We start from the raw sequence: 72089 nt of genomic DNA, 5'->3' as shown, positions 1-72089 counted from the left end.
CAATCGCCTTGCTCTTCCCACTATGGTCACCTCTTTCCTTCTTGGGGTCGAACCTACCCTTGGGATTTCCCTTTCCTTTGACCTTGAACATGGCACCCTTCTTCCCCTTCCACTTTCCCTTTCCACGGCTCCTTTTGCGGTTGCGAGAACTCTCAGCAACATTAGCATGTGCTTCAGGCACAACTATGGAACCAGTAGGGCGGGCAGAATGATTGTTCATGAGAACCTCATTCTGTTGCTCGGCAACAGATAGTACTTCACTCAACTCAGAGTACTTGGTGTACTTTGAGTTTCTATACTGCTGTTGGAGTACAATGTTGCCAGGGTGGAAGGTGGACAAGGTCTTCTCGATCATATCAGCGTCAGTGATCTTCTAGCCACATAGACGTAGTTTGGTCACAATCCTGTGCAAGGAAGAGTTGTACGCAGCCACAGACTTGAAGTCTTGGAAGCGTAGATTGATCCAGTCTTGTTGTGCTCTAGGGAGCACAATAGTCAGCTGCTGGCTGAAGCGGTCCTTCAGGGACTGCCATAAGACTAGTGGATCCTTCTCCGTCATGTACTCGCACTTCAAGTCAGGAAGAAGGTGGTGTCGCAGGTAATGCAACGCCTTTGTCCTGTCCTGCTTTGTGCGCTCATCCTTGCCAGCTTCAGGCTAGACAATGGTATGATCGAGGCCCATGCCATCGAGTCTGATCTCGATGTCGGTCGCCCAAGTGAGGTAGTTGTTGCCATCCACGGCGAGCATCTCGAAATCCCTCTTTGCGATGTCCGACATGCCTGCACAATTAATGCGCAGGATTAGTAGATGTCGATGCGTAATCTTCAGGATTACGACTTAATATAGTCTTCAGGACTATATAATTTCCTAGGTGTAATCTTCAAGATTACTTTACAATTAAATATAAAGTATCGCAATAGAGTAAATATATGGAATTAAATGCAATAAATAATTACAGAAAATAAATAATGGCAATAAGAAAAAATAAATAAATAAATATGGCGGACTTCGGACCGCACATAATTGACGGATTTCGGGCCGTGTATTTATACATACGACTTTTGGTCGATGTTATAAATTACTGGACTGACCATTGATTATTTGTGCAGCGGCTTCAGGCGCTAGCATCCAGGCAGCAGGTCAGGACATCTGCATGCCATAATGGCTCAACCGTCTTTGTCTCTTGGTGAAAGAAAAGGAAAAAAATTATCATCTTATCAGTGCATACATGCCAGTGGCTGCTGCCCCATTCACGTGGCTTCTGGGGCCTCTTGCTAGCTCTAAATGAGCCGCATGCACCTGCTACTTGACCAAGGCCTTGTTTAGTTCCGAAAAGTGAAAAATTTTCGGTACTGTAGTAATTTCGTTTATTTGTGACAAATATTATCCAATCATAGACTAACTAGGACCAAAAGATTCGTCTCGCGATTTACAGGTAAACTGTGCAATTAGTTTTTATTTTCGTCTATATTTAATGTTTCATGCATGTGTTGAAAGATTCGATGTGACGGGAAATCTTGAAAATTTTTTGGTTTTCGGGTTGAACTAAACAAGGCCCAACTCAATTCTATCCTTTCCCCTATCTCATCTTTATCTCTTCTTCCTACAGAGACAGAGAGAAAAGAGGGGTGGCGATGGGGCCTGGCGGCCGGTGCTGCCCTTGGCCATGGTGCGCAGCAGCTTGACCGGCCTGCGGCCAGCCCTAGCGCGCGCCGGCGCCGGCGCCGGCTCCCGCGGCCAGTGACGCTGCCTCTCCGGCGGCAGGTGCGAGCAGCCTGGCTCACCCACGGCCCGGGACCGACTGGCGCGGCGCGTAGCCTGCCGCCCGCCTGCTGGCACGGTGCGTGGCCTAGCCTGCCCGCGGCCGGCCATGGCGTCTGGCCCGCAGCCCCGGCGGCGCCAAGCTCGTGGCGCTGTGTGCGGCTCACGGCTCTGGTGGTGCGGCGCCTACGGCGCAGCTGGCCCAGGTGCATGGCCTCGGGTGGCAGTGGCCAGCGCGGCTATGGCACGCGACCTGTGTTCGGCCGCGGCTACGGCGTTCACGCCCCTGCAGGGGGCAGGCCCGGTGGATTCGCACGCACGTCTTCAGGACGGCGGCGGTTTGTGCTGCTCATCTTCAGGATGACAGCGATTTTATTTCCGTGCTCGTGTTTTTTTATGAGCAAGAGAGTACTGAGTGAGTAACAAAAGAATCGATTTCTCACCTTCTTACCCTTAGCTCGGTAGAACTCATGCTGATCTCGTGTTAGAAATCAAGTTCTTTGGATTGCTCACAAGCACTCAAAATATAGACACAGACAGAAATGGCACAGACAGAGATGAGAGGAAGAGAGGGATGTTATGGGAGGAAGAGAGGGATGTTTCTGTATTTCTTTCATGATTGATAGTTACAAGTGAGAGTGACCCCTCCTTTTATAGAGGTTCATGGTGAAAGGATACACAACTTTTACAGTGTTTGAACTCTTGAAATCCCACTCCTCCTTCATTAATTTGGCCACCATTCAAAGTCTATATTCACATACTGTTTCTTGACTTTGATTTTCAACAGGGCTCAAGGCAGAGGTATTTTTAATAGGCTTACTTTGTTTTGCCACTCAAGACACCAAACGGGTGTGAGTGAATTTAGAATAGATAACCGTACTATAAAGAGGTGAAATCTATAATTACAATGGTTATCTAGTGTCACTAAGTATGACTGTTATTTGTATTTGTTTAGTAACATGGTGAGATGTGTGAGAAATCTCAAAAAAATTATTTTATATATGCTATCTCAAGTGCTATATCGTTTTTTAGCTTTTTTGTGAGAGATAGTAATTATACAAGAGAAATAAAGAAAGAAGTACTGCTATTTTTAACGCCGGCTGCTTACATGCTTATGCTCGGTCCAAGTATCCAAATCAGAGTTGAGAAGCTGCTAGATGCATGCATTTGCTGGGCTGAAGCTGAAGTTTTTGCAAGAGCTCTGCTGCTCTCCTTTTTTAACTGCATGTGTGCATGTAGTGGGAAAGAGGCAGCCGTCGTTGCTCTGTTTTTTTTGAGGAGCGATGGCATGCAACTAGTCTCGCACACAATGCAGTGCCGCTTCTCTCTCTCGTGTGGGTCTGCATTAAAAAGTGGAAAGAGGCATGGAGGACATGCATTCGTCCGAAGGAAGCTTCACGGAAGCTCACAAGGTGTACTGCTTGTTGGCTTCTGACCGTTGCTGTGCGTGTGCCTCCTTGCCGTCCACTCCTTGGCTGGCTGTTTGAGGCCCGCACGTTAGTAGCTAAGGTTGGTGGCCACTAGGCCTCTGGCTAAGACCCAGCACTCCCCTTCCTTTTCCTCTCTCGGAACCAGAACAGAACGCTCCTCTCCTTTCCTTCTTCGCAAAAATAGAGAAGCAAAAACTCTCCTCTCCTCTCTCAATCCCCAAGCTTTGCAATCCATTCAAGTGAGAGATCAAACTCCAGTTATTGATCTAAGAGCAGCAAGTACATCTCTGCTCTCTCCTCTTCATCTCCATAGCTTGGTGCTCATTTGACAGAGGATTTTGGGAGAAACCCTAGGTGCATTTGATATTGCATATTCTTGTGGCACTAGGTGACTGTTGAAAATGTGGATTTCTTATTACTTTTGGTGATTGCCATCACCTAGACAGTTGTGTATTTGTTGATTAGTGAGAGGATTTGGTGATTGTGTCCGCCCCCAATCAATGTGATATTTGTGAGGGGTTCTTGGGCTTATTCCTAGGTGGAGTGCCAAAAGCCACTCTAGTGGATTGCTCGTGTCATTTAGCTACCTCACTTGTGGATAGGTTCTTGCGGTGCCTATTTGTTAGGCTAGGTTTGTGAAACACCTATTAGCCGCCAAACCATTAAGTGTTGGTCAACACAACGAGGACTAGTGTGCCGACAAACACGTGAACCTCGTGAGAAAAATCTTGTGTCAATTGTGGTTGGTATTCTCCCGATGATTTTATTGGCAATCATATTGTAATTGGTTCATCCTCTACATGTTGGTATAATTATTTCTCGTCTCTTTACTTTCTTGCAAACTAGTTGTAACTAGTAGTTCCTAGCTGTAGTTAGTTTTAACTAGTTGTAGAGAGTAGTGACATAACCATTGCTTATGCCTAGAGATCATATCAACTAGAATTATTGGATAGGTGGCTTACAACCCTTGTAGAGCTAGAGCAAAATTGCTTTACATCTTTTGTTATATTAATACTTTGCTCTAGTGCTTTGTAGACTTTTTAAATAGGCTATTCACCCCTTCTAGTCATATTAGGACCTTTCAAGTGGTATCGGAGCCGTGGTCACCGTTTAATCAAGGCTTAACAACCTTCGGTGTCAAAAGATGGCTTAAATTGTGTTCAACCATGTGGGAGGCAAACCACCGTTGTTTGATGGTACATGCTATGATTATTGGAAGAGAAATGTATTTGGGTTCAATCAAGGATCAAGTGTGGGATGTGACCGAGAGTGATTTTGTGATTCTTGATCCCACTAATCTCACCAACCAAGACAAAGCAAACAAACAATGCAACACTATGGCTCTTAAGACTATATATAATGCAATTGATTCAAAGGTGTTTGAGAAAATCAAGGATTGTGATAGAGCAAGTGAAGTGTGGAAGAGATTGGAGAAAACATATGAGGGCACACCGGCGGGTCAAGAGTGTAAAATTGTATATTCTCAAAGATAAGTTGACAAGCTTCAAGCTTAAGGATGATGAGAGCATTCCGAAGATGTTCCATAGATTGCAAGTAATGTAAATAATTTGAAGGCCTTAGGTGAGAAGATAAGTGATGATGATGTATCTCATCAGTTCTTGATGTGTTTACTGTTGATATTTGGGAACGCAATAAGGAATTGATCCGCAAGCGCACGGATATCGGTGAGCACTTCACCCGGGATGTTATCCAGAGTATCGTATTTATATTTTTACCACTAGGAGAAAGAGTGCATCTGACTAACCTGGTCTATTACTACTAACCTTTAGGCTACAAAGAATTTTTCTCGATGTGAGCGATGTATAGAGAAGACTACAACCGTAATCTCTTTCTAACCTTGATAAGGATAATCTACTGTTCTGTTGGGGAGGCTCACGGAATCTAGACACCACAGAGGATGTTCAACCCGCACCTATAAACCATATCGATCCTACTAACGGGATATGGGCTGCAAAGGTAACTCGGAAATGTCACGTTCCTCGCTACTTCTACGGTCCAGCTAGTCAGGGGATATCTATGAGTATCCTAGCCCAAACACTACGTCTACGCTAGAGATGATTACTCTAAACTCTATGCGAAGAGATTAAAGTAAACTCATAAACCAAAGAACAATAAAAAAAGAACTTACTAGTATTTAGAAGTCAAAATACTGAAGAATCCTAGGAACAAGCTTCGGGTTAGGAGAACTTGATCCCGTAGGTACAACCTCAGAGTAGACACCGACAGGCCGGCCTTCCTCCGATCTACACCTCCACTCTATCCCTCTCAATCTAGTAGATCTAGTCTACTCTCACATTGGATGCTAAGCCCTAAGTCTATTTAGAGGAAAGGTTATCCTTCGAGGGCACCCCTCAACTCTATGATGAACTTGTTCTCCTCTAGGTGCCAGGGGGTCTGCTTATATAGTCCCCTCAGGTGAACGTGGGCCGTCTGATCAAACCGACATTGATTGAACGGTTATTCTTGATCCCTTAGGTCGGTGGAGCGTGATCCGCGAAGTTGAACATGATTGGGCACAACACCAGGGCGGGCGCCCTAGGGGGGAGGGTGGGCGCCCTGCCCCCGGGCCCGATCGCCTTTCCGTTCGTTCCCGTGGCTTGTGAAGTCTTCCGGATGGTAGAAAATTGCGCGGCACGATAATATCTCTATGTAATCCCGGCATGTGGGCCTTTCTTCCTTATTTCCTGATAACCCCCTGCAGAAATAGATAAACAACAAAACTCGTGGAATTCTGTCAGATCAAACCCTAATTCTAGGTGTTGTTTGTATATTGGTCCTTTTCCTTGTTTATTTGATAATTAAAATTGATACTTAAGAACCGTTAACAAACACCCCCATACTTTGGCTTTTACTCGTCCTCGAGAAAAGGATGGTTAAGAAAAATATCTGGGGTTAAAACGTTGTAAAGCATTCTCTTCATACCTGCAGGTGTAAAAATCCACTGTGTACCGTAGTGAGGGAAATATATGGTCAAGAGTAGAGGTCCTTTCTTCTCAATCCTGTTACTTGGAGTTTTTGTATATTTTTAAAAAGAAATTTAGCATACCTTTATCCTCATAAGTTCTCTCAGGTCACTTATTATCTTTTATTTTTCTAACTGAGGCTGTTTTAATTAGCAAAAATTCTCTAGCATACTTACCTTGCATTTATTGCCTGATCAAAACGGGATCCGAGGAGAAGAATGCCATACTCTTAGATCTAAGACTTTGGAAATTAAAAACTTGTCAACTCTTACTGGCATATTGCTTATTAGAGGGACCATGGGCTATCATTTTCTTTCTTTTCTCTTTTTTTCAGGTGGATACCGAGGTACCGCTAATTCTAATGCCGGACACTTGTCCATTTTTTCTGCGAGGTTGTCGAGCACTTGCTCCTTTTTATTTCCTCGAAATATCCTTATTTTTGCATAGCCCATGCCTCTAACGCAATAATGCTTCGGAAGAGTGAATCTTTCTGAATAAATGTCTTGAACTTATGAGCATGATAAATCTCTCAACAAGGGTCTAACTCATTTTGAACAAACTCAATACAGAGTAGATAGCTTTTATAATTATTATATTTTTAGGTTTATCAGGCATATAAAACATTGAGGATGGTAGCTAGAATTTTTGAATAAAATCTCCAAGCAATAATGATATCAAGAATAAGGTACTTATACTCTACCATCTCACATTCCACAATGACTTAAGTAACACAGGGTTTTAAAATGATTTTTCAATAACTGCAGGTTTTCAGGAAATATCACAGAGTGAGATTAATCATGATTAGAAACATTTTAATCTTTTTAATTTATCATGTCGGAGACAATATTATGCATAATCCAAGATATATATGTATTTGTAAAGTGTGCAGAGTATGTACCTGAATCGTGGAGTGGTGTAGTCGAAGTGTGTTTGGCATGTTGAGGGATCTCCCCCATACTTGTTTTCTACTTTCTTGCATAAAAATAAAGTAGAGACACACAAGACATAATAATAATGATAATACTCTTTATTAATCTTGAGGCATTTATTACAAATGACTAGTAATGAACTGAAGCTAATAATATATCTAAACCGAATTTAAAGATAAATAACTAAGATGCATTGCCTCAAGACCTAATCTAGATAACTTAGCGGCGCTCTAACTCCCTGATCTTCTTATTGGCACTAGCAAGATCATGCCTAAGACCTAGTATAATGGTGTTCTGGTTAGAGAGCTACCTAGTGATAGAGTTAACCGAGGACTGGAGTTCTATGATGATCCTGTCTAGCCTACTAACGTCCTCATCAATATCTACTATAGTCTTGCGACGCTTAGGAGGTGTCTCGAGAGCATTGAGAGCGTGCTTTGGGGCTACCTTTGGAGGGATGAAACAGACTTTGGCTGCTCTAATCCCCTCAAAGTAAGGCCTCTCCTCCTCTATAGTGTAGCGGATACTGCTGATCTCGCCGCTCCGGTTGGTCTTGACTCCAACGACCCTCTCATTGGGTCTGGGTGGCAGGATCCTCGTACCGGCTGGCACCTTGATGGTGGCCTCCTTCTTGGCTGATGGTCCCTTAAGAAGTAGGGGCTGCGGCGGTGCGGTGAGAACTGGTTGAGCATGGTAGGATTGGTTGGAGCTGCGCTAGCATAATGGCATGGCTTCTAGCTGTCGCTCTGTGTTGGCCGGGACGAGAGCGCGGGCGTCGGAGTCTTCCTTGGGCTTCTTGTTGAGGTCGTAGGGGACGACTTCCCAATCGTCGTGAAACTCTGCGGCCATTGGAGCAGCGAGGAACTAAGCAAGCTCTAATTGAAGAAGGAGAGAAGGCTTGAATAGATTGGTGTTTGAAAACTGACGTCAGGGGTCTGTTTATATAGGGGTCAAAAAGTGCCTCTAGGGTTTGCTCGGGCTACTCCCGCCGCCGTGCGTGTGAAACTTTCCATCTGTAGGATTATTTGGTTTACCATAAATGTGTTTATCGCGATGGAGGAAATCAAGACTGAGAGGGGGCAAGGGCTGGGCGTCCGCCCTCTTCATCAGGGCGCCCGCACTATGCCTGGCCCCTCTGTGGGCCCACTTCCTCGAGCGTGCTTCTAGATGCAGACTTTATTAGGAAAATATATACATGGCCCTAAAACGTCAGATTAAAAAGGTCGGGCTCTAAATCTCCATGGGAAGGTAAAAATGGATCACGTCTGTTGACACTAGATAACACCACTTAGATACTTGGTTGTCATCCCCAGCATGATGCCAGAGTGTACAAAGGTATTTATAAATGTAAAGGCTCTCTAGAAAATAATCTATTCTATCCGCAAGCGCACAGATAAAACACCTCATTGTAGCATTTCACCAGGATAAGTATTCCAGGTATCGTTATTTATAATTTTGCTTAAGAGAACAAAAGGGATGAAATTAAAATAAGGGCAAAATCTATCAAGGCATAGACTAGAGATATACTTGCAAGAACATGATTACTAATGAGAAACTCGTCACACAGTCACTTACTTTAGCAGGGGGTAAACCATAAAGATAATGATAATGAATTATAAGTTCAAGGGTAAATAACACAGCGATTAGAAAATAGACTACTCCTCATATATGTAGGTGACGTCGAATTAGCTAGAGAATGAATTCTAAATTATCTATTATCTACTAAGTCATAATCTACTCTAGTTATCTACAAGATCATGTATAGCATAAAAGACTCTTCACTCATGTATAAGTAACATCGCTAAAGTAAATCAGAACATCGCAAGACTTACTCCGCAATACAAGTTCTGCATGTCCTATCAACGGAGGGTGGACTATATAAGAATCAACAAAGCTGTCACTATCGCGAACTACCACACGACCCGGCCAATAGGATACATTTGCAGGTAAATAACATCTAAGCACCACGCCCACATGTGATCTACCACTTAACTCCCTCGCGTCAAGAGCTAAGCGCTTTGCAAACTTATACATAAACTCATTATCAATCATAACTATATCAAATATAGAACTAGAGCAAACTAAGAACATAATAAATAGAGACATAATGCAATTAGAACAAAGTATTAGAGAAAGATATGAATAATACCAATCTTTATTACCGAAGATTCGAATCCAGAGCGTAGTGCTCTACTTCTCTAATTGCTATCTAATCAAACCTCTAAACTTGAAGGATTAGGGAGTAGCTAATTCTAATTCTCTATGGGAGAGAAGCTCTAAACCCTAACTTTGATGGCTAACTCTGATAATGATTTCTCCTCTTCTCCTCTCTCCCCCAGGGGTGGAGAGGCCTTGGTTATATAGTCCTTTCAAGTGAATTTGGGTCGTTGGATCAAACCGACATTGATTGTATGGTTTAGATTCATCCTTTAGGTCAGTGGAGTTTAGTCCCAAAAGAGAGTCCTGATTGGACTCTAACCCTGGGCGGGCGCCCAAGGGGGGTGGACGGGCACCCTGCCACCGAGCCCGATCGTCTTCTCGTTCGTTCCAGTGGCTTCTGGACTCTTCTAGATTGAGGAAAATTGCGCGGCACGTAATTATCTCGTTGTAAACATGACATGTGGGCCTTCTCTCCATATTCTCTGATAACCCCCTGCAGAAATAGATAAACACCAAAGCTCGTAGAATTCTGTCAGATAAAACCCTAATTCTAGATGTTTGGTGCATATTGATCCTTTTTCATGTTTAGTTGATGGTTAAAATTAATACTTAAAGACCGTCAACAACGTTTATCTCTTCTAATTCTTTATTGGGCTCTAAAAATAATTTAAGGCATTGACCATTGACCTTGAATAACGTACCTTCGTCATTTTGAAGTGTGATAGCTCCGTGGGATGATGAATTGATTACCTTGAATGGTCCTTCCCATTTACTCTAGAGTTTTCCATGCCCGAAAAGCTTCACCCTAGAATTAAAAAGTAATACCTTATCTCCGGGTGCGAACTCCTTCTTCTTGATCCTCTTGTCATGCCACCTTTTGACTCTTTCTTTATAGATCTTCGAATTGTGATATGCTTTCTCTCACCATTCTTCCAGTTCTGATAGTTGCATTCTTCTATGGTCTCCAGCGACATCTAGGTCCATATTGCATCTTCTTATGGCCCAGTGTGCTTTGAACTCTAGTTCAACAGGTAGGTTGCAAGTCTTCCCGTACACCAATTGGTATGGGGACATTCCAATTGGGGTCTTGTACACTGTCCGGTATGCCCAGAGTGCATCGGGTAACTTGTCCTTCCATGTCGTTCCCATTTCATTGACTGTCTTCTGAAGAATATTCTTGATTTGCTTATTGGAAGTCTCTGCTTGGCCACTTCTCTGAGGATGATAGGGGGTAGCGACATTGTGACCGATTCCATGTTTTGATAGATATTGCTTGAAGCGTTTGTCGATGAAGTGTGCTCCTCCATCACTTATCACTACTCTGGGGACTCCAAATCTTGGAAATATAATTTCTTCAAACATCCTCTTTGAACTGATGTTGTCGGCGTGTTTGCAAGGTAGTGCCTCTACCCACTGGAGACGTAGTCAACTGCCACCAAGATGAACTCACACTTCTTTGATGGGGGAAATGGACCCATGTAATCTATTCTCCAAACATCAAAGAGCTCAATCTGAAGGTTGTTGGTGAGTGGCATGGCATCCCTTGTGTTTATGTTTCCGTGCCTTTGACATGGCCCACATCTTCTGATATATTGCTTCGTGTCTTCATACATTGTAGGCCAGTAGAATCCACACTGCCAGATCTTTGAATGTGTACGAAATGCTCCATAATGACCTCCATATGGTGATGAATGACATCTGTCGATGATCTTCCATCCTTCCTCAGTGGTCACACACCTCCTGAGTAAGCCATCAGAGCATACTCGGAAGAGGTATGGCTCATCCCATATATGAGAAATACTTTCTTGAATAAGCTTCTTCTTGTTTGCTCCTGGTGGTACATACCCTGAAACCATAAAATTAACAATATTTGCATACCAGGGGTCAGACCTGTTAATCCCGTAGAGCATGTCGTCCCGGAGTGAATCATTGATGGGGTTTTCCTGTGGATTCTTAAAATACATTCTAGACAAGTGATCAACAATAGAATTTTCTACTCCCTTTTTATCTTTTATTTCTAAGTCAAGTTCTTGAAGTAATAAGATCCATCTAATCAGGCGAGGTTTAGCATCTTTTTTAGTGAGCAGATATTTTAATGCAGCATGATCAGTGTAAACAATTATTTTAGATCCAACTAAATAAGATCTAAATTTATCAATGGCAAAGACAACAGCCAGAAGCTCTTTTTCAGTGGTTGCATAATTAAGTTGAGCTCCTGTCAAAGTTTTACTGGCATAATCAATTGCATGATGTTTCTTATTTTTAGTTTGTCCCAAAACTGCACCCACAGCATAATCTCTAGCATCACACATAATTTCAAAAGGCAACGACCAATCACGGGGTTGAATGATTGCTGCAGAGACGAGTGCATTCTTTAATAAATTGAAAGATGTTAGGCATGCATCATCAAATTCGAAAGGAGCATCCTTGGCTAGCAAAAGAGTAAGTGGTCTAGCAATGAATGAAAAATCTTTTATAAATCTGCGATAAAAACCAGCATGGCCAAGAAAGCTTCAAATTCCTTTTATATTCACAGGTGGAGGTAGTTGTTCAATTACTTCAATTTTAGCTTTGTCTACCTCAATACCTCTTTCAGACACTAGGTGTCCCAGCACTATTCCTTCCCTAACCATAAAATGACATTTTTCCCAATTAAGGACTAAGTGCTTTTCTTCACATCTTTGCAAAACCTTGTATAAGTTTTCAAGACAACTATCAAAAGTTTTTCCATATACAGATAAATCATCCATGAAAACTTCCATAATCTCTTCAATCATATCAGAAAATATAGACATCATGCATCGTTGAAAAGAAGCTGGTGCATTACATAACCCAAAAGACATTCTACGGTAAGCATAAGTTCTGTATGGGCATGTAAAAGTGGTTTTGCTTTGATCATCGGGATGGATCGGGATCTGGTGATACCCTGAATATCCATCTAAGAAACAGAAGAACGAATGGTTCGCTAACCGCTCTAGCATCTCATCTATGAAAGGTAAAGGAAAATGATCCTTTCTCGTGGCTTTGTTTAGTTTCCTATAGTCTATGCACATCCGCCACCCTGTGACGGTGCGTTGCGGAATTAGCTCATTATTTTCATTCGTAACAACAGTCATGCCTCCCTTTTTAGGCACAACTTGAACTTGGCTTACCCACTCACTGTGAGGCACAGAATATATAATCCCTGCATGCAGCAACTTTATAACTTCCTTTTTAACTACCTCTCTCATCGCGTTGTTAAGTCTACGTTGGGGCTCTCGAGAAGGTGAAACAGAAGGATCTGTCGGAATACGATGGGTACAAATCATAGGAGTGATTCCTGTAAGATCTTGGAGTGAGTAGCCAAAAACTGAGTGATGTTTCTCAAGAATGGTCATTAATCGCAGAGTTTGCTCCTGAGTGAGTTTATCACTAATGATCATAGGAAACTCTGGATTATTGTTTAGGAAAGCATAGATAAGACCGGGTGGTAATGTTTTAAGCTCTATGGGAGGTCTAGGCATTTCTGTAAACTCGTCTAAGGGTTCAGGTTCAGAAGGTTCAGCTTCTTCTATGAAGAAAGGAGCTTCGTCTTCTAAGTCTGGTTCTTCTAAAAGCTCTAGAGATGCAGCCTTTACCTCCTCCATAGGATCAGGCAAAAGATATGACTCGGCCTTATTGTTTAAGGAGTGTGAAATTGTTATTGGGATTTTAAAAGCTTTTCCGAAAGAAATGTGTAGCTTTCTACCATTAAGGGTAGAAGTCCCATGTATCAAAGATATAGAAGTTCAAATGAACCATGGAGCCTTCTACCATTAAGGGTAGGACATTAATAATTCCAAGACTGGGGACTAATCGTCCCGAAGGTTCCTTTATGACCTTTGTTGTGGGGGTTAAGACCAAATTTTTAAATAGTTTAAGTGCAAAAGATTCAGACATTATGTTGATCCCCACAACAGGATTATAGAGAGCATCAAATTGATCAGAATCATAAGCATAACGTATAGTTATGGGAGGTGTGTCCAAACAGATCACATCAGAGGAAAGCTCTGACTCCTCCAACCATTCGCTACTCATGACTGTGATAAGCTCTCTGAATTGATGTTCACTTGATAAACAAATGCTAAAATGGCTGTTTTGGGTTCTGTCAATAGAATGGTAGTTTGAAATGTTTCCAAAATCGGCAAAAAGATCAGATTCTATATCTAACATGAAATCAATTGGTGGTATTTCTTCCTTTTGTGGCTCAGAACCTGGGATAGCTAAAGTAGATGGAGAATTTGGCAAAGTGTCTACTTCGGCTTCGTGGGTTTCATCATGAAGGATATTATCCATCTCAGCTTCTAGGATTCTATCTAGGATCACTCTAGCATCATCCGTAGGGATGCGAAAGAAAGAACCTCTAGACATTGTATGTAGCATTTGTTTATGATCTTTTTGAAGACCTCAAAAAAAGTGAAATAAAAGAATAGGGTCTTCAAGATTAAGGTTTGGACCAGATTCTAAAAGATCAGAAAAACGTTTCCACGATTTTCCCAAAGTTTCATTATCTTTTTGTTTAAAAGATAGGACTTCGAGTCTAAGGTCGCCGATACGGTCAATGGAATAAAAATCTAGGCAAAAGTTGGATCGTAAAACTCCCCATTCACCTCGTTGTTGACTTACCTTCTGATTATACCATTGTCTAGCTTCTCCCCTTAAAGAAAAAGGAAAAAGCTTCCAACGTAAAGTTTTATCAGAAATGCCTTCAATGCGAAGACAATCACATGTTTGCTCAAAATCTCTAATATGAAGGTAAGGGTTTTCGTCTTCCTTTCCTGAAAAAGATAGGTTTTGAATCATGGCAATCAACCTAGAACTTAACCTATACTGGGATGTTTGGATAGGCTGTGATGACTCCCATGGTAAAAGGTCAGTTTTCGAAGGTGTTGCAAATTGATAGATTGATTTAGAATCTTGGTTTTCCATAAGGTAAGAGTAAAGAAAATAAAGAATATAAAAAGATAAGAAAAGATAAAAGTATAGATACAAGCTAGTAGTAAGACTCAAGGTTATCTCAGCAAACCGTCTTTCTCCTCGGCAACGGCGCCAGAAATGCTTGTTGATATTTGGGAACACAATAAGGAATTGATCCGCAAGCGCACGGATATCGGTGAGCACTTCACCCGGGATGTTATCCAGAGTATCGTATTTATATTTTTACCACTAGGAGAAAGAGTGCATCTGACTAACCTGGTCTATTACTACTAACCTTTAGACTACAAAGAATGTTTCTCGATGTGAGCAATGTATAGAGAAGACTACAACCGTAATCTCTTTCTAACCTTGGTAAGGAAATCTAATATTCTGTTGGGGAGGCTCACAGAATCTAGACACCACAGAGGATGTTCAACCCGCACCTATAAACCCTATCGATCCTACTAACGGGATATGGGCTGCAAAGGTAACTCAGAAATCTCACGTTCCTCGCTACTACCACGGTCCAGCTAGTCAGGAGATATCTATGAGTATCCTAGCCCAAACACCACGTCTATGCTAGAGATGATTACTCCAAACTCTACGCGAAGAGATTAAAGTAAACTCATAAACCAAAGAACAATAAAACAAGAACTTACTAGTATTTTTAAGTCGAAATACTAAAGAATCCTAGGAGCAAGCACTAGGTGATGTCATGACACAAGAAACATACCCCTAACCAAGGTTTGAGACACTAAGATTAATTATTATAAGAGGAGGATTGAAAGAACTTACCCCTAACCAAGTACTAGGTGATGTCATGACACAAGAAACATACCGTGTGGAAAGGGAAAGGGTTGACTAAGATGAGAAGAAGGATGAAGACAAGAAAAAGAAAAGTGTAGCATTCAAGGCTAGTTGATCTAAGAGCAAGGGCAAAGCAAATAAAGAAGAATAAAGTGAAGATGAGGAAGTTAATGACATTGACGATGAAGCACTAGCTCTCTTTGTGTGCAAGTTTGGTAAATTCATGAAGAAGAAGGGATATGATGTTAGAAAGAGAAGAGATAAAAACAAGAGCAAAGAATATGTGAGAAGATGCTACAAATGCAAGAGCAAGGATCATGTTGTAGCGAAATGTCCATATTAATAGTGATAATGATGAGAATGAGAAGAAGGAAAAAAAGAAAAGAAGGAAAAGAAGGAGAAGAAAATGACATTCCTAAAGAAGAAGAAGGGTGGTGGATATGTGGTGACTTGGGATAGTGATGCTTCTTCGGATAATGATGATTCTAGTGATGATGATGATAAGAAATCCAAGAAGAAGCCACTTGCAAGAATCACCATCAACAACAAGCCTTCTCTCTTCGATACTCCTTCGACATGCCTCATGGCTAAACCCACTAAGGTAAAATATGATGAAAGTGATGATGATTGTGAAAGCGATGATTGTAGGAGTGATGATGATGATGATGATGATGATGATGAGTCAAAGGAGGAACTCAAGGACATGTTGGAGAATGCCCACACATGTCTTGAGATTAAGAGAAAGGAGTGCAAAAAGTTGCGGAAAGAGCTTAAAGCTCTCAAGCAATCCTTTGACGAGCTCTAAGTGTAATACCCGATTTTAAGGACAAAACCAGATATACACCATATGTGAGTTTTAGAAGTCAATTCTCACATATAGCTACAAATAAGGGGTAATATCAAAAGACAATGCATAAATATATAACGTACATAATAAATCAGAGATAACCTTAGGCAGCAAACAACAAAAGATAACTCCAACTTTGGGTATTAACTCCACTCTACAGGATCCAAACTGACTATTTGATCACAAGCCCAATACTTCTCCTGAGGTGTGGGGGAGATAGCAAGAGTGAGTTCATGTCGAACTCCGCAATTTAGCAATAAGATTGTATAGATCCCAAAATCTCATGATTATTGTGACATAAATAATGTAGAGCATTAAATAATAAACATGAGCATATTAACACAACAAGAATCATCACCCTTAATGTAAGAATCTCCAAGGCCACTCATGACCGTGAGCACGGCTAGTATACTAGTTTAATAAATACTCTACAGAGGTCATACATCTTTACCCATGAGTCATGATTTACCCATTTTTTTATTCTCAACCTGGCCTTCATGGCCTTTCATTAGAAGACACAAGCTCACCGAAATCCCGAGCTACGTGAATGCATACAAATTCTAGGAGGGGATCGTTCCAAACATTGGATTGACCTGGGTCTCTGTTGACGGTCCTTAAGTACCAAATATAATCATCAAATAAATAAAGAAAAGGATCCAAATGCAACCAACACCCAGACTTAGGGTTTTATCTGATAGAATTCCACGAGTTTGGTGTTTGTCTATTTCTACAGGGGGTTATCAGGAAATAAGGAAGAAAGGCCCACATGTCGGGTTTACATAGAGATATTAACGTGCCGTGCAATTTTCTGTCATCTAGAAGACTCCAGAAGCCACGGGAACGAACGGGAAGGCGAACGGGCCTGGGGGCAGGGTGCCCGCCCTCCCCCCTTGGGCGCCCGCCCTGTCCCAGAGTCCAATCAGGACTCTCTTCGAGGATTACGCTCCATCGACCTAAAGGATCAAGGATAACCGTTCAATCAATGTCGGTTTGATCCAACAGCCCAAATTCACTTGAAAGGACTATATAACCAGACCCCCTGGCCCCTATAGGAGAACAAGTTCATCATAGAGTTGAGAGGAGCCCTCGAAGGAATACCTCTCCTCTAAATAGACTTAGGGCTTAGCATCCAATGTGAGTAGAATTAGATCTTCTAGTTTCTACTAGATTGAGAGAGATAGAGTGGAGGTGTATATCGGAGGAAGCCCGGCCTGTCGGTGTCTACTCCGAGGTTGTACCTGCGGGATCAAGTTCTTCTAACCCGAGGCTTGCTCCTAGGATTCTTCAGTAATTCGACTTCTAATTCTAGTAAGTTCTTGTTTTATTGTTCTTTGGTTTATGAGTTTACTTTAACCTCTTCCGGTTGAGTTTAGAGTAATCATTGCTAGCGTAAACATGGTGTTTAGGGTACTCATAGATATCCCCTGACTAGCTGGACCGTGGTAGTAGCGAGGAACGTGACATTTCCGAGTTACCTTTGCATCCCACATCTCGTTAGCAGGACAGGTAGGTTTATAGGTGCGGGTCGAACATCCTTTGTGGTGTCTAGATTCCGTAAGCTTCCCCAATAGAATAGTAGATCATCCTTACCAAGGTTAGAAAGAGACTACGGTTGCAGTCTTCTCTATACATCACTCACATCGCGAAACATTCTTTGTAGCCTAAAGGGTAGTAGCAATAGATTTAGTTAGTCAGATGCACGCTTTCTCCTAGTGGTAAAAATATAAATACGATACTCTGGATAACCTCCCGGGTGAAGTGCTCACCGATATTCGTGCGCTTGCAGATCATTTCCTGATGGCGTTACCAAATATCAACAAGCATTTCTGGCGCCGTTGCCGGGGAGAAAGACAGTTTGCTGAGATAACTTTAAGTCTTGCTATTATCTTGTATTATACTTTTATTCTTTTATTCTTTTATATTTTTATTTTTTTCCATCTTTATGGATAACTCAAATTCCATACCTATTATTGAATTCTTTGCACCTTTGGAGACCAGCCATAGACCATGGGAGTCAACATGTCCTACCCCTAATTATGATCTGTGTCCGGAGTTGATTGCAATAGGTCAAAACCAACCCTTTTTTATAGCCGAGGTCCTATCTTTTAATCAAGAAGATAATGAACTTTTAGCTACACCTAGGGAATCTTTTAATCTTTCTATAAATTCTGGTTTAAACCTAGCCCTACAAGACCATGTTTTTCCTCGATATATTCACATTGGTCTTAATCATATAACCTTTGGTAGAGTCTTTCCTTCTTTATCTATTAGTAAAGGAAGGTATGTCTTCATTCGTGGACATCCTTCTTGCACTAGTCTTCATAAAAAATTCCTAGAGATAGAGAAGGAATCATCTCCTAGATGAAGAAAGGAAGTTTCAATAGCCGATTTCCAAACATTTCAATCCCATGATTCGGCTATCCATCCCATCCTTGAGCTTAATAATTTCTACTATGCTCTTTCTCTTGAACCTCCCGATAATTCTATGAATCTCTCTAGACATCCCATTCATAAGAGTCACCAAGACCACAAGGAGGATCGAGAAGAGCAACATCAATGGCTAGAGTGCATTAAAAATCCATGTGCTATCACCATTGAATGGATAGATAAAGCAAACTTGAGAGACAATCCTAGAGGAATTTTAAGCATTCATAAAGAATCATCCTTGGAGTTTGAGAATGAGAGAAACAACAGTGAGCATGGAAGTTATTTCATAAATACCTCACCAAGTCCTTGCTCATATAAGACATCTCCCCAATCAATTGGTCTCTCCAACATCACCGCATTTGAGATCTCCAACCCCCTCTTCCTTTCTATTTATAAAAACTTTAAAAGGGTGGTTGTCGATGCATATGTCTATAATAAATATTGCAGATCTCATTGAGTTGATCTTGATATAGGTCAGCGTTGGAAGGGAAACCACTTCGCTGACATAATTTGATGGTTTCCCAAGGACAAGCTTAGTGTCCTAAAACAAGCACTTATCAGATCGTAACATGAACTTTTAATTATTTGCAACATTGCCTTGTGTATTGAGCATATAAAGATAATTGTAGAAATATTCCTTCGGGTATTCTTGTCACTAACCTTTCCAGGATTGGAGCAAGAAAATCGGATGAATGACAAGCACAAGGTATGTCCAACCAACCATCATACAACATTGAATTAAATTCATCCAAACTTGAATTTTGCAAAATTCAAGCTTGGGGGAGTACTTTACATGAAAATATCCTTTGCCAAGTTGCTTTGTTGGTTGTCCTTACCTTTGAGACATGCTCAATTTGTTAAATACTAATCACACTACTTCATCTCCACTTGAGTAGATCTCTATAAATGCTCTCATGCTACCTTTATTTGCTTTAGTATATGTCTAGGTTTGGAGTAGTTTCATTTATCTCTTAATTAAGCATGGTGCTTAGTTTAGGAATGATGATCTTACTTCCAAAGGATTTTTAAATTAAGCATGGTGCTTAGGTTAAAATGCCCTCCTAAATCAAATTAGACATGGTGTCTAGGTTCATTTTTGAGCCGATAGTATGCTATAGTAGATATGGGATATTTTGTTGGACTAACCCCTGCAGGAAAACTTTTAATATCAACCTAGGAAGTCCTGAGATACACACTCACATTGGAGATAAAGGAGACAATGAAATTTAACGATTTGCACAAGAAGGACATAGCTCATTCATCATAAAGAGATGATCTATGGAGGGTGCCACAAACACGATGCACAACCGCTAAGAAAGGAAAGCTTCCACAAGGTGATACTATACCATCACTCTTCAAGTAAGGTAACACCTTAAGGTACTTGACTATCACTTTTATAAGCTTCTCCTTGGTTCTGGCATACACATGAATAAAAGAGACAAACATGTAGGATTTGTAGCTCCAAATTAACCAACCCAATTAATTCAACATGTTTAGTCCCTTAATCTTTGTTCTTAGTACTACCTTCGTGATCCCACACTCCTAATCATATAAGCTAATATGTTGCACATTCAATCTTTGGAAGATATAAACAAAACATAAATATAGATAGATTATCTTTCCATTAGGTTGAGCCATCTCATCTGACAAATGCTACACTCTTGATCCATCAACTTTGTCTTGCTCACTATGCTTAAGGTTAGAGAAGAACAAATACACCTTTGGTTCTGTTGGTGTTTTCCACCAACAGGGCCCATGCATTTGATCTCTGTCTTGTCTCTATGAACAGGTACACTTCAAGCAAAACATGGAGGAGTTTGTTGACGGTCCTTAAGTATCAAATTTAATTATCAAATAAACAAAGAAAAGGATCCAAATGAAATCAACATCTAGACTTAGGGTTTTATCTGACAAAATTCCATGAGTTTTGGTGTTTGTCTATTTCTGTAGGGGGTTATTAGGAAATACGGAAGAAAGGCCCACACGTCGGGATTACATAGAGATATTAACGTGCCGCGCAATTATCTTACATCTAGAAGACTCCAGAAGCCACGGGAAGGAAGCGAAGGCCGAACGGGGCCAGAGGCAGGGCGCCCGCCCTCCTGCCCTGGGCGCCCGCCCTGACTTGGAGCCCAATCAGGACTCTTTCTCTCGGGAGATCTCCACCGACCTAAAGGATCAAGAATAACCGTTCAATCAATGTCGGTTTAATCCGACGGCCCAGGTTCACTTGAGGGGACTATATAACCAGACCCCCTGGCCCCTGGAGGAGGCACCCCTTGATCATTATTCATTATTCATAGACAGAGCAAAAGCTAGGGTTTGGAGATGAGAGCTCTCCTCTCTTCTCTAAACTAGAGTAGATCTAGATAGTAGCGAGATGGAGAGCGAGGGAGGATTGGAGGAGAGGCCGGCCTATCGGTTCTTCCTTCGGTTGTACTTCGTCGTGATCAAGGTCTAATCAAGCTTGCTCATGGGATGACTCTGGTAATCTACTTCTAATTCATTATGCAATTACTAATTATGTATGTTCTGGTTCACAACTCTTTTGAGTATTCTAATCTATAGGACGCTATAGGTGAGAGTTGTAGTATAGGTGTATGCGAGGTGCTTAGACCTAGATTACTTGTGGATATCCCCTGTCTAGCTGGATTGTGTGGTAGGCCGTGTAGGTGACAGTTACGTTGGTCCTCTGTAGTCCACCTCTCGTTAGCAGGTCGGGTAGGGTTTATCGGCCTAAGGATAAGCATCCTTTGTGATGTACTCTTATCATGTGGTTCGTCCCAGACATAGACATACCCCTTTGAAGTAGAGAAACCATAGTTATCCTCTCTATTCTGCTACCATCGCCCATATACTAGAATTGCTCTACTCTCTATTCCCATATTATCACCCATTGTTATCTTACCTTTAATATTGTTCTTATTCAATTCTACCATCTTTCCTATTCACACCTATCTATCTATCTTGGTTAAGTTAGAGCGTAGTTGGTTCTCCTGTTTCCCTGTGGATACGATAAAACCTTTAACCGGGTAAAAGCTTCAACGGTATCCGTGCGCTTGCGGATTATCTGTGTGCCTATAAATACCATAGTACACTCTAGTGCCATACTGGGGATGACAACCTAGTATTTAAGTGGTGTTAGCAAGTGTCAACAAGCATTTTTGGTGACGTTGCCGGGGAAACGGTTGCTGAGTTGACTACGAACTAGCTTAATCATTTTCTAAAAAAATAAAAAAATTATATTTTTTCCTTTTATCCTTTGCCTCATCTCTGCTAATCTTTCTTCTTTATCTAATCCTTGATCTCTGGTCTATCATAAATTCAAACATGTCTATCTATGAATTTCATAGACCTACGGGCACACATCTCGAACCACCAAAATCTTCAAAGTCTATTATAGCATCTAGTTTTAAGATAGACCCCGAATACATAGAATTTGTTCAAAAACAACCTTTCTCAGGAGAAGGTGAGGAAAACCCATACACACACCTAAGAGAGTTTTATTGAGTCTGTGACCTCCTTCGCATAGAAGGAATGTCCGATGAGACCCTTAAATGGAAGCTCTTTCCGTTCTCTTTAACGGGAAAAGCTAGACATTGGTACAAACTCAAAATAGGGAGTGTTCATGGAGATTGGAAGGAGTTATATAGTAGTTTTCTTTCTAAATATTTTCCACTCTCCAAAGTGGCGGAACTTCGGCGTGAGATTATTTCTTTTAGACAACTGGAAGAAGAATCTCTTAGGAAGTCATGGGACCGCTTTATTAACCTTACTCTCACTGGCCCAAAGCTTTCTATTCCAGAAGAAGTTCTTCTAATTCACTTTTTTGAGGGCCTTAGTTGGGAAAATAATCAAACCTTGAATACAGCCTCTAGAGGATCCTTCTATCACCTACCTGCTAGTGAAGCTTGGAATTTGATTGATTTATTAAGTGGAAAGTCTCCTAGCTTTTATATCCCTGAGAAAGAGACAGAACCAGTTCCTAGACAAGAAGAAGAAGTTTCGATAGCCAGATCACAACCACTTCAATTCCAAACTTTAGCTATCGATCCTAAACCATCAATACCCCAAAATTCTCCAAGGGAGGAAGGAATTCCGACCTTAAATCTTTCAGATGCTGATGGTTTAGACTTCTGGTTCCATAAGAGACCTTCAAGCAGGGATAATTCAAATCCTCGCAATAATGGTTCTCTTAGAGAATGTCCTGGTTCCTGTTATGAAGAAGTCGAGGATGACATATCAAGTGAAGGAGAGCTAATCCATATTGAAAATTCTAACACCTCCCCTTTCCTGATCAAAAGTTCTAAATGGCTAGAATGTGTAGAATGGATGGATGAGGAAGAAGCCTTAATGAATTCTGACTTTGGTTCAATTTCAAATGGTGAGTTCTTGACTCCCTTTGAAGATGGGATTCATCCAACTATAGAAGAGGACATAAGTGAGACCAATCTAAGAGAAACTCTGAACATTTAGATTGGAGACGAAGATAACATTAATGAGCATGGAATTTATTTCATAGCCACTTTGTTTATTCCATGCTCATATGCAACATCTTCCCAATCTATTGGTCTCTCCAACATCACCACATTTGAGATCTCCAACCCCCTCTTCCTTTCTACTTATAAAAACTTTAAAAGGGCGGTTGTCGATGCATATGTCTATAATAAATATTGCAGATCTCGTTGAGTTGATCTTGATTTAGGTCAGCGTTGGAAGAGAAACCACTTCGCCGACATAAATTGATGGTTTCCCAAGGACAAGCTTGGTGTCCTAAAATAAGCACTGATCAGATCATAACATGAGTTTTTAATTATTTGCAACATTACCTTGTGTATTGAGCATATAAGGATAATTGTAAAAATATTCCTTCGGGTATTCTTGTCACTAACCTTTCCAGGATTGGAACATGAAGATCAGATGAATGATAAGCAAGTACAAGGTATGTCCAACCAATCATAACGCAACACTGAATTAAATTCATCCAAACTTGAATTCTGCAAAATTCAAGCTTGGGAGAGTACTTTACATAAAAACATCCTTTGCCATGTTGCTATGTTGGTTGTCCCTACCTTTAAGACATGCTCAATTTGTTAAATACTAATCACACTACTTCATCTCCACTTGAGTAGATCTCTATAAATGCTGTCATGTTACCTTTGTCTATTTACTAGTAAGTGTTAGTTTGGAAGTACTGCACATACTTCTATTGGCTTTTAAATTAAGCATGCTGCTTAGGTTAAATAGCCTTCCTTAATCTGATTAGACATTGAGTCTAGTTCGGTTATTGAACTAAAAACTGCTTGTGTAGACATTGGCATATTTTTGTCGGACTAACCCCTGCAGAAAAACTTTCAATATCGATTTGGGAAATCCTGAGATAAACTCACATTAGAGACGAAGAGAGTGACACATGAAGTTTAACAATTTGCACAAGAAGGACATAGCTCATTCATCATAGAGAGATGATCCATGGAGGGTGCCACAAACACGATGCACAACCGCTAAGAAAGGAAAGCTTCCACAAGGTGATACTGTACCATCACTCTTCAAGCAAGGTAACATCTTAAGGTACTTGACTATCACTTTTATAAGCTTCTCCTTGGTTCTGGCGTTCATATAAATAAAAGAGACAAACATGTATGATTTAAAACTCTAGATTAACCAACCCAACTGATTCAACATGTTTAGTCCTTTAATCCTTGTTCTTAGTACTACCTCCATGATCCCACACTCCTAATCATATAAGCTAAAATGTTACACATTCAATCATTGAGATATATAAAGAAAAAGACATATACATAGATAGATTATCTTTCCATAAGGTTGAGCGATCTAATCTGACAAATGTTATAAGTGCTACACTCATGAACTTTTCATCCATCAACTTTGTCTTGCTCACTATACTTAGGGTTAGAGAAGAACAAAAACACTTCAGATTCTGTTGGTGTTTTCCACCAACAGGACCCATGCACTTGATCTCTGCCTTGTCTCTATGAGCAGGTACACTTCGAGCAAAACACGGAGGAGTTTTATAACTCTCAGACTCTACCAAGTGAAGGACCTGGATCTACGAGCACAAACACACTGAGCAGGACACTGCCAACGCCGCACTTCGAACTGCTGGGCAAACGAAGAGGTGCAAACGTCAAGGTCCGCACCTGAATCAAATGACGCACCTGAAGAATGAACACGGTGAGAAGTCTTGTTAAGAAGACTTAAAACATTGAACCCTCGCCGAAAGGTAAGATCAGTAGTTATCCATATTTATCCTTTCTGCATTCCCTTTTCCCTTTAATTATTTATTTTCCTTAAATAGATTATTAGTTAATCATGCTATCTTGAAAAGAAAATAAAAATGTTAAAAAATACTAAGCCCCATGTGAGTATACGAGTGGCATAAAACCCATAAGTACCTTCACTGTGGTGGTATAAAAATAAAATAAATATTTCTTTTTTGCTTTATAAAATAAAAATATAAAAACAGGGAGTAATATTTATTTAGGAAGCTCAACATGATGAAGGCTAGATATTTATGCTAAATTAGTTCCACAAGCTTTGTTGTCTATTTGAGCTCCATAGAATTTAAGAATCAAGAAGACTAGCAGACGGAGGACATTCTAATCGCTGTCAGAATGCTGCTGACTTTCAAATACACCTCTGCCACCTGCTAGCTACATCAAGAGAAATTACGTGAAAATTCAGCTTGGGGGAGAGCACCCCCATTTATCTCGCTAAGTATTCTACCTATCTTTATACTTATATTATATTAGAATATTAAAATACATAAACTATGAAAAACCAAATAAAGATTTTGTGCTTATATATATATATATCTTTTGCTTAGTGTGTTTAATAAATAAATAAAGTGGCTATGCTAATCTGAATCTTAATAATAAAACTCTAGTATGGATATGATCAATAGTTGCTCTGTCTAATTTGCAAATTTGAAGTTCTCTCTCAAGTTTAGACATAACTGTTATAATTTAAAACTTGCTCTAGTTCTAAACTTGTGGGATGAAAACTTGATCTGAAATCTAAGTTGTTAACGGATATGATATGGGAAGGTTGAGCTGCTGTTTATCTGTTCCTAGAGATGCTAGAATTCTGGAGAATTTTATCTTTGAAAAATCTTTAAAATATTGCATGATGAGTTCCTGTATGATGAGAGTTTCAATTCCTACCACAGACATATATACATGCTTGCTAGACTTTGAGCCACACATTTACTATTTACTGCTTATGAGCATTGAGTGTGGTCAAGCTGTGTAGACCCTTAGGAGCTTGTCATGTGGTTAAATCAAGATTCACTTGCACGTTCACTCATATATGCTACTTCTACTCCGAAAGTACCATCCATATCCATCTCCAGAACCACCCAAAAATATTCTACTCCTAATCCGGGAGAGAATAGCCAAAAATATTTCTGTTTTCCTTTGTGAAATAAATGCTCAAGTTATCTTGCTACTACCACTTGCTATATTATCTCAAGAGATGAGTGCTCTGAAAAAAAAGAAAAGAGAAGAAAAAAAATAATAAACGAGGAAATAAAAAGGGGCAAGTGCCCGGAACCTCGAAAGAAAGAAAAAGTGAGACGAGAGGTAAAAATGGACAAGTGTCTGACAGTAGAATTAGGGGTACAAGATACCCACCTGAGAGGAAAGAAGAAGAAGAGCACCTCATTCTCTTCATAAAGTTTCAAAAAGCAAGGAAGGTATGTATCCCGTCAAAAGAGCAAAAGTAGAATTAGACTTTCACCATTGTTATCACCATCATCACCATACACCATTCATTCGCCACACATGCACATCTTGATTTGGCTTATTGATTTGTTTCTTTGGATCCATGGTTTGACTATACAATAAATGTCTTGTAAGTATGTATACTTTATCTTCCACCTATGAGCTCCAGATATTAAAGCCATATTAGAGTAGGGTGAGAGAGAAGGCAATATCACTATGCCTTATACCACATATCTTGAGAGAAGGCATATACCATCACTGCCTTGGTAAGGATCCAGAAATATCACAAAAGAGAGATTTAGAGAGTCATACAAGGAATCTCTGAGTTTTATTTGAAAATCTGCAAAAAAAAACTCCAGAGCTATAGCTGATCAAGAATAAGAGACATGGCACTTGGCTAGACTGTTCTATCTTTTAACTACTCAAGACAGAAGTGACGGTTACAAGTCCCATGCTGAAAGGTAAAGTAAGTAAGTTTTAGTTCTTGACAGTTTACTCTAACTTAGAGATGAGATCTTATTTAAAAGCATGTGTACCGTCAAATTTTTAAGATATTACAACAAATTCTGATCCATTGCTGAGTCTATCCTTGCTCAGGGACGAGCAAGAGGTAAGCTTGGGGGAGTTTGTTGACGGTCCTTAAGTATCAAATTTAATTATCAAATAAACAAAGAAAAGGATCCAAATGAAATCAACATCTAGACTTAGGGTTTTATCTGACAGAATACCACGAGTTTTGGTGTTTGTCTATTTCTGCAGGGGGTTATCAGGAAATACGGAAGAAAGGCCCACACGTCGGGATTACATAGAGATATTAACATGTCGCGCAATTATCTTACATCTAGAAGACTCCAGAAGCCACGGGAAGGAAGCGGAGGCCGAACGGGGCCAGAGGCAGGGCGCCCGCCCTCCTGCCCTGGGCGCCCGCCTGACTTGGAGCCCAATCAGGACTCTTTCTCTCGGGAGATCTCCACCGACCTAAAGGATCAAGAATAACCGTTCACTCAATGTTGGTTTGATCCGACGGCCCAGGTTCACTTGAGGGGACTATATAACCAGACCCCCTGGCCCCTGAAGGAGGCACCCCTTGATCATTATTCATTATTCATAGACAGAGCAAAAGCTAGGGTTTGGAGATGAGAGCTCTCCTCTCTTCTCTAAACTAGAGTAGATCTAGATAGTAGCGAGATGGAGAGCGAGGGAGGATTGGAGGAGAGGCCGGCCTATCGGTTCTTCCTTCGGTTGTACTTCGTCGTGATCAAGCTCTAATCAAGCTTGCTCATGGGATGACTCTGGTAATCTACTTCTAATTCATTATGCAATTACTAATTATGTATGCTCTGGTTCACAACTCTTTTGAGTATTCTAATCTATAGGACGCTATAGGTGAGAGTTGTAGTATAGGTGTATGCGAGGTGCTTAGACCTAGATTACTTGTGGATATCCCCTGTCTAGCTGGATCGTGTGGTAGGCCGTGTAGGTGACAGTTACGTTGGTCCTCTGTAGTCCACCTCTCGTTAGCAGGTCGGGTTGGGTTTATCAGCCTAAGGATAAGCATCCTTTGTGGTGTACTCTTATCATGTGGTTCGTCCTAGACATAGACATACCCCTTTGAAGTAGAGAAACCATAGTTATCCTCTCTATTCTGCTACCATCGCCCATATACTAGAATTGCTCTACTCTCAATTCCCATATTATCATCCATTGTTATCTTACCTTTAATATTGTTCTTATTCAATTCTACCATCTTTCCTATTCACACCTATTTATCTATCTTGGTTAAGTTAGAGCGTAGTTGGTTCTCCCGTTTCCCTGTGGATACGATAAAACCTTTACCGGGTAAAAGCTTCAACGGTATCCGTGCGCTTGCGGATTATCTGTGTGCGTATAAATACCATAGTACACTCTAGTGCCGTGCTGGGGATGACAACCTAGTATTCAAGTGGTGTTAGCCAGTGTCAACAGAGTTTTACAACTCCCAAACTCCACCAAGTAAAGGACCTGGATCTACGAGCACAAACACACTGAGCAGGATATTGCCAACACCGCACTTCGAACTGCTGGGCAAATGAAGAACATGGGTGACTCCGTATCAAGAGGTGCAGACATCAAGGTCCACACCTAATTAAATGATGCACCTAAGGGATGAAGACGGTGAGAAGTCTTGTCCAGAAGACTTAAAACATTGGATCCTTATCGGAGGAGGTCAAGATCGTCGACTCAAGATGCCTTTCCTGATCAAGAAGGACGACCCTGGTGTTCCAAGCATCAAATACACAATCAATGGATACTCTTTTCAGAAGACACTCTACGACATCGGATCTGACGACAACATAATGGCTGCAGTCACTTATCAGCTCCTGCATGGAACTATGCCCCTACAACCAATATACATTCAGCTCCAGATGATTTCCACGTCATTGACATGGGAGAAGACGAGTACGATCCACCCACCATCCTTGGAAGACCATTCCTCAACACTATCAAAGCCATCATTTATATGGGAACCGGAGAAGTCCACATGCACTTCCCCTCTGAAGAAGACGACGCAACCGCAACCAGAGGAGGCAAATCATCAAGAACGGATGTGCAGACTACGAAGGAAAAGTGGTAAGGTCTGAAGACATACAGCTTGAATAGGACTATCCTGAGGAGATCGTAGCATCGAGTCAGGTGTGGAGAGAGAAGATAGTTATACACGAAGAGGAGGCGCCGCCGGAACCACCGACTACGCCAACCAGCGAATCCCAGGACGACTGAGAAAACAGAGAGTCCCGTTCGGAAGACTTAAAAACACCGAACGCCTTGCCAAGAGGTAAACTTGGTAGTTATCCTTTTCCTTTCAATTATTCAATTATAGTTTGCTTCGCTAATCAGGATCATGCTATCTTAAAAAGGAAATAAAAATGTTAAAAATAGTAAGCCCCATGTGAGTATACTCATGGCATAAAACCCATAAGTAGATTCACTGTAGTGGCATAAAGATAAAATAAATATATTCCTGTCCTATAAAAACGAAAATATAAAAATAAATTTATGATCCTACCAAGTAATATTTATTAGGAGGAATCTCAATATGATAAAGCTAAGAGATTTTATGCTAACACTTAACCAGTTCCACAAAGCTTTGTTGTCTATTTGAGCTTCACAGAATTCAAGGATCAAAGAAGACTAGCAGACGGAGGACATCCTAATCGCCGTCAGGGTGTTGCTGACATTCAAATACACCTCCGCCACCTGCTAGCTACATCAGAAGAAATTACGTCAAAATCCAGCTTGGGGGAGAGCACCCCCATTTATCCAGCTAAGTGTTTCTACTCGCGTTTATACTTTACTCAAATAATAAAAAGATGTATAATCATAAAAACCCAAATAAAGATTTTATGCTTATATATATATCTTTTCTTAGTTTGCTAAATAAATAAATAAATAAAGTTTGCTATGAACCCTTATGATAAGCTCTCACATGGAAATGATGAATAGTTGCTCTGCCATGACTAGTTCTTAAAATTGAAATCTCTCTCAAGTTTAGGCATAGCTGTTATAATTTAAACCTGCTCTAAACCTGAACATGTGGGAAGAGTACTTGATCTAAAGTCTAAGTCGTTAACGGATATGATATGGGAAGGTTGAGCTGCTGTTTATCTGTTCCTAGAGAATTGCAAGAATTCTGGAGAATTTTATCTTTGAAAATCTTTAAAATAACACATGATGAGTTCATATATGATGAGAGTTTAAATTCCTACCACAGCCATATATACATACTTGCTAGACTTTGAGCCACACATTTACTTTTTACTGCTTATGAGCATTGAGTGTGGTCAAGCTGTGTAGACCCTTAGGAGCTTGTCATGCGGTTAAAATCAAGATTCACTTGCACGTTCACTCACACATGCTGCTTCTACTCCGAAAGTACGCATCCACATACATCCCCTCAATTCCATCTCCAGATTCACCTAAAATTATTCTACTCCTAATCCGGGAGAGAATAGCCAAAAATATTTTCCTATCCCTGTTTTTCCCTGTGAAATAAATGCTCGAGTTATCTTGGTTACTACCACTTGCTATATTATTTTAGGAGATGAGTGCTCTAAAAAAATACGAGGAAATAAAAAGGGGCAAGTGCCCGGAACCTCGAAGAAAAGAAAGAGTGAGACGAGAGGTAAAAATGGACAAGTGTCCGACAGTAGAATTAGGGGTAAAAGATACCCACCTGAGAGAAAAGAAAAAGAATATAGAGCATCTCATTCTCCTCAAAAAGCTTCAAAGTGCAAGAAAGGTATGTATCCCCTTAAAAGAGCAAAAGTAGAATTAGATTTTCACCATTGTTATCACCATCGTCACCAAACATCATTCATTCGCCACACATGCACATCTTGATTTAACTTATTGACTTTTTCTTCTGGATCTATGGTTTGACTATGCAATAAATGTCTTCTAAGTATGTATTAGCTGTCTCCCACCTATGAGCTCCAGATATCAAAACCTTATTAGAGTAGGGTGAGAGAGAAGGCAATATCACTATGCCTTATACCAAAAATACCACATACTTTGAGAGAAGGCATATACCATTACTGCCTTGGTAAGGATCCAGAAATACCACAAAAGAGAGATCTGAGAGAGTCATACAAGGAATCTCTGAGTTTTATTTGAAAATCTGCAAAAAGTCCAGAGCTATAGCTGATCAAGAATAAGAGACATGGCGCTTGACTTGACCGTTCTATCTTTTAACTGCTCAAGACACAAGTGACGGTTGCAAGCCCCATGGTGAAAGGTAAAATGAGTAAGTTTTAAGTCTTAACAGTTTACTCTAACTCAGAGATGAGATCTTGCTTGAACGCATATGTACCTTTAAGGCATGAAACCACTGCAGAAACTCTTGAGTTCATCCTTACTCAGGGACGAGCAAGAGGTAAACTTGGGGGAGTTGTTGACGGTCCTTAAGTACCAAATATAATCATCAAATAAATAAATAAATAAAAGGATCTAAATGCAACCAACACCCAGACTTAGGGTTTTATCTGACAGAATTCCACGAGTTTTAGTGTTTGTCTATTTCTACAGGGGGTTATCAGGAAATACGGAAGAAAAGCCCACACGTCGGGTTTACATAGAGATATTAAAGTGCCGCACAATTTTCTGTCATCTAGAAGACTCCAGAAGCCACGGGAACGAACGGGAAGGCGAACGGGCCCAGGGGCAGGGCGCCCGCCCTCCCCCCTTGGGCGCCCACCCTGTCCCAGAGTCCAATCAGGACTCTCTTCGGGGATTACGCTCCACCGACCTAAAGGATCAAGAATAACCGTTCAATCAATGTCGGTTTGATCCAACGGCCCATATTCACTTGAAAGGACTATATAACCAGACCCCCTGGCCCCTGTAGGAGAACAAGTTCATCATAGAGTTGAGAGGAGCCCTCGAAGGAATACCTCTCCGCTAAATAGACTTAGAGCTTAGCATCCAATGTGACTAGAATTAGATCTTCTAGTTTCTACTAGATTGAGAGAGATAGAGTGGAGGTGTAGATCGGAGGAAGCTCGGCCTGTCGGTGTCTACTCCGAGGTTCTACCTGTGGGATCAAGTTCTTCTAACCCGAGGCTTGCTCCTAGGATTCTTTAGTAATTCGACTTCTAATTCTAGTAAGTTCTTGTTTTATTGTTCTTTGGTTTATGAGTTTACTTTAATCTCTTCCGGTTGAGTTTAGAGTAATCATTGCTAGCGTAAACGTGGTGTTTGGGCTAGGGTACTCATAGATATCCCCTGACTAGCTGGACGTGGTAGTAGCGAGGAACGTGACATTTCCGAGTTACCTTTGCATCCCACATCTCGTTAGCAGGACGGGTAGGTTTATAGGTGCGGGTCGAACATCCTTTGTGGTGTCTAAATTCTTTAAGCTTCCCCAATAGAACAGTAGATCATCCTTACCAAGGTTAGAAAGAGACTACGGTTGCAGTCTTCTCTATACATCACTCACATCGATAAACATTCTTTGTAGCCTAAAGGGTAGTAGCAATAGATTTAGTTAGTGAGATGCACGCTTTCTCCCAGTGGTAAAAATATAAATACGATACTCTGGATAACCTCCCGGGTGAAGTGCTCACCGATATCTGTGCGCTTACGGATCATTTCCTGATGGCGTTACCAAATATCAACAGTCCCAACTCAAAGCTAACTTAGCAATCTTGTGTGCGGATGAGTTACAAGAACATGGAATTGCTATGATCTTATTACAAATGAACCGGTCCTGGAGAAGCTCCCTGATGCTCCGGAACAAAACGCCGCCAGGTGCAAGGTCTCTACTTTGTGACATAATTGCATCCTGCAATTGGCTGCAATCTGTTTCTAATTTAATTCTTGATATGCCAACAGCCTCGGTCGATTCCAACACAAACAAGCAAGCCACTGCTTCTGCTGAGAGGGCATTATGTTTGTACTAAAACCGAAAGACAAATAATTGAATCTGTCGGAAAAATTCCACTAAATCCTTGGAAGGAGGAGCTTGTGCTTATAGATGATATTCCGGTGTCGAGAAATCACATGGAATGTCTTTTTCAGCCACATGAATACTTGTCCGACGAGGTTTCTTTTTAAAGTAATAATTTTAAATTAAACATTGGCAACTTGAATGTGTGACAGGATGGTACGGAGATGCGGCAGAATTTATTTGTGGATTTACTGGCACACGAAAGAAATGGATATCGAAAATATCTTCCTGTCGATATTAAACATTATCTTAGCCATATCATGGAAAGATCTATAAAGTAGAATTTGTGAGGCTATAACGTCGTGCTCTTCATGACCGTGTTTAATTTCACGAACTTTGTTTCTTTAAGTCAAATGTAACTTTATAGTTAGTATTTAAGTTTTATTATAATATTATTATCTTATTGTGTGATCTGTGAATTTTAAATAGAAAATGTTAGTTATTCCGTAGCAACGCACGGGCACGCTACCTAGTAAATTATATAATTAGTTTTTATTTTCGCCTATATTTAATACTTTATACATGTGTTTAAAGATTCAATGTGACGGAGAATCTTGAAAATTTTTAGAAAAACCTTTTCTGGTTCTTCCTGCAGCAGTGGGCCTGTGGGACAGTGGAAGCACCGTGTTCCTGCAATTTTTGGCTTATTATACATGATTTTTCTGGCCATCAAGGGAAGGTCCTTAGTGCGTGTGTTGTTAAAGTTATAGAATTTTTTTATAGATTGTGTTGATGCAAAAATAAATCTGTAAACACAAAGGGCTAATACCCAATTTCGATATTAAGACGTGTCAGCCGATTTGACTTAACAATCGATAAAGGTGATAACTTGAATACTTTGGTCCCGACAACAGCGATGCGTTCGGATGTCACGGCCAAGAGGTACTCACGCGGAACTCGAGAATTCGTCGAATATTACTCGTTGAATCCCTGAGAACTCGTAAACAAAAGAAAATATGTAAGTTGACGAAGTCGTCGAAAAAGTAGATATAAAGCTTGTGTATGATATTGATTGATATATCTGTACATCGCTGCTAGGTCTATATTTATATCCTGACCTAAAGAGTTACAACCGTATATGACTAGGATCTAATTATAGACAAAACAAGACTCTTACATAAGGCATGCTCTAATAAATATAAAAAATAACACCTATCTATTCATGTATCTGCTTCAATTACGATGAAACCTTTCATCGGCTCCTGTTTCATCGGCATACCCTTTCATCGGCTCCTGCTTCATCGGCATACCCCCCGTAGTTTCCTTAGCAACTTCCACGCTCCCCTTCATCGGCATCGGGGGTCAATTGCTCTCCATCGGCACCGGCGATCAATCGGCAATAACTAGTGGCCACCGTCTCCATCCTCAGGCTAGCATCATCCTCCATCCGTCATTCTGTCATCGGCATCATCGGCTATCGGCACTCTTCTTACCGGCTTGACACAACAACTTCCTAACTACCGATCAGCTCTTCTTGACCATCCTGACTTATGCCTAAAAACGGTGTCAACACATGCCCCCAATTTCGGAGTATGAAATCATTAATGCTCCAAAATTCTCTCTAGATAATGACGACCTTTTCATAATTACTTTCCTTCTGGTAAAAATTTATTACCAAATCTAAACAACTTCAAACCTGACCCTCGCATCTTAGTAATCATCTCAGATCCCCCAACTGCTCGTATCAACTCATGGGGAAAACACCCATCGGTAACTTTACTCTTAGAACAGATTGCCAATGACTTAAAATATTGTGCACAGTAGAATATCTCTAAGGTCATGATTACTTGCCATCAAATCACCTGCACAATCCCTTGATTATCGTGCGAACAGTTATCATATCCATCTGAACAACCTCGAATTTCACAGATGCGGCAAAGAGATCAGTCAAAAATGCCCCCACTCATCTCAACTTATAAATACCTCCTTTCTCAGTACTCATCTTCCACCCAGCCATTCTGCATCTCCAGTCTCGTTCTCTCCAGCGGTGACCTCGACGAAAAAGCCCCAGAACTCAACGAGAAGCTCCCCTGCAGTGAAGCCCTCAACCCGGAACTTTCAAGTTTCTGGTTTTCTCCTCATCTTGGAAGGAATGGCTGTCAGTTTCACCGTTCCTGAGGTTAATCCACTCCTATTTTCTCTTTCCCTTTACAATAGTTCTTTTTATTCTTGCAAGTTCATATACTTAGTGCTTTCTTCTCATTTTTTTGTCTTGTAATACCCAAACTTTTAGGAATTGAGTGACAAGATAGTTATCCCCACCGAACAACCTCACCTCCAATGCTTGGGTCCAATGGGTGATCCAGATCCTACTGATATAATAAACGCAGAAACCAACAGGATCCCTTTTAGAGCCGAAAACTTCTCCTTAGATCTATGGAAAGACACTTTCTGATCTTGGCCAAAACCCACTAAAGGATGGAAGGGCTGGTTTCTGAGTGTAGTGGGGCCAATGAGGTGTACTGGAGAGAGCGCAAAATAGACTAGTGCATCAGACTCTCCATTGCTGATATGGAGAAAACGAGTCAATGATGATAGCAGCCTCATACTTTTGGTTAGATACCCTCAATGCTTTTGTGTTTGGTCATGGCCCGGCTTCCCCCACGCTTGCCGATGTCCTTATGCTTACTGGCTTAGATATCTCAACTATCGATGATGGTGGTATTTTCAATCGGAAACCTGAGCATAAGGTGGAAACCCGTAACATCGGCGGCTGGTCAGGATATATTCAGAAGTATCGGCAAACTGGATTGGTTGGCCAGATAGAGCAAGCCATTTTCCTAAACATGTGGTTGGACAAGTTTATCTTCTACGGCCGATCGGTAGGGCCAACTTGTGTTTACCTATCGGCAGCCGAGTGACTAGCCAATGGCCACCGATTCCCTCTTGGCCGATATCTCTTGAGCTCTGCTTATCATCTCCTCTATCAAGTAGTCGAGAAGCTCCTGCTGGGTGAACCCATCGGCAATTTGGGAGGCCCCTAGTGGTTCATAAACATGTGGCTCAATGCCCATATGCACAAACGCCTGCAATGGGATTTCTTCGCACAACGATTCCATGGGACATTGCTGAGGACTATGAGCTAGCAGAGGATGAATTGGCAAAGCGCTCGCCCCTCAACTATAGCGAAGCCATCATAGTCCTTCCTGGGACCGATGCAAACGAGAACCAGATCGGCCGATTCTTCCAAACGTTCTACAACGGTTTTCTAGGGATCATCGGGCTTGGATGCCTTACGAAGATGAATAATCTAGGTTCCCACTCACCTTCCATCCTGTCGATGATGCACTCAACAAGGATAATGACATGATGATGGCAATTATCACCCCAAGAGCAATCCCAGTGAACAACTTTAGCAGTGGAAAGAATACCAACACAACTTATGAATTCTATAACCCATCGGCACTATCTCGTCAGCAAGCTTTTGGTCAGTTGCCCATCAAACTTTGCTATGCCAATGTGGTTAAGCCAAGGGAGACAATAACCAGCGGACTTGAATGGATCAGGGTAGCTTAACTTTAGCCAGATGCCGATACAACAGATGTCGATCTATCGGCTTGGGTCCCAGCTTTCTTCATTACTGAATCTTACAAGCTATGGTGGGAAGAATGGAAGGAACAACTGTTCACAGTGTCGGTTCATATGTACCAAAACATGATTGACCCTGAGCACAAAGTTCCTGATGACGTTGTAAGTTCCCTTCTAATATTCAATTCTTTCTTTACTTCTAACTTCATCGGTAACTCACTTCTTTATTTTAATAGGTTGATGATCCAGCACCATCAATGAGCAGGAGTGGGCGACCGTTCAATCTCCATCCAGTGTCTCCGGTTTCCCTGATCGGCCACAACGCTCCTAGTCTAGCAGTCCTGATGCACCGAGGAGTCCGTTTCAAGAAGATGACGACCAAGAGATCAAAGACCACTCCATTTGTTGCTGCCGCTACTCTGGCGCAAGATTTCAAGGTAAAGACCCTTAATTAATACCTGTTATACCGATTTCAATCTATACTTATATTATCCTTTTAGGTGCATCGACCACGACTGGAACGTCATCGGTAACTTTGCTTTGCACTAAGCATTTTCATTCTTCAATGAATGTCAACAATATTCCTCTGATCTTATATTTAACTTGCAAAATTTTAAATCTTGTGACAGCAAACCGGCGCATCACCAAAGACCAAAGGTACTCAATCATGAGGTGCCGATGCCCCCCAGTCAACAACCAGCCAAGCTCGTCCCAAGAGAAAAGCCCCCAAAAGCACCAAGACTCAGCCGAAATGGCAGAAAACAGCACCACCCTCTCCGCCTCATCCGGCGCCCCAGATTCAAGCAGATCCTGCCGATGCACCTGAGCATACTGCTGACCCACTTGACCAAGGCACGTCATCAGCCATTGCTCCTGAACAGACGACTATCACTCCCCCTTAAGGTAGAGTGTCAATCATAAAATTATTGCCGATGAGCCTTTATACAAATATCGTCATCACCCTTAGTATTTTCAGTTGAAGACATTCCATCGGCAGTTCCAGTTGATCAGGGCATAGTGCAAGTTACATCTCTAAGCCATAGGCAAGAAATTGCTTTGAAACAAGTAAGTTACCCGATCTACTTGATTTTGTATCATTCATATTTGACTCCAACTAACTCATTTTTCTCCTCTGGTTTCCAGGAACAAGACTCTCCTAACAGTTTGTTCTATTTTGCCATCGACATCTCTGATGATGAAGGTGAAGAGGCAAGTTCTTCATTAGCGCTTGGAATCGCATCGGCGGAAATCAAATCCAAGCTGGAAGACCTACTGGCTCTACTTCAGCAAGACACAACTCATTTAGTGGACGATTCCGACCCGGCCAAGGCTATCTTCAAGAGTCTCCATGGTCAGATTCCTGCCGATGCCGAAGAGATGCTTTTTCAAGCTACCCACCAAGAGAGCCACCAGCTTTAGTACCAAAAGACCGTTCAGCGCCTTGCCGATAGAGCTGCTCATGCCCAACTTAAAGAAGAAATGTTGTAGGTAAAGCATGCTGCCGATGAGAAGCATAAGAGCATCGGCACTTTGCAGTCTTCAGGCGTCGAGCTAAAGCAGAAAATTTCTAATCTATCGGCAAAAAGAGAAGCTCTAGTCGCTGAACTCAAAGAAGTTGAAGAAGCATTGACTCAAGCCAAACAGGAGGAAAGCCAATTGCCCGACACGCTTAAGAATCTTCAGCAAGAGAGGGATGCCCAAGCTCGCAAAGTGCTGCAGATGAAAAAGAAGATGAAGCCAGTAGAAGGCTTGGACGATGAAGATACCCGAGAGATAGAGGAAGCCAACCAGATTCGCCTTGCTAAATCTGTAAACCTCTTCATCGGCAACATGTTTCATCAGATCTTTGGAAAACACTAGTATTTGATCCAGCCAATAGGATTGTTATCGGCACTAAAGCTCCTTACGTGTCGACCCAGATACACTGATATTTTGTCCAGCCGATAGGATTTTTATCGGCACTTAAACTTTTCATGCATCGATCCAAATACTAGAGTAATACTTTTTTAAATATTTTCCGTTCAATGCCTTATGAAATTCAACTCCCTCGAGAGTTTCCAAAATGTATGCATTACCGGGAGCAAATCGACTTATCTAATAAGGACCTTCCCAATTACGAGACCACTTTCTAAATTTTGAACTTTTAGTCCCAATCGGTAGAATCAATTTCCAAACTAAATCTCCATCGGTAAACTCTTTAACTTTTACCCTTTTATCATACCACTTAGCCACCCTCTTCTTATTCTCTTCTATGCTAATCAAAGCTCTCAACCGATGCCCTGCCAAATCTTCCAACTCATCTTTCATCAGGGTAGTATAATCATCGGCAGTCAATTGATCCTAAGAAAATATTCGCCTAGAACCAGTTTTAATTTCCCAAGGTAACACTGCATCATGTCCATATACTAACTGATACGGTGATACTTTGGTTGCTCCATGACACGCCATCCGATACGACCACAAAGCTTCATTTAACACTGTATCCCATCGTTTAGGGTTCTCTTCAATCTTTCACTTGATGAGTTTAATAATCCCTTTCTTAGAAGCCTCAGCCTGCCCATTAGCTTGAGCATAATAAGGAGGAGAGTTCAATACCTTAATTCCCATACCGATTGCAAATTCATCAAACTCTCCCGATGTAAACATAGTACCCTGATTGGTAGTGATTGTTTGAGGAATGCCAAATCGGTAAACAATATGTTCCTTTACAAAATCAATCATATTGGCCGATGTCACCTTCTTTAAAGGAATAGCTTCAACCCACTTGGTGAAATAATCAGTGGCAACAAGAATAAACTTATGCCCCTTACTTGATGGTGGATAAATTTGTCCGATGAGATCAATAGCCCATCCCCGAAACGGCCAAGGTTTAATAATAGGATTCATAGCGATGCAGGTGCCCTTTGAATATTACCAAACTTCTGACATCCTTGACATCTTTGAAATATTTAAAACAATCTTCAAGAATAGTCGGCCAATAATAACCATTTCACCTAATTATCCATTTCATTTTGAAAGCTGGCTGATGTGCTCCACACACCCCCTCATGGATGTCACCCATCAAACTTTTGGATTCATCACCACCAAGACATTTGAGCAAAATTCCATCCACAGTACGACAATATAATTCATCATCAAGGAGTACATACTTGGTGGCTTGAAATCTAACGTGTCTTTCAACTTTCTTGGATGGATCTCTCAAGTAATCAACGATTTCCTTTCTCTAATCATCGGCACTGATTTCCGATAAAAACACCCCAATATAGGTTGATACCCCGAAGCGTGTTGAGCCAACTGATTAGCCTCCTCATTATGTAATCGGGGAATATACTCTAAATGGAAATCTTTGAATTCCTTCAATAACTATAAGCATCTTTCATAATAAGATATTAAAATCTCACTTCGGCATTCATAAACTCTAGCCAACTGATTTATAACAAGCATAGAATCACCGAAGATTTCAAGTGCATCGGCACAAACTCCCCTTAACAATTCTAATCCCTTGACCAAAGCTTGGTACTCAGCCTGATTGTTTGTCGATGTAGCAACAATCAGCAAAGAAAACTCATACTTCTTTCCTCGAGGAGAAATCAACACTATACCGATGCCTGCTCCTTGATCACATGTAGACCCATCAAAGAAAAGCGCCCAAGGAGCAACTTCCAAAGAATTCACCGTACCGCAATGCTGGGTAACAAAATCGGCCATAATCTGTCCCTTGACTGCTTTAGCCGATTCATAACGTAGATCAAATTCTAACAATGCCAATATCCATTTGCCGATTCTACCACTCATAATCGGCATTGATAACATGTATCTGACTACGTCATCTTTGCATATAACAGTACATTCGGCCGATAGCAAATAATGCCTTAATTTAGTACAAGAAAAGTACAAACATAAGCATAATTACTCAATAGCCGAATACCTTGTCTCAGCATCCACCAATCTTCTACTTAAGTAATAAATCACACGTTCTTTCCCTTCAAATTCTTGAATGAGAGCTGAACCGATAACTGCATCATCGGTCGACAAGTACAATCTGAAGGGTTTCCCATGCTGTGGTGGAACCAATACTGGAGGATTTGTTAAATAATTCTTAATTTCATCTAAAGCCAACTGTTGCTCTTTTCCCCACACAAACTCTTGATTGGCTTTTAGTTTGAGCAAAGGACTGAAGGCCTTAATTTTACCAGATAGATTAGATATAAATCGCCTAATAAAATTAATCTTGCCGATCAGAGATTGAAGTTTAGTTTTATCGACAGGAGCTACTACCTTGTTGATTGCATTAATAGATCTCCTACTAATTTCAATTCCTCTCTGATGCACCATGAAACCCAGAAACTGGCCTGCCGATATACCAAATGCACATTTGTTAGGATTCAACTTTAAACCATGCTTCCTCGTACATTCAAGTATCTTCCGTAAATTAGCTAGATGCTTTATGAAGTCTCTAGACTTAACCACCACATCATCAATATAGATTTCCACCAACGTGCCGATGAACTTGTGGAAGATAAAATTCATGGCCCTCTGATAAGTAGCACCAGCATCTTTCAAGCCAAAAGTCATGACTATCCACTCAAATAACCCAACATGACCACGACATCTAAATTCAGTCTTGGGAATATCTTCTTCAGCCATGAATATTTGATTATACCCCGCATTGCCATCCATGAAGCTAATAATCCGATGCCTAGCTGCAGCATGAACCAACAAATCAGCAACTGGCGTTGGATAACCATCCATCGGTGTAGCTTTGTTAAGATTTCTAAAATCAATGCACACACAAAGCTTTCCATTCTTCTTGTAGACAGGAACAACATTGGAAATCCACTCAGCATACCGCCATTGTCGAATGAACTTAGCTTCAATGAGTTTGGTTATTTCGGCCTTAATATTAGGAAGAATATTAGGGTTACATCGGCGCGCTGGCTGCTGATGTGGCCAAAATCTAGATATAATAGGCAACCGATGTTCAACGATCGATCGGTTTAATCCAGGCATCTCAGTATAATCCCAAGCAAAGCAATCTTTATATTCCTTTAACAAATCAGTTAATTGTTGCTTACATTCAGAATCTAACTTAGCACTAATGAAAGTAGGTCTTGGTCTATCACCACTACCTATGTCTACCTCTATTAAATCATCAACCGATGTAAACCTTTGTCCTAACTTTCCATCATCAGAACCTATCCATTAAAACTCTTCATCAGAACCGACTGCTTGGATCAGTGGAATCTCATAATCGGCAACTTTGAGGAAGTCTTTCTCCCAAGCTTCTCCCGATATAAACCTGGTTCGCTCATAAGTATCAGATTCTGCTGATGCAATGATGTAGGAAGAATCCCTAGGAACAACTTCAATTTTGTCACCCACCCATTGAACAAGGCACTGATGCATCGTAGAAGGGATACAATAGTCGGCATGAATCCAATCTCTCCCCAACAGTAGATTGTACGCACCTTTTCCATTGATGACAAAGAAAGTCGTCGGCAAAGTTTTGTTGCTGATAGTTAATTCAACGCATACAACACCTTTAGCTGGAGATACATTGCCTTCAAAATCTTTCAACATCATATCGGTCTTGGTTAAATCCTGATCTCCTTTACCAAGCTTCCGATACATCACATATGGCATGATGTTAATTACAGTCCCTCCATCAATAAGTATTTTGGAAACCGGCTACCCATCAACCCAGCCTTTATCAAATGAAGCCTTAAGATGCTGCCTTTCACCATCGAAAGGTTTCTCAAAAATAGGTGTCACTGGATCAAGTGTCAGCTGAGCTATTTGATCAGAGAGACTTATTTCCTCATCATCACTAGAAGGTGCAAGAAACTCCATCGGCAACATAAACACCATGTTGACATCTGCCGATGGCCCTTTTCCCTTGCGGTCCAATTGCTGCCGTTCTTCAGACTTAGCAGAATTTTCCTCCCTATACAAATCTTCCTAACGTTCCCGTTGCATCCTCCTCCTCTACATCCTTGTTAATCCTTCTGGACACCATCGGGGAAGCTTTGTTTTCCAAGCCGGCTGATAGCGGACCTCCTTTGACTCTACACGATGAATATTATAATCTCTACAAAATCCAAATTCATCGGAACCCGTGCATTTGCCATCTCTTCAAGTTCTTCCTGATCCCTTGGAAAATGACCGACACATTCGCCAAGCCTGTCGTGCACGTTAAGCCTGCCCCCAACCGATCGTGAAGTGACATTCTCCCCCTGATCGGTTCATTGAAGTGTCGATCATTGTTCTGGAACCTCTGATCTGACCGATCGTGTCGACCATAACCATTACACTCAGGGCAATCCTGGACAGTCGGCAGTTTGATATTTTGTTCCTAGCAGTGAACGAAGAACAGGCAATCCCAATGATCCCTGTACCGATTCCACTCCTTTCGACGCCTTTCTTCCTCTTGACGTCGATCTTCTTGCTGACGCCGATATCGATCCTCACGCTGCTGCCACGTTTCCCGATGCCGTCTATGGGTAATTACAACACCAGATTCAGGAGGTCGTCTAGAACTGCTACCTTCCCTTATTAAACCCTTTCCTTTGGCGTCTTTGGTAGTTATCTGATGTTAGGGATCTACTGATGCGTTCTTTTCAGCCACTTCTGATGTTAAGACTTTGGTCTTACTTTTGGCATCTAACATGTTTGTAGGGAAAGGATGCTGATCAATCTTCATCGGCTTCTGAGTTTTGGAACTATCAAACTTTATTCTCCCAGACTCTATAGCCGACTGCAACTGCTGTCTGAACACTTTACATTTATTTGTATTATGCGAAGTTGCATTATGCCATTTGCAATGCTTGATTTTCTTCAATTCTTCTGCCGATGGAATCACATGATTAGGTGATAATTTAATTTGTCCCTCTTGTAGCAAGAAATCAAATATCCTATCGGCTTTGGTGATATCAAACGCAAATTTCTCTGGTTCCTTCTGACCCAAAGGATAAGACATCGGCTTCTTATTTTTTACCGACTCTGCCAAGCCAATGACTGGTTCCTCATCAGAATCAGAACTCCTTGCCTCATCAACAAGTAACACCTTCTTATTCCAAGCCTTTCTGGGTTCAAAAGTCTTGACATCTTGATCAGAAATCCTCTGCACCAAATATCTCAAACTTTCAAACTCTTGAGAAGCATATTTGCCTTTAAGATGTGGCAGTAGTCCTCGAAAGGCCAAATCGGCTAACTACCGATCATCCAGAACCACACTGTAACATTTGTTCTTCACATCCCGCAGCCTTTGCACAAAGCTCTCTACCGATTCATCATTACGTTGTCTTAACCTCACTAAATCGGTAATCTTCTTCTCATAAACTCCAGAAAAGAAGTATTTATGAAATTGCTTTTCTAGATTGACCTAGGTAATGACTGAATTTGGAGGTAATAAAATAAACCAGGTAAAAGCCAATCCCGACAAGGATGATGAAAATAAATGAACTCTTAGTTCATCTCTGTTGGCAGCTTCTCCACAATGAAGGATGAACCGATTGACGTGCTCCATGGTTGAAGTGTCATCTTGCCTAGAAAACTTAGTGAAATCGGTACTTTATATCAATTTGGGAGTGGAATTAAATCATACGCACGAGGATAGGGTGTCCGATAAGAGTAAGTGTTAACCTTGGGTTTTATCCCAAACTGATCCCTCATAACTTATGCTATCTTATCGGCCTAATAGGCATCGGCATCCTGCCGATGTATAGGTTGAACTTCTGGCACCTACTGATAGGCTTCCACGTGTCTCTAGGGCAAATGATCTCCAGCAAACATATTAGCCATAGCCTGCTGACCGCCGATCTGCTAAGCAAGATTCATCGGTTGACCTGCTGGTGCCTGATTCTGAAAACCAACCTGCATATGACCCTGCTAGACTCCTACAGCCTGATGATTCTGCTGTGTTGCATGTGGAAAGACCAACTGCCCTGTCCAACCATTGTTGGCGTCCATCGGCACAAGTTCTGCCGATGGCTGGTAATTAGTTGTCATTGCTGGGTTAACATAACCTGTCTGAGTCATAAACTTCTACTGCATCGGCAATGAATTTGTCGATGAATTTGCATTAGGTATCTGGAACGTTGGCATTTGAAAATTCCCAGTAACAGGCCTTGCAGTAGTGGTTGTAGAATACTGAGGGATTTGAGTCATCGGCGAGACCGGAGGCACCGATGGCATGGGAGTTTTCCCTGCTAAGTCGGTTACCTGAGACGTCCCAGAACTATTCGCGAAAAACTCCAGAGGCATACCATATCTCCACCAGTTGGAAGGAACCTGACAGTTCTAAAATACAGATCCTGACATAGCCGATGCCGATAGATCTGTGTTGACCTGGGCCCATTCCCCTGAGGTCATTGGATCAGATCTCATTGGTGTAGATTGCTCATTGTTGATATTTGGTAACGCCATCAGGAAATGATCCGCAAGCGCACGAATATCGGTGAGCACTGTTGGGCATTCTTAACATCACTACCAAAAGTAGATTTAGTTTTCTAATTCTGATAACGGCGCCAAAAATGCCAAACCTATCCCTCATGCCACTTAAGCCAAGTTGTCATCCCCAGCATGACATAAGAGACGCGATATTGAAATATGCAAATGCTCTTCTAAATAAATAATAAATGAGATATGCAAGCGCACAGATTAATACCGATGTAGCATTTTAACCGGGAAGTATTCCAGGTATCATTATTTATAATTTTACCACTGGGAAGGGATTGCTAAACATCAATGTTGATTATAGAATGGAATATAGAATTAAGTATCTATCATTGCATGTATAATTGAGAGCATCTATCTATCTCTTTCATACAGGGATAAGTGTCACATAAAAGATATATAAAGTATGAATGGTGACAAAGATAATTAATCTGATCAGCATAACTTAGCCACATAATAAATATGATAAGCACCTCAATTAGATATTCTAGCAAGTCATTAGCATGGAATTAGGACGAACTACAAGAATATTTCCTAAGTTATTCTTAACTATTCAGTCTAGCATATCATAGTTAGTGCAATTATACTTGGCAATCATTGCAAGACAGGACTACGTCCATGCATAGTGATATTATCAAGGAATATGAGAAACATTGCAATCACTCCCCTGTAATAATGTTGCTCTGCCAGCCCTATACATGAGAGGGGGACTATATAAGAATCAATGGAGCTATCACTACCACGAACTACCCCGCGATCTAGCATATAGGGTACAATTGCAGATAAATACGGTTTATGCACCACGCCTACACAACACTTATCATTTACCCACTGTACACATGGATAAATGCTATATGATCCTAAACATGTATATAATTCCAATCTAACTAAGCCATGTATATAACTATGTTAAACTAAGAACAATATAATTGCGTATATAAACAAGTAGAGCAAAGTGATAGTCAATATATTGAAGTAGAACAAAGTCATATTCATAATATTGAAGAACAAAGATGAACAATTGAAGAACAATAGAGGAATTACCAAGAATCCTCTTGACAGATCTGGAAACCAATCGAAGATTGACTCCTTCTAGTTCTAATCCTATGTAGCTATGCTAAACTAGAGATCTAATTGATGTGGTGGCTCTAGGGCTTGATCAGAGGCTTCTTCTCCCAAGATGAATAATGAATTAGGGGTCTGAGGTCCTCTCCTCCCGGGGCCAGGGGGTCTGGTTATATAGTCCTTCCAAGTGAATATGGGCTGTTGGATCAAACCGACATTAATCGCACGATTTTCCTTGATCCTTTAGGTCGGTGGAGCATGATCCGCGAAGTTGGCTGTGATTGGCCTCGAGGCTAGGTCGGGCGCCCAAGGGGGGAGGGCGGGCGCCCTGCTCCCGAGCCCGTTCGGTCTCCCGTTCGTTCCCGTGGCTTCTGGACTCTTCTAGATGTAGGATAATTGCGCGGTACGTTAATATCTCTATGTAAACCTGATGTGTGGGCCTTTCTTCATAATTCCTGATAACCCCCTGCAGAAATAGACAAACACCAAAACTCGTGGAATTCTGTCAGATAAAACCCTAAGTCTGGATGTCGATTGCATTTGGATCCCTTTCTTTGTTTATTTGCTGATTATATTTGATACTTAAGGACCGTCAACAAACTCCCCCAAGCTTACCTCTTGCTCGTCCTTGAGCAAGGATAATCTCAGTGATGGATCAGAAGTTGCTGTAATACTTTTAAAAGTTGACGGTACACATGCTTTCAAATAAGGTCTCATCTCTGAGTTAGAGTAAACTGTCAAGACTTAAAACAAACTTACTTTACCTTTCACCATGGGGCTTGTAACCGTCACTTCTGTCTTGAGTAGTTAAAAGATAGAACGGTCTAGTCAAGTGCCATGTCTCTTATTCTTGATCAGCTATACCTCTGGAGTTTTTTCAGATTTTCAAATAAAACTCAGAGATTCCTTGTATGACTCTCTCAGATCTCTCTTTTGTGGTATTTTTGGATCTTTACCAAGGCAGTAATGGTACATGCCTTCTCTCAAAATATGTGGTATTTGTGGTATAAGGCATAGTGACATTTTCCTTCTCTCTCACCCTACTCTAATAAGGCTTTGATATCTGGAGCTCATAGGTGGGAGATAAAGTATACATACTTACAAGACATTTATTGCATAGTCAAACCATGGATCCAGAGAAACAAGTCAATAAATCAAATCAAGTGTGCATGTGTGGCGAATGAATGATGTATGGTGATGATGGTAATAACAATGGTGAAAGTCTAATTCTACTTGTGCTCTTTTGAGGGGATACACACCTTCCTTGCTCTTTTGAAACTTTTTGAGGAGAGCGAGATGCTCTATATTTTTTTCTTTCCTCTCAGGTGGGTATCTTGTACCCCTAATTCTACTGTCGGACACTTGTCCATTTTTACCTCTCGTCTCACTTTTTCTTTCTTTCGAGGTTCCGGGCACTTGCCCCTTTTTATTTCCTCATATCTTTTTCTTCTTTTTTTTCTAGAGCACTCATTTCCTGAAATAATATAGCAAGTGGTAGTAACCAAGATAACTTGAGCATTTATTTCACAGGGGAAAACATAAAGGTTTTTGGCTATTCTCTCCCGGATTAGGAGTAGAATATTTTTGGGTGGTTCTGGAGATGGAAATGGGTGGACATATGTGGATGCGTACTTCCGGAGTAGAAGCAGCATGTGTGAGTGAACGTGCAAGTGAATCTTGATTTAACCACATGACAAGCTCCTAAGGGTCTACACAGCTTGATCACACTCAATGCTCATAAGCAGTAAAAAGTAAATGTGTGGCTCAAAGTCTAACAAGCATATATATATATGGTTGTGGTAGGAATTTAAACTCTCATCATACAGGAACTCATCATGTGTTATTTTAAAGATTTTTAAAGATAAAATTCTCCACAACATCTCTAGGAATAGATAAACAGCAGCTCAACCTTTCCATATCATATCCGTTAACAACTTAGACTTCAGATCAAGGTCTCTTCCCACAAGTTCAGATTTAGAGCAAGCTTTAAATTATAACAGTTATGTCTAAACTTGAGAGAGAACTCAAATTTGAAAATTAGACAGAGCAACTATTCATCATATCCATGCTAGAGTTTTATTATTAAGATTCAGTTTAGCATAGCCACTTTATTTATTTATTAAGCACACTAAGCAAAAGATATATATATATATAAGCACAAAATCTTTATTTGGTTTTTCATGGTTATGTATATTTTTATTTTAAAATAGTATAAGTATCAATGTAGATAGAAATACTTAGCGGGATATATGGGGGTGCTCTCCTCCAAGCTGAATTTTGAAGTAATTTCTTCTGATGTAGCTAGCAGGTGGTAGAGGTGTATTTGAAAGTCGGCAGCACTCTGACAGCGATTAGGATGTCCTCCGTCTGCTAGTCTTCTTGATTCTTGAATTCTGTGGAGCTCAAATAGACAACAAAGCTTTGTGGAACTGATTAGGTGTTAGCATAAATATCTAGCCTTTATCATGTTGAGCCTCCTCAATAAATGTTACTCTCTATTTTTATATTTTTATTTTATAGAACAGAAAAAACTATTCATTTTATTTTTATGCCACCACAGTGAATGTACTTATGGGTTTTATGCCACTCGTATACTCACATGGGGCTTACTTATTTTTAACATTTTTATTTTCTTTTAAAAATGATATGAACCTGATTAACTAAGCAAACTATTTGAAATAATTGAAAGGAAAAGATAACTACCAAGTTTACCTCTTGGCAAGGCGTTCGGTGTTTTTAAGTCCTCCGAACGGGACTCTCCGTTTTCTCAATCGTCCTGGGATTCGTTGGGTGGCGTAGTCGGTGCTTCCGGCGACGCCTCTTCTTCGTGTATAGTTATCTTCTCTCTCCACACCTGATTCGATGCTACGGTCTCCTCAGGATAATCTTGTTCAAGCTGTATGTCTTCAGACCTTACCACTTCTCCTTCATAGTCTGCCCATCCGTCCTTGATGATTTGCCTCTTCTGGTTGCGGTTGCGTTGTCTTCTTCTTGTTCTGACCTATTTAGAGTCTTCAACTATATAGTTAGGGTCAGTAAAATAGCGGCGTACCTTTTCTGAGGGGAAGTGCATATGGACTTCTCCGGTTCCAATGTAGATGATTGCTTTAACGGTGCTGAGGAACGGTCTCCCAAGGATGATGGGTGGATCGTACTCATCTTCTCCCATGTCAATAACCTGAAAGTCTGTATGGACAAAATGATCGTCTATTTTGATAGAGACATCAGTTACTATACCTTCAACCTTTCAGAATATCTGATCTGCCATCTGGAGCTGAATATATATTGGTTTTAGGGGCATGGTTCCGAACAAGAGCCGATAGGTGACTGCGGCCATTATGTTGACGCCCGATCCGGTGTCACAAAGTGTCTTGTAGAAGTTGTACCTATTAATGGAGCAATGGATGCTTGGCATTCCTGGGTCGTCCTTCTTGGTCAGAAACGGTGACTTAAGTCGATGATCTTGACCTCCTTGAACTGCAGTGACCATCTTAGCTGACTTGGTCCACACTTGCTTGTTCCTGTTCCTCCTATTGGTCCTCTTCCTTGGTTCATGTCTAGATTGCTCTGGGATTTGTGTAATCTTATTCTTGAAGGAAAACGTCTCCTTTCTCCCTTTGATGTAGAAACTGATCTTGGCAGCACTAGCGTAGATGACAGCTCCCGAGGTGTTCAGGAATGACCTCCCTAAGATGACAGGTGCCCTCTCATCATTACCGGTCTCTATCACCACGAAGTCTGCTGGGGCGTACAAGGTACCAACTCGGACACAGAGGTTCTTCAATATTCCCTTGGGGAAACTTAACTTCTGATCTACAAACTGCAAACACATGGTTGTTTCTAATAAAGGATATGTAAAGAATTTTTCATAGAGTACCCTGGGCATAATGTTGACACTAGAGCCAAAGTCGTAGAGTGCTTCTGGGAAGTCCACCATGCCGATGGAGATCGGGATGACGGGGCGTCCTGAATCGCCTCTCTTGACCGGCAGAAGGTTAGTACTAACTTCAGTGACGGGGTTACTCTAGTAGTTACCTGCATCAAACATGTCTACAAGATTTGCAGATTCTAATCCTTCCGCTTGTGATGGTATACCAGGGTTAGTAGCAGGAACAACAGCAGCTATTTGATTTAACTGAGATTCAATCATTTTATTGAAGCTAATTTGATTCTTGATGGCAGTAGGGAAATTATCCATTCTATTATTTATATTTTCTAGCATTTTATCATTAGATGCCAATTTCTTAGATAGGTTATCCATTAGCTTTCCTTGATTAGACACTAACTCTCTCAGAGGCGGAAAATTATTATTATTGTTGTAAGAATTGTTACCTTGATAATTACCTGAGTAGTTAGGCCTATGTTGATTCCAACCTTGATTTTGTTGAGGACGGTTGTAGTAGTAGTAGTTGTTGTTATTGTTGATGTAGTTCACATCCTCAAGCATCTCAGGGCAGTGATTGCCTAAGTGTCCAGTATCTCCACACTCCTCACAAGTCATGTGAGAGTCGTAGATGTGCATAACTTCTTTCTTGTCTCCAGCTTTATCATCGAGCTTCTTCATGAGTAGGTCTAGCTTAGCAGACAACATGTCTACCTCCTTGAGCTGATGCATACCTCCACCTTTCTTGCGTGTTTGGGTCCTTTCTTCATTCCAGCCTTGGCTGAACGCTATCTTCTTCACAAGAGCTGTGGCTTGTGGTATGGTGAGTGATAGGAATGCTCCTCCAGCTGTAGCATCTATGGTCTCTCGGGCACTGTTGCCGAGCCCATGATAGAATGTCTGCATAAGTAGCCAACTCTTCATTCCATGATGGGGACATTCTAGGATGTAGTCTTGGAAGCGCTCCCATGCTTCTGGAACGGATTCATCATGTTGTTGCTGAAAACTTGTAATTTTCCCACAGAGAGCATTGGTCTTGCCCATGGGAAAGAACTTAGCCAGAAAGTTTGTGGAGCAGAGTGCCCACATAGTATTCTTCTTCTTTGTAGCGTAGAACCACTGCTTCGCTCTCCCCAACAGTGAGAATGGGAAGAGGCGAAGTAGTATAGCATCTCTAGGGACTCCTGATATGGTGAATGTGCTGCAAATCTCCAGGAAGTGTTGGAGATGAGCACTAGCATCTTCATGTGCCTTCCCACAGAACTGGTTGGATTGCACCATGTTGGTAAGTCTAGGCTTGAGCTCAAAGTTGCCGTCGATCTCTGCAGCAGGTCCAGTACAGATGTTGTCCATAGTGGGAGCTGAGAACTCGCGTATCAATTTGTTCGCCATGGCTCCGAATTCTGAAGACAAGTTCTGGGTGAAACTTTGGTGATCTTCTTGATTGGATGAAGCTTCGTGCTGAAGTGTTGATGATCTCTTCTTGAGCTTGGCTCTTGTTTTTCTGAATAATGCTTCGGGATTGTCAACAAAATTTCCTCGAAGATATCTTCTATTCATACATTCTCCTGCATAAGATAAAATAAAAAATAACGGGGTAAAACTGTATGAGAGAATTGATAATCTCAATCATATTAGTGATGCGAATGATGACTCAAAATTCCATATTCGTTCCTGATTAGTAATCAACCTTCCCCGGCAACGGCGCCAAAAATGCTTGTTGGGCATTCTTAACGTCACTACCAAAAGTAGACTTAGTTTTCTAATTCTGATAGCGGCGGTAAAAAGGCCAAACCTATCCCTCATGCCACTTATTCCAAGTTGTCATCCCCAGCATGACATAAGAGACGCGGTATTGAAATATGCAATTGCTCTTCTAAATAAATAATAAATGAGATCTGCAAACGCACAGATTAATACCGATGTCGCATTTTAACCAGGAAGTATTCCAGGTATCGTTATTTATATTTTTACCACTGGGAAGGGATTGCTAAACATCAATGTTGATTATAGAATGGAATATAGAATTGAGTATCTATCATTGCATGTATAATTGAGAGCATCTATCTATCTCTTTCATACAGTGATAAGTGTCACATAAAAGATATATGAAATAATAATAGTGACAAGGATAACTAATCTGATCTAGCCATATAATAAATATGATAAGCACCTCAATTAGATATTCTAGCAAGTCATTAGCATGGAATTAGGATGAACTACAAGAATATTTCCTAAGTCATTCTCAACTATATAGTCTAGCATATCATAGTTAGTGCAATTATACTTGGCAATCATTGCGAGACAGGACTACGCCCATGCATAGTGATATTATCAAGGAATATGAGAAACATCGCAATCACTCCCCTGTAATAATGTTGCTCTGCCAGCCCTATACACGAGAGGGGGACTATATAAGAATCAATGGAGCTATCACTACCATGAACTACCCCGCGATCTGGCATATAGGGTACAATTGCAGATAAATATGGTATAGGCACCACGCCTACACAATACTTATCATTTACCCACTGTACACATGGATAAATGCTATATGATCCTAAACATGTATATAATTCCAATCTAACTAAGCCAAGTATATAACTTTGATAAACTAAGAACAATATAATTGCAAATATAAACAAGTAGAGCAAAGTCATAATCAATATATTGAAGTAGAACAAAGTCTTATTCATAATATTGAAGAACAAAGATGAACAATTGAAGAACAATAGAGGAATTACCAAGAATCCTCTTGACAGATCTGGAAACCAATCGAAGATTGACTCCTTCTAGTTCTAATCCTATGTAGCTATGCTAAACTAGAGATCTAATTGATGTGGTGGCTCTAGGGCTTGATCAGAGGCTTCTTCTCCCAAGATGAATAATGAATTAGTCTGAGGTCCTCTCCTCCAGGGGCCAGGGGGTCTGGTTATATAGCCCTTCCAAGTGAATATGGGCTGTTGGATCAAACCGACATTAATCGCACGGTTTTCCTTGATCCTTTAGGTCGGTGGAGCTTGATCCGCGAAGTTGGCTGTGATTGGCCCCGAGGCCAGGGCGGGCACCCAAGGGGGGAGGGCGGCCGCCCTGCCCCCGAGCCCGTCCGGTCTCCCATTCGTTCCCGTGGCTTCTGGACTCTTCTAGATGTAGGATAATTGCGCGGTACGTTAATATCTCTATGTAAACCCGACGTGTGGGCCTTTCTTCGTAATTCCTGATAACCCCCTGCAGAAATAGACAAACACCAAAACTCATGGAATTCTGTCAGATAAAACCCTAAGTCTGGATGTCGATTGCATTTGGATCCCTTTCTTTGTTTATTTGCTGATTATATTTGATACTTAAGGACCGTCAACAAGCACTTCACCCAGGAGGTTATCCAGAGTATCATATTTATATTTTTACCACTGGGAGAAAGCGTGCATCTGACTAACCAAATCTATTGCTACTACCCTTTAGGCTACAAACAATGTGACTCGATGTGAGCGATGTATAGAGAAGACTACAATCGCACTCTCGTTCTAACCTTGGTAAGGATGATCTACTGTTCTATTGGGGAGGCTCACGGAATCTAGACACCACAAAGGATGTTCGACCCGCACCTGTAAACCCTATCGATCCTGCTAACGGGATATGGGCTACAAAGGTAACTCGGAAATGTCACATTCCTCGCTACTACCACGGTCCAGCTAGTCAGGGGATATCTATGAGTATCCTAGCCCAAACACCACGTTTACGCTAGAGATGATTACTCTAAACTCTACGCGAAGAGATCAAAGTAAACTCATAAACCAAAGAACAATAAAACAAAGAACTTACTAGAATTAAGAAGTCAAAATACTGAAGAATCCTAGGAGCAAGCCTTGGGTTAGGAGACTTGATCCCGCAGGTACAACCTCGGAGTAGACACCGACACGTCGGGCTTCCTCCGATCTACACCTCCACTCTATCTCCCTCAATCTAGTAGAACTAAGTCTACTCTCACATTGGATGCTACGCCCTATGAGGTAGGAACCCTAAGGAACCTCTCTCTCTGAATCCTCTCTAGAAAATATACTAATGAATAATTTGATTGCCTCCTCCAGGGGCCAGGGGGCCTGCTTATATAGTCTCCTCAAGTGAATCTGGGCCGTCAGATCAAACCGACATTGATTGAATGGTTCTCCTTGATCCTTTAGGTCGGTGGAGCATAATCCATGAGATTGAATGTGATTGGCCACAACACCTAGGCGGGCACCGAAGGGGGGAGGGCGGGCGCCCTGCCCCCGGGCCCGTTCGGCCTCCCGTTCGTTCCTGTGGCTTCTGGAGTCTTCTAGATGATAGAAAATTATGCGATACGTTAATATCTCTATGTAAACCCGACATGTGGGCCTTTCCTCCATATTTCCTGATAACCCCCTGCAGAAATAGACAAACACCAAAACTCGTGGAATTCTGTTAGATAAAACCCTAAGTCCGGGTGTTGGTTGCATTTGGATCCTTTTCTTTATTTATTTGATGATTATATTTGGTGCTTAAGGACCGTCAACAGCTCCCCCAAGCTTACCTCTTGCTCGTCCCTGAGCAAGGATGGACTCAAGAGTTTCTGCAGTGGTTTCATGTCTTAAAAGTACACATGCGTTCAAGCAAGATCTCATCTCTGAGTTAGAGTAAACTGTTAAGACTTAAAACTTACTCATTTTACCTTTCACCATGGGGCTTGCAACCGTCACTTGTGTCTTGAGTAGTTAAAAGATAGAACGGTCAAGTCAAGCGCCATGTCTCTTGTTCTTTGATCAGCTATAGCTCTGGAGTTTTTGCAGATTTTCAAATAAAACTCAGAGATTCCTTGTATGACTCTCTCAAATCTCTCTTTTGTGGTATTTCTGGATCCTTTGCAAGGCAGTAATGGTATATGCCTTCTCTCAAAGTATGTGATATTTTCGGTATCAGGCATAGTGATATTGCCTTCTCTCTCACCCTACTCTAATAAGGTTTTGATATCTGGAGCTCATAGGTGGGAAACAGATAATACATACTTACAAGACATTTATTGCATAGTCAAACCATGGATCCAGAGAAACAAGTCAATAAGTCAAATTAAGATGTGCATGTGTGGCGAATGAATGGTGATAACAATGGTGAAAGTCTAATTCTACTTTTGCTCTTTTAAGGAGATACATACCTTTCGTGCACTTTGAAGCTTTTTGCGGAGAATGAGATGCTCTCTATTTTCTTTTTTCTTTTCACTCAAGTGGGTATCTTATACCCCTAATTCTAATGTCAGACACTTTTCCATTTTTAACTCTCGCCTCACTTTTTCTTTTCGTCGAGGTTCCGGGCACTTGCCCCTTTTTATTTCCTCGTATTTTTTTCTTCTTATTTTTTCAGAGCACTCACCCTCCTAGAATAATGTAGCAAGTGGTAGTAACCAAAATAACTGGAGCATTTATTTCACAAGGAATAACAGGGACAGGATAATGTTTTTGGCTATTCTCTCCTGGATAGGAGTAGAATAATTTTAGGTGAATCTGGAGATGGAAATGAGTGGATGTATGTGGCTGCGTACTTCTAGAGTAGAAGCAGCACGTATGAGTGAACGTGCAAGTGAATCTTGATTTTAACCGCATGACAAGCTCCTAAGGGTCTACACAGCTTGACCACACTCAATGCTTATCACAAGTAGTAAAAAGTAAATATATGGTTCATTGTCTAACAAGCATGTATATATGGCTGTGGTAGGATTTTAAACTCTCATCATACAAGAACTCATCATGCAACATTGTAAAGATTTTCAAAGATAAAATTCTCCAGAATTCTAGCATCTCTAGGAACAGATAAACAACAGCTCTACCTTCCCATATCGTATCCGTTAACGACTTAGACTTTAGATCAAGTACTCTTCCCACAAGTTCAGGTTTAGAGCAGGTTTAAATTATAACAGTTATGCCTAAACTTGAGAGAAAACTCAAGCTTGAAAACTAGGTACATGGCAGAGCAACTATTTATCATATCCATGTAAGAGTTTATTATTTAAGTTCAGTTTGGCCTAGACACTTTATTTATTTATTTAGCAAACTAAGCAAAGATATATATAAGCACAAGATTTTTATTTGGGTTTGCATGATTATGCATCTTTTTATTATTTGAGTAAAGTATGAACGCGAGTAGAAACACTTAGCTGGATAAATGAGGGTGCTCTCCCCCAAGCTGGATTTTGACGTAATTTCTTCTGATGTAGCTAGCAGGTGATGGAGGTGTATTTGAATGTTGGCAGCACCCTGACAGCGATTAGGATGTCCTCCATCTGCTAGTCTTCTTTGATCCTTGAATTCTGTGGAGCTCAAATAGACAACAAAGCTTTGTGGAACTCTTGGCACGACGTTCGGTGTTTTTAAGTCCTCCGAACGAGACTCCTTGTGTTTTCAGTCGTCCTAGGATTCCGGCGGCGCCTCCTCTTCTAGTACAACTCTCTTCTTTATCCACACCTGATTTGGTGCTACGGTCTCCTTTGGACAATCCTGTTCAAGATGTATATCTTTGGACCTTATTACATCTCCTTTATAGTCTGCCCATCCGTCCTTGATGATTTGCCTCCTCTAGTTTCGCTTGTGTCGCCTTCTTCTGATCCTGATCTTCTCAGAGGGGAAGTGCATGTGGACTTCTCCGGTTCCAATATAGATGATAGCTTTGATAGTGTTGAGGAACGGTCTTTCAAGGATGATGGGTGGATCGTACTCGTCTTCTCCCATGTCAATAAACTGAAAATCATCTAGAACTGAATGTATGTTGGTTGTGAGGGCATGGTTCCATGCAGGAGCTGATAAGTGACTGCAGCCATTATGTTGACGTCAAATTTGGTGTCATAGAGTGTCTTCTGAAAAGAGTATCTGTTGATTATGCACTCGATGCTTGGAACACTAGGGTCGTCCTTTTTGATCAGGAAAGGCGACTTGAATCGACGATTTTGACCTCTTCCAGCAAGGATCCAATGTTTTAAGTCTTCTGGACAAGGCTTCTCACCGTGTTCATCCCTTTAGGTGCATCATTTGATTAGGTGTGGGCCTTGACATCTGCACTTCTTGATACGGTGTCACCCATTTTCTTCGTTTGTTCAGTAGTTCGAGGTGCGGCATTGGCAGTATCCTGCTCAGTGTGTTTGTGCTTGTAGATCCAAGTCCTTCACTTGGAGGAATCTGGGAGTTGTGAAACTCCTTCAGGTTTTGCTCGAAGTGTACCTGCTCATAGAGACAAGGCAGAGATCAAGTGCATGGGTCCTGTTGCTGGAAAACACCAACAGAACCAAAAGTGTATTTGTTCTTCTCTAACCTTAGGCATAGTGAGCAAGACAAAGTTGACGGATAATAAGATCATGAATGTAGCATTTAAAACATTTGTCAGATCAGATCGCTCGACCTAATGGAAAGATAATCTATCTATATTTATGGTTTGTTTATATCTTCCAAAGATTGAATGTGCAATATTTTAGCTTATATGATTAGGAGTGTGCGATCAGGAAGGTAGTACTAAGAACAAAGATTAAAGAACTAAACAGGTTGAATTAATTGGGTTGGTTAATTTGGACTTACAAATCATATATGTTTGTCTCTTTATTTTCAGAACCAAGGAGAAGCTTATAAAAGCGATAGTCAAGTACCTTAAGATGTTACTGTTGGGTATTTTAAACGCAAATAGAAAAATCCGCAAGCGCACGGATACCGATGTAGCCTTCACCCGGGAGTATTCCAGAGTATCGATTTTCCACAGGGAATGTGAGTGTACTAATTAAGATCCAAGATCACCCAAGGATAACTATATAATTATTTTTAGTGGGAAGAGAGGAAGTTTCCTGAGAGTTCTCTAGTTGATCTAAGAATCAAGAATTACTTCAAGATTATCTATTTCGGGACATCAGAGCACTAACCACAGAAAGAGATGAGAAGGGGGCTAGGAAGGTCTGACTACGGTCCTACAAACACCAATCCGAACGAGGTGGAATACATCGACCGTTAGGGCTGTCACAACCCTAAGGCTACCACAACAATCCGCAGGATTGGGTGCAATTCCAGGTAATTGCAAGACTAAACACCACGTCTAATCTATTAATTACTACTCTAGCGTTATAAAGACTAAAGCACTTGATGCAAGCAGGAATCCAATAAATATCTTGAATGTAAATAAAAGTAATTAGAGAACTCAGGAATTATGAATTGAAGAACCTGGAGAACGATGAAGAACGAACCAGTTGCTGCAAAAGTACAATGTTGAGGAAGATCTGACAGATCCGGCTCCTCCTCCGCTCTCCTCTTCTCTCTCCCTATTTTCTAGATTACAACTAGAACTAACTAGAACTAGAACTAGAACTAGAGGAACTAGAACTAGATGAGCTAGAACTAGATCTAGATGAACTAGAGGTAGAACTAGAAGAACTAGAGGGATCCTCTCTACTTGGATGAAGAATTGAAACCCTAGCTTTGATTCTGTAGAAGAGGTATGATCTCTAGGGGCCAGGGGGTCTGGTTTTATAGTCCCTTCAAGTGAATCTGGGCCGTTGGATCAAACCGACATTAATCGCACGGTTTTCCTTGATCCCTTAGGTCGGCGGAGCGTTGTTCGCGAAACGTGTCCGAATTGGTCTCTGGAAGTCGGCGGGCGCCCAAGGGACTAGGGCGGGCGCCCTGTGCCTGAGCCCTCTCGGCCTCCGCTTCGTTCCCGTGGCTTCTGGAGTCTTCTAGATGATAGAAAATTGCGCGGCACGTTAATATCTCTATGTAAACCCGACGTGTGGGCCTTTCTTCCGTATTTCCTGATAACCTCACTTTTTCTTTTCTTTCGAGGTTCCGGGCACTTGCCCCTTTTTATTTCCTCATATACTTTTTTTTCTTTTTTTTATTTCTTTTTTTAGAGCACTCATCTCATGAGATAATATAGCAAGTGGTAGTAACAAGATAACTTGAGCATTTATTTCATAGGGGAAAAATAGAAATATTTTTGGCTATTCTCTCCCGGATTAGGAGTAGAATATTTTTGGGTGGTTCTGGAGATGGAAATGGGTGGATATATGTGGATGCGCACTTCTGAAGTAGAAGTAGCATGTATGAGTGAACGTGCAAGTGAATCTTGATTTAACCGCATGACAAGCTCCTAAGGGTCTACACAGCTTGACCACACTCAATGCTCATAAATAGTAAAAAGTAAATGTGTGGCTCATAGTCTAGCAAGCATGTATATATGGCTGTGGTAGGAATTTAAACTCTCATCATACAGGAACTCATCATGCAACATTTTAAAGATTTTCATAGATAAAATTCTCCAGAATTCTAGCATCTCTAGGAACACATAAACAGTAGCTGAACCTTCCCATATCATACCCGTTAACGACTTAGACTTTAGATCAAGTACTCTTCCCATAAGTTTAGGTTTAGAGCAAATCTTAATTAATAACAGTCATGCCTAAACTTGAGAGAGATTTTAATTTTAAGAACTAGTCATGATAGAGCAACTATTCATCATTTCCATATGAAAGCTTATCATGAGGGTTCATAGCAAACTTTATTTATTTATTTATTTAGCAAACTAAGCAAAGATATATATAAGCACAAAATCTTTATTTGGGTTTTTATGATTATGCATCTTTTTATTATTAGAGTAAAGTATAAATGTGAGTGGAACACTTAGCTGGATAAATGGGGGTGCTCTCCCCCAAGCTGGATTTTGACGTAGTTTCTCCTGATGTAGCTAGCAGGTAGCGGAGGTGTATTTGAATGTCGGCAGCACTCTGACAGTGATTAGGATGTCCTCCGTCTGCTAGTCTTCTTTGATCCTTGAATTCTCTTGGCAAGGCGTTCGGTGTTTTTTAAGTCCTCCGAACGGGACTCTCCATTTTCTCAGTCGTCCTGGGATTCGCTGGATGGCGTAGTCAATGGTTTTGGCGGCGCCTGCTCTTCGTGTATAACTATCTTCTCTCTCCACACCTGACTCGGTGCTACGGTCTCCTCAGGACAGTTCTATTCAAGTTGTATGTCTTCAGACCTTACCACTTCTCCTTCGTAGTCTGCCCATCCGTCCTTGATGATTTGCCTTCTCTGGTGGCGGTTGCGTCGTCTTCTTCTTGTCCTGACCTGCTTAGAGTCTTCAACTATATAGTTAGGGTCAGTAAAATAGTGACGTACCTTCTCAGAGGGGAAGTGCATGTGGACTTCTCTGGTTCCAAAGTATATGATTGCTTTAACGGTGCTGAGAAACGGTCTCCTATGAATGATGGGTGGATCGTACTTGTCTTCAACCTTTCGGAATGTCTGATCTGCCATCTGGAGCTGAATGTATGTCGGTTTTAGGGGCATGGTTCCGAATAGGAGCTGATAAGTGACTGCGGCCATTATGTTGATGTTAGATCTGGTGTCGTAGAGTGTCTTCTGAAAAGAATGTCCGTTGATTGTGCACTCGATGCTTGGAACACCAGGGTCGTCCTTCTTGATCAAGAAAGGCGACTTGAGTCGACGATCTTGACCTCCTTGAGCTGTAGTGATCATCTTAGTTGACTCGGTCCACATTTGCTTGTTCCTATTCCTCCTGTTGGTCCTCTTCCTTGGTTCATGTCGGGAATGCTCTGAGATTTATGTAGTCTTGTTCTTGAAGGAAAACGTCTCCTTTCTCCCCTTGATGTAGAAACTGATCTTGGCAGCACTAGCGTAGATGATAGCTCCCGAGGTGTTCAGGAATGGCCTCCCTAGGATGATGGGTGCCCTCTCATCAGTATCAGTCTCTATCACCACAAAGTCTGCTGGAGAGTATAAGGTACTAACTCGGATATAGAGGTTCTTCAATATTCTCTTTGGGAAAACTTAGCGTACGATCTGCAAGCTGCAAACACATGGCAGTTTCTAATAAAGGATGTGTAAAGAATTTTTCATAGAGTACCCTGGGCATAATGTTGACACTGGAGCCAAAGTCGTAGAGTGCTTCTAGGAAGTCCACCATGCCGATGGAGATCGGGATGACGGGGCATCCTAGATTGTCTCTCTTGACTGGCAGAAGGTCAGTAATTACTTTCACTACGGGGTTACTCCAGTAGTTACGTCCTCAAGCATCTCAGGGTAGTGATTGCCTGAGTGTCCAGTATCTCCAGTGTGTTTGTGCTCGTAGATCTAGGTTCTTCACTTGGTGGAGTCTAGGAGTTGTAAAAGTCCTTCATATTTTGCTCGAAGTGTACCTGCTCATAGAGACAAGGCAGAGATCAAGTGCATGGGCCCTGTTGGTGGAAAATACCAACAGAACCAAAAGTGTATTTGTTCTCGCTAACCTTAAGCATAGTGAGCAAGACAAAGTTGATGGATAAAAAGATCATGAGTATAGCATTTAAAACATTTGTCAGATCAGATCACTCAACCTAATGGAAAGATAATCTATCTATACTTATGTTTTGTTTATATCTTCTAGAGATTGAACGTGCAACATTTTAGCTTATATGATTAGGAGTGTGGGATCACGAAGGTAGTACTATAAACAAAGATTAAAGGACTAAACATGCTGAATTAATTGGGTTGGTTAATTTAGAGTTATAAATCATACATGTTTGTCTCTTTTATCCATGTGAATGCCAGAACCAAGGAGAAGCTTATAAAAAGTGATAGTCAAGTACCTTAAGTTGTTACCTTACTTGAAAAGTGATGGTAAAATATTACCTTGTGGAAGCTTTCCTTTCTTAGCGGTTATGCATCGTGTTTGTGGCACCCTCCATGGATCATCTCTTGTGAGCTATGAATTCCTTGTGTAAATTGTTAACCTTCACGTGTCTCTCTCTTTGTCTCCAATGTGAGTTTATCTCAGGACTTCCTAGGTCGATATTGAAAGTTTTCCTGCAGGGGTTAGTTCAACAAAATATCCAAAATCTACTATAGCATACTATCGGCTCAAAGATCAACCTAGACACCATGTCTAATTTGATTTAGGAGGGCATTTTAACCTAAGCATCATGCTTAATTTAAAATCCCTTGGAAGTAAGATCATCATTCCTAAACTAAGCACCATGCTTAATTAAGAGATAAATGAAACTACTCCAAACCTAGACATATACTAAAGCAAATAAAGGTAGCATGAGAGCATTTATAGAGATCTACTCAAGTGGAGATGAAGTAGTGTGATTAGTATTTAACAAATTGAGCATGTCTCAAAGGTAGGGACAACCAACATAGCAACATGGCAAAGGATGTTTTTATGTAAAGTACTCCCCCAAGCTTGAATTTTGCAAAATTCAAGTTTGGATGAATTTAATTCAATGTTGTATGATGATTGGTTGGACATACCTTATGCTTGTCATTCATCCGATCTTCTTGCTCCAATCCTGGAAAGGTTAGTGACAAGAATACTCGAAGGAATCTTTTACAATTATCCTTATATGCTCAATACAAGGTAATGTTGTAAATAATTAAAAGCTCATGTTAGTGCTTGTTTTTAGGACACTAAGCTTGTCCTTAGGAAACCATCGATTTATGTCGGCGAAGTGGTTTCCCCTCCAACGCTGACCTATATCAAGATAAACTCAACGAGATTTGCAATATTTATTATAGACATATGCATCGGCAACCGCCCTTTTAAAGTTTTCATAAATAGAAAGGATGAGGGGGTTGGAGATCTCGAATGTGGTGATGTTGGAAAAACCAAAAGATTGGGAAGATGTTGCATATGAGCATGGAGTAAATGAAGTGGCTATGAAATAAATTCCATGCTCATTGATGCTTAGAGTGAAATCCATGTGGAGTGGTGAAAATGGTAAGGTAAGTGTGATAAAAAAGGAAAAGAAAAAGGATACACGGACGACTTGATTCGAAACTAGCACAGCTACCGTTCCCCGGCAATGGCGCCAGAAAGCTTGTTGGGTATTTTAAACGCAAACAGAAAAATCCGCAAGCGCACGGATACCGATGTAGCCTTCACCCGGGAGTATTCCAGAGTATCGATTTTCCACAGGGAACGTGAGTGTACTAATTAAGATCCAAGATCACCCAAGGATAACTATATAATTATTTTTGGTGGGAAGAGAGGAAGTTTCCTGAGAGTTCTTTAGTTGATCTAAGAATCAAGAATTACTTCAAGATTATCTATTTCGAGACATCAGAGCACTAACCACAGAAAGAGATGAGAAGGGGGCTAGGAAGGTCTGACTACGGTCCTACAAACACCGATCCGAACGAGGTGGAATACGTCGACCGTTAGGGCTGTCACTACCCTAAGGCTACCACAACAATCCGCAGGATTGGGTGCAATTCCAGGTAATTGCAAGACTAAACACCACGTCTAATCTATTAATTACTACTCTAGCGTTATAAAGACTAAAGCACTTGATGCAAGCAGGAATCCAATAAATAACTTGAATATAAATAAAAGTAATTAGAGAACTCAGGAATTATGAATTGAAGAACCTGGAGAACGATGAAGAACGAACCAGTTGCTGTAAAAGTACAATGTTGAGGAAGATCTGACAGATCCAGCTCCTCCTCCGCTCTCCTCTTCTCTCTCCCTATTTTCTAGATTACAACTAGAACTAACTAGAACTAGAACTAGAGGAACTAGAACTAGATGAACTAGAACTAGATCTAGATGAACTAGAGGTAGAACTAGAAGAACTAGAGGGATCCTCTCTACTTGGATGAAGAATTGAAACCCTAGCTTTGATTCTATAGAAGAGGTATGATCTCTAGGGGCCAGGGGGTCTGGTTTTATAGTCCCTTCAAGTGATTCTGGGCCGTTGGATCAAACCGACATTAATCGCACGGTTTTCCTTGATCCCTTAGGTCGGTGGAGCGTTGTCCGCGAAACGTGTCCGAATTGGTCTCTGGAAGTCGGCGGGCGCCCAAGGGACTAGGGCGGGCGCCCTGTGCCTGAGCCCTCTCGGCCTCCGCTTCGTTCCCGTGGCTTCTGGAGTCTTCTAGATGATAGAAAATTGCGCGGCACGTTAATATCTCTATGTAATCCCGACGTGTGGGCCTTTCTTCCGTATTTCCTGATACCCCCTGCAGAAATAGACAAACACCAAAACTCGTGGAATTCTGTTAGATAAAACCTTAAGTCTAGGTGTTGGTTCCATTTAGATCCTTTTCCATGATTAGTTGACGGTTAAATGTAAGCATTAAGGACCGTCAACAGTTACTGAAGAGTGATGGTACAGTATCACTTTTTGGAAGCTTTCCTTTCTTAGCTGTTGTGCATCGTGTTTGTGACACCTTCCATGGATCATCTCTTGTGAGCTATGCCTTCCTTGTGTAAATTTTTAACCTTCATGTGTCTCTTTCTTTGTCTCCAATGTGAGTTTATCTCAGGACTTCCCAGGTTGATATTGAAAGTTTTCCTGTAGGGGTTAGTCCAACAAAATATCCCATATCTACTATAGCATACTATCGGCTCAAAAATCAACCTAGACACCATGTCTTATTTGATTTTAGGAGGGCATTTTAACCTAAGCACCATGCTTAATTTAAAATCCCTTGGAAGTAAGATCATCATTCCTAAACTAAGCACCATGCTTAATTAAGAGATAAATGAAACTACTCCAAACCTAGACATATACTAAAGCAAATAAAGGTAGCATGAGTGCATTCATAGAGATCTACTCGAGTGGAGATGACGTAGTGTGATTAGTATTTAACAAATTGAGCATATCTCAAAGGTAGGGACAACCAACATAGCAACATAGCAACATGAAAAGTACTCCCCCAAGCTTGAATTTTGCAAAATTCAAGTTTGGATGAATTTAATTCAATGTTGTATGATGATTGGTTGGACATACCTTGTGCTTGTCATTCATCCGATCTTCTTGCTCCAATCCTAGAAAGGTTAGTGACAAGAATACCTGAAGGAATATTTTTACAATTATCCTTATATAATCAATACACAAGGTAATGTTGCAAATAATTAAAAGCTCATGTTACGATCTGATCAGTGCTTGTTTTAGGACACTAAGCTTGTCCTTGGGAAACCATCAATTTATGTCGGCGAAGTGGTTTCTGTAACACTCCTAGTGTTAGCTTGCATGTTAACCATGAGCATTGCATCAACATAAGCATCATCATGAGCATCATACCATGATCACATGCCATTTACTACATGCACTATGTGATTAAATTGCTTGTGTGATTTGTTTTGAGTGACCTTAGTGTGTGACTAATGCTTACAAATGTTTATTGTCTTCAAAAATACTTTAATCATGTTTAGAACATCATTTGGAACAAAGTTCATGTTGAAGGTTTTGGCCAAAAATGCCCCTAAGTCATGGTTAACCCTAGAATGGCTTATTTGACCCCCTAAACCTCCTATCAAATATGTTTTATGAAAGTAATGTTAGAGACCTTTCATGTCTGTGACACCTGAAACAAAGTTGTAGAGAATTTCATAAGCTACAAAAGCTATGTTGATGACTTTTTATGAAAAAGCTTGGAACACCTCTAAACATTGCTCACAAGCCAAAAATCAGGGCTGATTTCACACTTAGCCGAATTTGGCTAAGTCTTGAATCACACAGTTTCGAGGTAGGGTTGTTTGGAGCCTTGTAGTTTGAAATCTAGACCGAGTTAGGCTTCGATCTTGTAATCAAACTTGTACAACTCGTGTAGCTCTATCCAGAGGATCAAATCCTAGCCAAAACCATCGATTGAGCTGAGAGTAAAACGTTGTTGAAGATCGGGTTTCAGTCACTGTTGGCGACGACTGAATCGCGCGATTCAGTTTCGTCAGTCACCGGCCGGCCGACGTGTGGACGACCCGTGGCGGCCGTACATCGACGGCGACCCCGCCTGTCAGCCCCGGCGCCATCACTTGGACGCCACGACGCCACCCCGAGCCACGGCCGTCCTCATTTCGCCTCTCCAGCGCTCTCTCCCTTCTCCATTTCGCCTCGGCGAGCTCCGCCGTGGAACGGCAGCGTCGCCCGAGCTCTCCTCGCCGCCTCCAGCCAAGCCAGCCCGCCCAGAGCTCCGCCTCGACGTCCTCTACCTCGACGTCTACTCCATTCCCGTAGCCGAGCACCGGTGAGGTCGCATTGCCAACTCCGCCGCGAGCTCCACCTCGCCGGAGTTCACAGAGATCACCGGCAACGTGGCCAGACCTCTCTGGTTCACCTCTAGCCGTGATTCTTCTTCCTATAGCTTCGCCTTGAGCCGCTCTTGCTCGTCCGCAACCTCTACCGTGTCGCCATTGCCTGGATCCACCGGTGTAACGCCGCGCAGCGCCGCCGCTCCGCCATTTCCGACGGCGAACACCCTAGAGTCCAGTAGAGCGCGGGTAAAGTAGGTCAACAGAGTCGCCTTGATGAGAGGAACACGTAGATGCCCTTGGATCCGGCCGAGACCTCGTCGTCGTTGAGCTTCGCCGGCGACGAGCATCTCCCCTGTCTCTGTCTCTCTGACGCGCGGGTCCCGGGTGTCAGCCTCCCCCTCTCACTCCCCCTAGTTCACTGTTTTACAGAGCCTGTGCTGTTTTTGAAAAATTCATATCTCGAGTTGAATAGATCCAAATGACATGGTTCCAATTTTGCTAGATTTCAGCATAAGTCTAGTTTTTAATAAAAATATTAAACATGCCATGTTTTTGCAGAAATAAATAGATATAATTTATTCTTGGGTTTTTGGGAGGTAATTATATCTTGAAATCTATTGATCTGCTGGCCATGCAAATTTAGGGTGTTGTTACTTATGATATGATTAGGCTCTGATAAATTGTTCATGATTTTTGGAAGCCTGGTTGTGAAGTTAAAAATAATTCTTTCTTAAATAGGAGTTTCTTGTGGTATTTTTAATAATTAAGTTATACTCCTTTTGTGGTGAAACTTGCTGAGTGTTGTACTCCTATGTAGACAAGGCTAGGAAAAATCTGAAATCTGTTGTTTGACACTTTTTGATAGGGTTTCACATTTATGCCTTGCATGCCTTTACTAGCTTGATGTTTTTGTATCTCCCAATATGTATGCGCAAATGTTCTGAAAATTTTATAGTGATCTTAGGTTAGCATAAGTAGCTTGCTGTAATTTTCTTAGGATTTTTGGAACACTTGGGATGCAGGCTCATTAAATCATCTTAATAATTAAATAAATGGAAAAGGTGATGATAGAAATGGGTTTAGACCTTGCCATGATGTCTTCTGGTGTTTCTTAGCTATGTTCTATCTATTGGTGCAATTGGATTGTCCCTTTGATACATTCTCAATATGTGCAAAATATTATTTTTGCTATTTATGCCTTTCCTAGAGCATTTCTGTGTAGCTGATAGCAAATGCTTAAGAACTAATTAAAGATTTTATTTTCTGGGAAACTTGTCTACAACAAACTTGTAGCTAACTTGCTGATCTACTTCGTGTCCAAGTTTCATGACATTTGGTTGAGTAGTTTAAAAGTTATGAATATTTCAAGTAGCTGCTGCAAAGTGCTTGCTCTCTGGATTTTCCAGGACAGCCAGCCAACTTTATATATTTTAGCATATTTCGGTTGGGAATCATGCTGGGATATTTAAAAGTGAATTGTAGACAATTTTCTAAGATTTCCAGAAAGTACTTACTTTCTTAGTTTGTTTAACTAATGCTTAAGTTATGGCTGAAACTTGTGACAGGTTGGTTTGTCTACTAAACCAGTGACTGAGTAGGAGTAGCTAGGATTTGTTTAACTTGTCCATTTAGTCTCTCTACCAGAGAAGAAGTATGCACTTACTTGTTATTCCATGATTCACTTACTCTTAGAAGTTTATGCTCATGTTATACCTTGTTTTATGTCCCTTTGGCTCTTCATCATGACATCATGCATCATATGTGCATTCTTTATATTCATCTCCTTGTCATGCATACATAGGTGTACCCAAGGGCGTGACGGTGTTGGAGTTCGAGATGCCGGAGTCGGAAGGACAGCAAGGGGAGCTACCTCAAGGAGCTGAGGAGGAGGAGGATTTGTCGGAGTGCCGCGGTCACCGCCCCTCTACTTACGTCGTAGGCAAGCCCCGGAGCATTATAAGCCACCTACTATTTTATTATCACGTTCAGCTATCAAATGACTATGGTTATATATTGCTGCATTAAGTGGTAGGCGTTGATATGACACCCTTGCTGCATAATGACTACCTTGTCCACCTCATACCTCACCTAAGTAGGTCCAGGATCGAATTGATGCTTAGCCATGCTTAGCTCGGTAGAAGCCGGGTGATTTCCTGTCACCTGCGAGAGTTAGGTGGATGATGATCACGGTTGTCTATATTTGCTATCGTGGAAATAACCAGGTGCTAATAATGAACTTGAGACCGGGCGGGATGATGATAGTGCAGCAACATGGAGGTCTTGGGTGTGAATCTATCCCCGTCTGTGTCGTTTAAGGACCGAATCGCTGTACGTCCCCGTGTCATGTTGAACGCATGCCTATCACTTAGTTGGCCGGATAAGTCGTTCCGACCGCGAAGCCTACGAGTGCAACTCAGGCCGAATACCCCGTTATGTATGAGTGCGCACCCCGGTTGGTAGTAAGGATGTGCGGGGAGTCAATGGCGTAAGTCCAGGTGTCAGGTTAGAGTCCTGCACTGGCAGATTGGCGGTCCCTAGGGGTGCGGCGCTGGACGGACCCGCGAATTGGTCCGGAGTTGTGCTAAAGGTGATCCGAGCTGCCGTCATGAAGTATGCTTGGGTGAGTGTTAGGAATACCCCTCCAGCTGGATAGGAATCGAATTCGAATCGCCGTCTCTCCCGGATAGTGAGAACTTGACTTGGGCAGCGGCAACGAAGAATTCACTAAATGAACTTAATGGTTATGATGAGAATGTTGATAGCTATGTGATAATCCGGATATGGTTATTATTGTAATGCTTAAATACTCAAGTGTATGCTTAGAACAGGTGCTAATCTAGTGGATAGTGGTAACTAATAAACCTGCTGCTGAAATTGATAATGGGTTACTTACTACAAAGGCTTTTATGCAAAAAGGTGAGTCAAACCAGTCCACAAAGATCAGCCTTGCATACTCCTTGGTGTTACTTTATTTCTGGTTTATGACGGGTAAGTCTAGCTGAGTACATTCTCGTACTCAGGGTTTTATTTACCCCTGTTGTAGATGATGTCGTTTATAATGGCTATTGCGCTAACTGCCATCACCCGGCTGCGGATGATGAATAGATCATGGGCGTGACCACTTCTCTACCTTCAGTTGTGCTTTTGTTGGGACTTGACCATGGAACTAGCATGTAATATAAACTGAGTTGGTGTTGTTTCAAAACTACTTTGTTTCCGCTACTGCTTTGGTTTGTAATAACCACTTCTAAACTCTGATGTGATGTAAAACTATGTTCTGTGATGAATGTTTGTAATCTGTGATGGTGATGCTTGATCATGTACGATCTTGGTTGTATGTTGGTTGAATCGAGGTCTTTTGAGATTTCGTCGGACTACCGGATTTATATGGGTTCAAGTCCATTGGCTTGACTGCCTCCGTGGTTGCTAATTCACTTGAATTCTTATAAATTGGACGGTTCTGTTACAGTTTCTGCTCCAACGCTAACCTATATCAAGATCAACTCAACAAGATCTGCAATATTTATTATAGACATATGCATCGACAACCACCCTTTTAAAGTTTTTATAAATAGAACGGAAGAGGGGGTTGGAGATCTCAAATGTGGTGATGTTGGAGAGACCAATAGTTTGGGAAGATGTTGCATATGAGCATGGAGTAAACAAAGTGGCTATGAAATAAATTCCATGCTCATTAATGTTATCTTCGTCTCCAATCTGAATGTTCAGAGTTTCTCCTAGATTGGTCTCGCCTATGTCCTCTTCTGTAGTTGGATGAATCTCATCTTCAAAGGGAGTCAAGAACTCACCATTTGAAATTGAGCCAAAGTCAGAATCCATTAAGGCTTCTTCCCTGTCCATCCATTCAATGGTGATAGCACATGGATTTTTAATGCCCTCTAGCCATTGATGTTGCTCTTCTCGATCCTCCTTATGGTCTTGGTGACTCTTATGCATGGGATGTCTAGAGAGATTCATAGGATCATCGGGAGGTTCAAGAGAAAGAGCATAGTAGAAATTATTAAGCTCAAGGATGGGTTTAAAGATAGGTTCGAATGAGTCATCAAAAGTGGGTGTAGAAGAGGAGAACATGAGATTGTCTTCTAAATGGCTTCGCTCTCCTTCTATTGCATCACTAAAGATGCCATCCTTGAGTCTTTCTAGATGTCCATCAAAGGGATTGGATTTGAGATACTTTCTAAGAGATCCCTTCTTAGGAAGGTTCAGACTGTATGCACTCAAAAGTCTCTTATGAAGCAAGAAGTTTAAGCTCATCCCAAAATGAATTTCCAAAGGTAGAATTTCTTCTTCCCTTAGATGATTTTGGAGCACTACTAGTTTGGGTTGGATAGCCGAATCATGGGATTGAAATGTTTGGAAATCGGCTATTGAAACTTCCTTTCCTCGTTTGGGAGATGATTCCTTCTCTATCTCTAGGATTTTTTATGAAGACTAGTGCAAGAAGGATGTCCACGAATGAAGACATACCTTGCTTTACTAACGGATAAAGAAAGAAAACCTCTACCAAAGGTTATATGATTAAGACCAATGTAAAAATATCGAGGAAAAACATGGTCTTGTAGGGCTAGGTTTAAACCAGAATTTATAGAAAGATTAACAGATTCCCTAGGTGTAGCTAAAAGTTCATTATCTTCTTGATTAAAAGATAGGACCTCAGCTATAGAAAAGGGTTGGTTTTGACCTATTGCAATCAACTCCAGACACAAATCATAATTAGGGGCAAAGAAAGGACTTGTTGACTCCCATGGTCTATGGCTGGTCTCCGAAGGTGTAAAAAATTCAATAATAGGTGTTGAATTTGAGTTATCCATAAAGATGGAAAAAATAAAAAGATAAAAGAATAAAAGTATAATACAAGATAATAGTAAGACTTAAAGTTATCTCAGCAAACCGTCTTTCTCCCCGGCAACGGCGCCAGAAATGCTTGTTGATATTTGGTAACGCCATGAGGAATTGATCCGCAAGCGCACGGATATCGGTGAGCACTTCACCTGGGAGGTTATCTAGAGTATCGTATTTATTTTTTTACCACTCGGAGAAAGCGTGCATCTGACTAACCAAATCTATTGCTACTACCCTTTAGGCTACAAATAATGTGACTCGATGTGAGCGATGTATAGAGAAGACTACAACCGCACTCTCGTTCTAACCTTGGTAAGGATGATCTACTGTTCTATTGGAGAGGCTCACGGAATCTAGACACCACAAAGGATGTTCGACCCGCACCTATAAACCCTATCGATCCTACTAACGGGATATGGGCTACAAAGGTAACTCGGAAATGTCACGTTCCTCGCTACTACCACAGTCCAGCTAGTCAGGGGATATCTATGAGTATCCTAGCCCAAACACCACGTTTACGCTAGAGATGATTACTCTAAACTCTACGCGAAGAGATCAAAGTAAACTCATAAACCAAAGAACAATAAAACAAAGAACTTACTAGAATTTAGAAGTCGAAATACTGAAATATCCTAGGAGCAAGCCTCAGGTTAGGAGATTTGAATCTACACCTCCACTCTATCTCTCTCAATCTAGTAGAACTAAGTCTACTCTCACATTGGATGCTACGCCCTATGAGGTGGGAACCCTAAGGAACCTCTCTCTCCGAATCCTCTCTGGAAAATATGTTAATAAATAATTGGATTGCCTCCTCCAGGGGCCAGGGGGCCTGCTTATATAGTCCCCTCAAGTGAATCTGGGTCGTCAGATCAAACCGATGTTGATTGAACGGTTCTCCTTGATCCTTTAGGTCGGTGGAGCATAATCCACGAGATTGAACGTGATTGGCCACAACACCTGGGCGGGCGCCCAAGGGGGGAGGGCGGGCGCCCTGCCCCCGGGCCCGTTGAAAGCCCAAGTTTGGTTTTGGTAATTAATGACACCAAGTTGCTAATGCCTTGTGTTTAAGTGATTTGAGATAGGCATAGCAACACTTGTGATGAAGGTGCTTGGTGGCATGGAAAGGTGGCCACATGATCACAAAGGGATGAAGCATGAAGTGAAGATCATGGTGATAAACGAGGAGCAAAGTTATCAAGGCAAAGGTATAAACATAGGGTTTTACTTTTGCCGGTCTAAGATGAGTAGAGAAGTGATTGACCGGGTTTAGGATAGATAGCCGACTATCAAGAGGGGAAATCACGGTCATCTCTTGAATCCAGTGCTACTAGGTCCATATCTTGAGCATATGCATTAGGATCTAGTAAAGTGCTAACTTAACTCCTTTGGTGAAATTGTCTGTGAAAATGCTAACACCCTTGCACTGGTTGGTACACTTGGTGGTGTTGGCACACCTTAAGAAGGAGGTAAAAAGTTTCCCTTGTGCCGGTGGAAAGTTTCTTGTGCACTAGTGGAAAGTTTCTTGTTTACCGGTGGAAAATTTCCTGTGCGCTAGTAGAAAGTTTCTTGTATACTGGTGGAAAGTTTCTTATTTGGCAGTGGAAAGTTTCCTGTGCACGGGTAGAGTTTCTGACTGAAAACTCATAGCGGACGGCACCGGACGCTGCCTCGGAGCGTCCGGTGCGGTTGCTGGCTTTTGTGAGAGCTGTGCACCGGACGATCAGCGTCGGACGCTGGCTGAATGCTGTTCGTGCATCCGGTGTCCCTGAGCGTTTACG

Source organism: Sorghum bicolor, chromosome 3 (genome assembly GCF_000003195.3).
Source record: "Sorghum bicolor cultivar BTx623 chromosome 3, Sorghum_bicolor_NCBIv3, whole genome shotgun sequence".
Taxonomy (NCBI): Eukaryota; Viridiplantae; Streptophyta; class Magnoliopsida; order Poales; family Poaceae; genus Sorghum; species Sorghum bicolor.
Note: the sequence above shows the minus strand (reverse complement) of the source record.